Below are 70,281 nucleotides of genomic sequence, written 5' to 3' on the forward strand. Positions count from 1 at the left end.
AATCGATCAGAAGCTTCTGTTTTTTTCGCACCAAATTCAAATTTTTTAGATAGACATTAAAAATTCCTACTTTTCACGTTTTTTGAACGTGTTTATGACATCTTTGAGACATACGTAAGAATTTTCTATAAGCTTTATGCATATACCATCTATGACATTTATTTTTTTTCGAAGAAATTCCTGAACTGGTACACATTCGTGCAATAAGTTAAAGTAAAACAAAATATATTTGTCTCACTCTAACTTAATTGCATTACTAATGTGCACTAGTTCAGGAAGTTCTTCAAAACGGAACACACGTATAAATGTTCTTTCAATGGCCACGTTCAGCAGAATGTTTATTTTGCAACTGTTGGAAGTTTTCTAAGCTCAGATTTGTCCGATGACGAAATAGATTAATACCGGTAGGAAAATTAAAATTAATTCAAGTAAATAAGTGGATATTATATGCATGGATAAAATGATTTATTTTATGAAATAATAATTAGTGCAATATAAATTTAAATGTTTCAAAAAATGCTATTAAAGCTATAATTATATATATAGATAAAGTAAATTATAATTTTGAAAGGAAAAATTTAACAAATAGGTATTTTTGTTAACTGTAGAAACGTAAAAAATATACGTTTCTTAAATCATGGTTTCAAAAACATTTTTGTTCAAACGTTTCTTAATGGTTCTTTACGGTTATGAAACTATGTATACGTTTAAAAAACATATATGAAACTAATATATATCTGGGAGATTTCATTTTTTAAATTATACTCTTTTATTTTAGTCATTTTTCTCAAACGATACGCTATTTGTATTAATAACATTTTTCATTAATACAATTATTTTACATTATTATGTTCTTGTAATCTATTTAACCGTACTACTAACAGTTAGTTAAATATTAATTAATTATGTTAACATTATTTTGTTTTTTTAGTTTATACAAATTATTAATTTGTTTACCTCAACTTCATATTTTGTGGCTGAGACGCTATAATTTTTCCTTAACTTTCTAAAACCCTTACTAATATTTTTATCTTTCTTTTATAAGTGTAGCATTGTTGAAATTATCATGAAAATATAATAATAAAGTAAACAAAAGAGCAGTACTTATAACAAGACGACGTTATAATAGCATTCAAAATTAGGAAACATACAGATGAAAAAGATAAAGTTGTAACTTTTGAGCAAACCATATCTTTTTTTTTTTCGTTTTTTATGATGCGGTCTTCGTTTCACGGGACAGGAACGTTCGAACACAACCGCGCTAGTTATTTCGAGTCTACGCGGGGGGTGGCGACGCGCGTTTCGCCTGCAACCTGCAACTAACTTCCGCGGGTACGAGACGATGTCGGGTTCGGGAGCTGTGTGCACACTGCACAGCCGGTAGCCGTGGTAGTTATCCGCTGTCTCGGAGAGTCTTCTCTCCTCTCGTCCTCGGTGACTCACAATGGCATTAAAATTACCGAGGAAATTCAATTCCCGGCTGGATATGTATCCCGCGCTCGCGCGCGCTCGGCCATGCGCGGAGAAACGCGCCGAAAAATCATGGCGGCCGGATGGGAGCGTCAATCCGCGGAACGTCGAACGTGCCCAGGTGTCCAGGTAAGACGAGGAGGCGCGAGATAACGCGCACCTCGCTCGACAATACGGTGGTGCGAAAATTAAGAGACGTTCGATCTATCATGTTTTCAGCGAGCGGAGAGGGATGTGGATTCGGCGCGGAAATGAAGGCAAAACGAAAACTTCGTAGTTGGGAGTAGAACGACGCGTTCGTAGTGAGTCGTACAGTTCTATTAAAAATTTTAAGAGTAGATTTTTTATAAAATTTCTTGCTTTACCAAACGTAGCTTCACCAAAATATTGTTGATCATTGTTGGCAATTTCCATAGATTATTTTTTAAAAAATACGATTAATTAATGGGAACTTTAGCGGAATATAAGAACGAGCTAAAATTATCGCGTGCGATATTATCGGAATTTGATTGAAATTGCTTGACAAATATTTGAGCAAGTGCCCATAGTTTCGCAGAAATCTCTGCTGAGATACCAACATCGAATCGATAATAAAGCAGCATAGTGTAGTACAAATGTGTATACACACACATCATATACAGAATATTCAAAATATTCATACAAAGTTTAAACCAAAGATGCTTTTCCTCAAAATTTTTTACGAATATATTAGCTTGTTTTTTTCAAATCTTCTTTTATTTTTATTTAATTCTCAGAGAAGTATACTTTAAAAAACAACTTGATGCTCCTATATATAATTGTGTAACTATTTAAAATTATTTATATTGTGGTAAGTTATATATTATATAATATTGTATTATATTGTATGTATATATTATATACATACGTTTATATCGTGATATTGTGTAATAGTTTAAATTAGATTTGCTCTAAAGGGAAAAAGTAAAGTAGTTTTAAAGACATTCTATAATCTTTCTTCGATATCTCTCTAAATAAACGTTCTTTGGGCAAACGTTCTTGATATTCGAGAACGAATTCCCAACTCATGCGGGGAACTTCTCAGGTTGAACGAGGATACGTTTGGTCGAAAACACCCTGTATACGTCGCGCACAGCCACGTAACCAGTAACCACTATGGATAGCTTAGGTTGGTTAGTTAGCGTGCAAGTACACGTATCAAAGGCACTCAGAATCCGAGCTTAACAAAGGCAGCTTCGGGTTTACCAACCGTGTCACGTAGTACGTGTATACCTTACCTGCCTGCTCGCGCGCTTCGCAAAACCTAAACCTCCTGGCGGGGCGTATAACTTTGGCCTTAATGCGTTAGCGGGATAAGTTTCGGGCGGGTCAATTAAAACTAATTATTCCCGTCGGCGTAATCGGAGCTCCCGCGGGCGATCGCGGCTAATTGTATACGCAAGGGCGTGTTTAAAGGGAGTCTCCGTTTGCCACCGACTGAAAACAACACCGAGGGTTTCCGAGATAACTCGTGAAACTTCTCCGTCCGGTGATCAATTTCGAGGAATCAAGGTCTCGCGAGAATTCGATATTTAACTGTAACATCACTAATGCTATCGAAACTGTAACGAAAATGAAGAATGTACAATCGGGATAATATATAATCGCAGATAAATATAGAAATCGATATTGCGTATTCGAGCAAACGCCCATACATAAATGTTTTCAATTAATTAAAACGAACGATATATATTCCAATATTAAATTTTGTTTTGATTTAAATATATTTTTGAAGTATATCTATAGCATAATTTTATCGTATTATCTTTTTAGAGTCGGGCATAATGCGATTGAATGTATCTATGGCTTGATTTTATTAAGACTTTTAATTACACTTTTATTTTCAATTTGGTATGCAACTGACAAATATTTGCATCAACACGCATAAAATGAGGGGAGCGTGTAACACGTTAGAACGCCCATAAAGATGATGAAATTCAAAGTATATCAACGTGACGTAGTTAGATACCACTTGGGTCACAGAAGTGCCGATAAGCATCGCAAAATCGCTCTCCATGGTGGGAGCTATCACGAATTTCAAACCAAATGTGCATCTAAGTACCTACTTAGGCCCCGTTTGACGCAGGGGATTGAGATCGCATTTGAATGGGAGATTTAGCCGGCGGATTTTCGTCCCGAATTGAGCCATTGTGTCCTTTTAAAACGACCACCTGACGGCCCTTGACACGCTACCGTTTGCCTTTCTGTATTTTAAGCTCGCTCTCTGCACCGCGGATCGCTCGTCGAATCTCGACTGACAATGGCGACTCTTAATCCTGTAGCCTGCCACTTTTCCGAATCGCGTTATGTCTTGGTTTCTATTGTTGTTACATCACGAAAAATTGATACGGAATATATAGGTGAAGAGATTTTAAAAGTTGAAGTAAATACCAAAAAGTATTATCCCATTTCATATAATTACTATAGTATTTATGATCAAATTCTGTTGACTTAATTTTAACATGTTTAAATATTATTTTTTCTAAAATCGAGTTTAACTATATATTTATTGTTGCACAAATAGATGCTTTAAAAATAATTGCCAACAAATATCGAACATGTACTTTTGCAAGCTTTATTGCCTCAATTTTGGCAGCTGCATTAACGCTATTTTTTCCAAGCCACGGCGCCAATCTGCCCTAAAGCATAACACGAAAATCTAATAGGCGCATCCACGCCCAAAAAATTAGCTCAAATGAATAAATACGAACAGGCTCGACGTGAAAAGAATTGACCTTCGGTGATTATGCGTCCATTCTTCCAGCGTGTCTAAAAATATGTCATCGATTTCATTAATATTCAGATTGTTTTTTGGCGGAATCGTGATATTAATACGATAAAATACAAATAGAGCTGATCAGATAATTTTGTGACAAACAAAAATAAAGGATAATGATCCTTTGACAATACTTTCTCGAATAGCACGAGATGTTTTGGCACCCCAACGCGCAGAAATATTCGTCCCTCTTGTAATACGCCACCCCATCTATCGAATTATTTTGATTCTGCGATAATTCACCCTTAATACGCCGTTCCCCCGCTACGTAAAGCGAGAGGAAGAGGAAAATGGTGATTCGATCTTTTTGATGGAAATTCGAAAACATCGCGCAGTAGCCACTCTTCCTGAAAATTTGACACGAGAGATTAGCAGGATTTATATAAAAAAAAACGCGAGATATATGCGAGCGAATTTTGTTACAATTTCAAGTATTTTTTGAAACAAATGTTTATTAAAGCAGACACGTTAATAAATAAGATTACACCTTTCAAACAGAATAAAATCTACTTAAAAACAATTTTGCAGCTAAATATATAGTTTAATAAACTTAATAAAATCATGTAGATACGCTAAATTATTCTTAGAATTTTATAAAACTGTATTGTTAAAATTGACATATATTGGTGCAATTGTTCAGTATGTAAGCGTGAACAAAAGAGAAATATTTTGTTACAAAACCTGACAGTTCGCAACAATGCGTTTTACAATGCGTTATATTACATTGCGGTTTCCCCGAGGAAAATTTTCTTTCGCCGTATGTTCGGCACGATGATCGAATGCGAAGGAGGGCTCTCCAAAGTTTGCCGGACGGCTTAGCGTCGTCACGCGGTCCGCCCGGTGAAAGAATAATCGTTAGCACGATTCGCGCGATTCGCCGAATCCTTTGGCCGTGTCGAATCGGATCGAGGGAGGAATGTGTCGAAGCCGATTTCAACGTAATTTTTGGAAAGTACAGCCGGTCGCGTATCGACGCGAGCGCGCGATAATCCGTCGCGGCGACCATTGTCGACGTGAAATTGTATTTCGTCAATTAGATTTTCGGCGTTTACGGTTGGTTAATCCAACGCGCCGAGTCCACAATGGACGCACGCCACGTGGACAGCTGTACACGTCGCGATACATACTTCTGCTCCGCGCCAGATCACCCACCCTCGGGGGACTACGTCCGATTCCCGCATTATTATAATGTGGCCTCGGGCCTAATTTTACCAGATCACGAACCCGTGCCTAATGCATTGTCCGTATTCAGGGTCGCGACGAGTGCGAGATCAGTCAGTGGATCCGGATAATTGGTAGCAATTCCGCTTCGATTAATTCGCGATGATTAGGACACGGGAAATGTGCGGAATAATTTAAATATTTGTTTATTCCGATTGATTATATTAAGCGGGATCGGACAAGGATTTTAGTATAATATTAATGATCTTCAATTTAATGATAAAAACGATCTAATTTATTAAAGTTTAGTATAATCAGAAAAAACATTAAGACACATTTTTTCGCGGAAGATACCGTAAGATTTTTCCCAAGATACACAATTTCATTATTTATCTCGTTTACCTCGTTCGCAATTTGCGGTAAAAGTGTTTAACATAATTTCAAATTGGGATATTAAAGATTGAGATAAAAATTTCTCGAGAGAATTCCTTGTTTCGACAGGGAAAGAAAAGCAACGGCGAGTCCTTCGGCAGCATTTTGCTCTTAATTGAAATGCCTCGAAGATCGTCGCTCGAACGGACGGTGGATTTGAATATTCCTTCGGCTAATTCCCGACCGACAAAAGATGTTATTCTCCCCCCCTTTCTCGTCTCGAACTCGCGAACCTCTTCCTCTCTCTTTCGTTCCGTGTTCCCGGGAGAGTCGAAGTTTGCGTCGAGCGTCTTGGTTAATCACTATAATTGATATTCCGCTGATATCACCGTCGCGAGTAACGGAGTAACGCGGTAACGAAGTAACCCGATTAAAGGGGGCCTCTTATTGGCTCGCTCGCTCATTCTCTTGGATTGAATTATATTATTACCGCCGGGATAGAGAGAGAAGGAGAAAGAGAAAACGGGTGAGACAGTTTCTTGTCGCGAACTAGACAACGATCTTCGAATCGGAGAATACGGCGAACAAACACCGATGAGGTCGGCGTCGTATTTTCATTGATGCCCTCGCCTGCAATTATTACTCACAAAATGTACTGATTCGCTCGATATAAACCGACAGAGAAATTGAATGGACAATTGCAGGAAAAACATATAAAACATTTTTATTAAAAGCCAAATGTAAGCAAAAACAAGAAGTTTCTAATTTAATACATGTATAATTAAATATCTACACAATGATCAGGGATTCAAGGAATAATTTTAAATAAAATACAACTGCATTATAGGATATAAAACACGATATATAAAATAGTGCTGTTGATAGAAATTACAACTAATGTAGGTTCTCTCAATTTTGTAATCAAATGTGTTTTTTTCCAGCGCTCAATTATCTAATCACGAAACAATGCTAAATGGTCGATAATACAAAACAACCTATCAATCTAACGACAATATCATCCTTGACTGTAACAACGTCGCTGTTAGCCTTGGTGAAATATGGAGCAATCGCATTTACAAACCGAAAATGATCATTATGCCGGAGCGGCTCGCGCGCGTTTCCAAGAGCCGAGACAAAGGTGTCGTGACACCCGTTCTTTCCGGCAGCAGCGATTCGTTTAGCAGGAACAATGACGTATCGGCGACTTCCGGCACGCGGGGCCGACCGCCGGAATCCTCCGCGCCCGGCGCACAGGACTCTATTGCGGCAGATCCTGGGGAACCGCATCACGCAAGGGCGGTTACGAGTACGGGCCGCTGATTTCCGACGTTAATGACATATTTGCGACAATAATGTTCTGTGTAAACGAGTATATTATATAATGGCGAAATGCGCCGTCGCGGGAAACTGAAAGGTGCACTCCAGGCTCGGACTAAAAAAAAATATTTTAATAAAATAAAAAATATATATATATATATTTCTTTTTTACTTAAATTATATTAATACATGTAAATTTAAATTATATCTATCTATATATATATATATACATATATAAAAATCGATATGAAAGAGAAAAAGAGATAAATTTAAGTTGCATTTCAAATACAACTTAAATTTCTCTCTTTTTCACTCTCATATCAATTTTTGTATCAAGCTTTTACACATATAAACATAAAACACTAGATAATCTAATGGAAAAGAATTTAAATTTTTACACAGGTAATTTAAATTCTAATTTTTAAACTTTTCGAATAATGTATGTATTATTATTTTGAATTTGAAAAGTCTCATCTAATTCCTATATAAAATAACGGCACTGAATACATGTGACTTAATTGTAATTTCAAGTATAAAGAATTCAAATGTAAAAAATTTCCGGTATAAAGAAAAATCTACATTATAAAGCTTTAAAAAACTATATATCATTTATCGTTATAATATATATACTCTTTCAATGTCAATATTTCTAAAGTATATCTTTCATATGTCATAAATTTTGCATTTTTGGAGTAACCAAATTTACAAAACGATACACATGTCGTAGAGTTCGCAATTTAGCTTAAAATGCAATTTGCGTAATACAGAATAAAAAGGAATGCGAACGCGAATAACGTCGCGTTGCTTCTGATGTCGTTGAGAAATTTCTCATTACATTGCCTGTCCAGTCCGACCCTGAATGCGTTTATGAAACGTACGCGTGTAGACGTGCGCAGGTCGTTACATACCGGTCGTGTACATATCGTGCACACGAAGTACCACTCGTGCGTGTACACGCACGGGCCGACACGCGTGCGTTTTCCTTGCCGCGCCGCAGCGTGGGTGGAAGATACTCACGGTCGCAGGAAACAGCGCATCATGGTAATAACCGTCATCAAACGACAACCACTTAGAACCAGGTCGAGTTCCACGTGGAAAATTCGTTGTTTTATGTATATCCGAACGCACAGGGGTACGATGCACCGTGAATCGTTGAAGAACAACACGGGAAAGCAGTCGCGCTCTTTGCAAAGTTTATCAACGCTTTAATTTTTATGTTAAAAGATAATTGCAGAGCGATATAATTGTAACATAATTTTTCACTACTAAAATGTTATAATTAACAATAAATAATTAACAATCAATATTATCGTAAGTTACAAGCAATATAAAATACATTCAGAGAACAATATTTTATTATTATAACTAACTGACCGACAAAGTAAATTGTGAGAAAGCTGCAATTTTAATAATTTTTAAAAATAATTTTTTCTTTTTTTTAAATTGTATTAATAGAATTTTCAGAGTTGTTAAGTTAAATTTATTAAAATGTTTCAACAAGCTGTCAGATATTTTTTTATTATTCAGTAACCTTATTTAAATAATTGATTCTGGAAGTTATTCCCACTTTTCTCTCTATATCTTTAGATAATCAAAAAAAGATTTGTAATCAGAGGATAGAGTGCTTTTTTCGTAGATAATAAGTAAGCAGGTAGCAATAAGTTCAAAGTCACGTTAGCTCGGATCCAAAAATATCAGAAAAAAGGTGGTAATTTAATGACACACTTCGATTTGACGTTTATTGCCTTTTTGCGGGGATATCTGTAATTCCAAGCATGGAATGCCGTGTTGATTTTGTACCAGACATGCTCGTTCACGGACGCAGGAAACGGCGCATCATAGTAATAACCGTCATCACACGGCGACCAGTTAGAGCCGAGATGGAAGATTCGCGGAAAATTCACCATAGCTACGGTGAAACAATATTTCAAAATAATCTAACAGAGATATATCCTCAATTGAAATAAGGCAGTTTAAAACAGATATCCGTATAGCTAACAGTTATTACATATTATTTTTTTTTATTAAAAACATTTTTATACATTTTTTATAGAAAAAAAAGAAAATTAAAAAACTCAAATTTATAATCCTATATTAACAACAATATAAATTCTATTTTTTTTAGTTTATTTATGATATGTAATTTTATGTTCATTCAAATATATAAATATTATTTTATTTAAATCTTACATTCCCGTGTGGCATATTGCAAGCAAAGTTTACGATATGTAATCAACTAAATTGTTTTCTATATCAAAATTAAAATTACGATTTGAGGAATAATTGCAAATAATTAAAAAATAATAAATTAAAGCTGCGGTTGCAGTCGAATAATAAAAGTCATCGACAAGTCTCCAAAAGCAAGCAGAACGAGTAAACTGATAAACCCATTGCTGGTTAATGTCACTGGCTGATTACGCGAAACTCACAAGGTGAATTTGATTTAACTGAAGCATCGTTCGCTAACGAGCGGTCGTGATGTTGGCGCGGCATTAAACTGTCCGCAATATCCGCCATTTCAAAACGGGCCGCGAACGATATAGGGAAGAAAAAAATGAGAGCAGGATAGAGACGCAGGATAGAGACTGGTAGAGAGAAAGAGAAAACGCGGGACGGACGGGCGGACGGACGGACAGAGAAATTACAGCCGCATGCTGCATTCAGGAAACGGCGCATTCTATTGTGCTTTTGTCATAGTTAAACTGTCAGGCCGATTCTGCGTCAAGCCAATTTATGCTCACGTGTCCCGATTCGTCCGCGATTCTCTGCTGCTACACGTACCGGCGCACGTTATGCTGCCCCGCATAATTCCACGGAATTTTCTGCGGCCGCATACGAGACGTAACAAAAAAGAAACGGCGAACAACGGTGCTCGACATTGCGGAACCATTTGCGTGGGTGCCAAGTGCTCGTTCACACTCACACGAAGATTTTTACGCAGGATCGCACAGATATTCGTTTATCATTTCATTGAATTAGTAATTTACGAAACTAACAAAATGCCGTCTCAATAAAAAAGATTATTTCAATTCTTGCTTACAAATTTATAAAAATATATGTACATAGTATAATATTATATTTCATTAATAGTGTATTTCCATTTAAATATAGACAATTTTTATATTTATATAAGATTATTTATTACAACTATAATTTTAGCAAATTCTATAACTGTATAATAATAATATAGAAATAAAAAATACACTTGTACATCTCAATCAGCACAAAAATTCAAAATAAACATTTAACAAACGTTAAAAATATTTTAAACATTTCTCTGATATTTTCTTACATATACATTTTTAATTCCGGCATTTCCTACAATTAAAAAAATGATAGAACATTTAACGGAAAGTCCGAGTAATATTTTAAAAATATGAAAAGAGGTCACAATAAACAAAGAAATGGTAATATAAAAAATTGCGATTACGGCAATTTGCATGTCGAGTAAATTAATTAGCGCGTTCCTACTTAGTGACGGCGATGATCACATCCAAGCGAGCCCGATTTATTTGGAACCCGCGAAGTTTATTCCAGCTTAACGATCGCCGCTCCCCCGGACGGCTCGCAAATCGCAAGAGGCCGGGACTCGGCGGCGGGCAATTAGCGTAATTAAATAATAATTGAAAGGAGAGAACGGTTGGCCGAGAGCTAGTAATCGAGCCACGCCCCGAGCGTTCGTGATATGCCGACCAATCGGGCAGGACGACAATTTCCTCCCGACTTGTCTTGATCGAAACTTCATAAAGAGTGTGCTCTTCCAACAAGAGCGCTCTAAATCCAATAAGCTTCATTCACGAGCCTCACGATCGCTAACTAGTTTGACTGAACTTTTTTAATTATGCATTACGTAATGATCATAGCTTCATAACTATGTCTATTGATCGTCGCGTTTATTGTAAGTATAAAGAACCATTTTTTTGAATTAATAATCGTAATCGATACATTTGATTGATAGATGGTAAATAAATTAACGAATCAATCAAACTTAATCAACTCTGAACTTTAAGTATTCAAATAAATAAAAACAATTTTATTCTTCAGTTAATTTTAAAAGGACTTAGCTTGAAATTACAGCTATCAGGAGAGTTTTAATGTTATGTAAAATTACAAATTTTAATTAAATTTTAGTAAAAAAGTGGATTTACATACAAGAAAACATTTGTTGTTCGTAATTTGTTGTTTGTAAATATCTTTCATGATTCAATTCTCTGACAGTTATTAAAACATGCTTCATTATTCGGAATTCAATGAATTGTGGATGATGGAGGAGAGGGGACTCGCTTCTATTATGTATTTTAAATTATTCCCTCAAATAAATTGCAACACCGCGAAAGTATCGGAAGTGCGAAACGATCAGCAGAGACTTTCATTCGCGGCACGTAACCACGCAATTAGTCGAGGTGCTAAAATATTCTATGGTTTCAAGGAAAAGTTTATACGCACTTAAATATAGGCAACTCTGCTCGGCCAACGCTTTCGATGGACGCGGTGTGCATGAATAAAACATTATTTCAAGGGGTTCAAGAAACAGACGAGCTTTGAAAAACACTACTCTTCAAAGGTAACATAATTCCTTCCGCTCGTTAACAGCTACATAATATCATGATGACGTCATAGGTATCTTGTAGATCTATACGAGCTATACAGAAATTGCATTATCTTGTGAGTTTATATATGTAGAATCGATTCTTTTTGAGTAAAATTTGATGGCAAAATGTCTCGACAAATGTCTCAACTATTAAACGTCAAACAAAATATTTTAAATTTAAAAAGTGCATTTTTACTTTTCTAGATTTCTTAAACTTAATGTTTCAAAAATGTGTCAAAAATTTCTTAATTTTCGGTATTATATAATTCTATAATTTTTGTAATATCAACGTTGAAATAACGGTCATTCTTTCAATGTGATGTTTAGAAGAGTCTCGTATAGAAAAATTAGAAAACTGTAATCTAGACTAGAACTGTATCTCGGGTATCATATATCATATTGATAAATGAGTGATATCGAAATTAGGTCGAAAGAACAATTATGATATGAGTATAACATCCAATGGTTTTAAATACATAACGAAATAAATGTGTGACAGCTATCGCGAAGGGTGGGCTTCGACATCTAGACACTCGGTTCAGGAAATTACGTTATGCCAGCGGGATACCTGTGATTGTAGTCGATGACGTCAGCAGCATCGGTCGTATAATGGAATATTCCAGTGTGTGGCGTGCATTAACGATTCCATCAAAGCCTTCGTCGAGGACGTTTATCTTCGTAGAACGTGGACGTAACGGTCCGAAATTCTTTAAAAATATAAAACATTATTTTATTTTTACGCGGGATAACTTGGCAAAAAGTTATCTTAGGACCATTTATCATATATAGGAAAATAATAAAATGCGAGTTTCTTTGAGGACATTAAAATCAAAGTTCTCGAATTAGTTTTTTAGATGTCGCAAAAGCATGTTTAATCCAAAAGTGTTTCTTTTAAAGAGAAATCCTATGTAATGGTAATGCGTCAAAATAATGTGATCAAAGGTGAAAACATCCCCATTGTCAGTTGCTCGATATATAGCGGCGACCTAGTTCGTGAGAATATACAAGGATCGTCGTTGTACACTCTCACGGTTAATTGACTTTTATTGGGTGTTACGTCATCCGAATGTATGGAAATGCGATCGCTGCTTGCTTCCCGGTCTTGAGTTTCTAAGGATTTCACGGGCTCGGAGCCCGGGCTCGTTTCCCGGGAGAAAAATGGAACGATAAAGTGTCTTCACGACCATTTTGGTGGCGCGGGTGGCAGGATGTAGGTATAAAGTATACGCTCTCTTTACTAGTGTCTCAGTGACTGCCAGGGTGCCGAAGTACCCCCGAGCGACGATGACGACGGCAACGACGGGCGATGGGTGGGTGGATGGGTGAGTGAGTGGATGGGTGGCCTCGTGTGTGCGGTCTGTGTGCATGTGGCTCTTCGAGCGGCACCAGGATCTTCCAATGAAATCGCAGCGCATATATACATCGGGTGGTACGACCCGGCGCAGACGCGTTAGACAAGTTGAACCGAGAGCGGGAGGGTGCGTACTTCCACCCTCTCGACTTGGTGTGGCGGTGCCGTCGCCGTCGCCGCCGCGGCCGGGGTGTGAAAATCAGGAGCGCGAGCTGCGGAGGAGCGAGATGAGGGTGGCGGGGAGTGAGAAACTGAAACACCCTCCGGGGTCCAGTGGACTGGCGAGAGGGAGGAGGGCGAGCGGGAAGAGGCAGGATGAGGACGCGAGGGATGGTTGGCGGCCGCTCGAGTGAGAGGGAGAGATTGCCGCCATTTTACAGTGGCGCGGATCTGCATAACGATCAGAGACTGTCGTGTTTATCAAAGGTTTTCTCCGCCATCTGCATAATTTTCTGCCGCGCCAGGGATGGCGGGAAGGGTGGGCTGGTGGATAGGAGGGAGCGAGAGCGGCGCAACGAGATAGAGAGGTGGCGAGGGGGTGGACACTCTTACTCTCCATTCTCGAGTGCATTTTATGTGCACGACTTATGAAACTTTAACGCCCTTACGAATAAATTACGCGGGTAAGCACCAACCACTGCAGTGCCCCCCGAACGCGTGATTGAGCCATTTGCATTCGAAGCGAAAACAGAGTTAGTAAAAAAAAAATGTATATATACTATATTCAGCCTTAAATGCAGGAGCTATCTTTATGTAAAGCTTTGATCTGGTTTTAGCATCTGATAAAACTGAAGGGATATTTTTATTCATCGCGCGTTGTCTGAAGAAAAATACAGAACAATTTTCCTTAATCTCCACAGCTTACATCTTTCACTAAAACACTTTTTGTTGAAAGAAAGAAATATTATAGTATTATTGAGATAAAAAATATTATTATGCAAATATAATGCAAGAATTACAGTCATTTTTACGATACACAGCAAAAAGGAAATTTGATGTCAATGCATTTTCCGACAAAGTGATTAGATAAATCTAACTTAAGCCTTTTTTTATTAAATATTGAGAATGTAAAAATCGATCTTTGTCGAAATAAGCCGTCCGTTGAGGACATATGCGTCATGGCATCACGGACGAACTCCCAGAGCAACCGTTGAGGAAGAAAAATATTTAGTGACAGTCCCCACATATACCGAAGGGGTGGGGTACCCGTTATTAGGGCTCTTATTAGCCCAGCATATGGACCAGAAGGGCGACTTGAGATAACGATCGTGCCAATTCGGCCCTTCTAGCGATCGCAGATACAAGCAGCAGTTTATAGTAACAGGTCCTATTTCAAGGGATTACAGATAGTCGTAATCTGCATCGGCCATCTTCCGCTTTTCGATCCGTGGAGAGAGAAATGCAAATGCGCGCTCCTTTCCGACCGCAAGGGACGAAAGAAAAAAAAATGAAATAAAACCGCGACGAGAGAGTAACATTACACTTCATCCCCTGTGGTGTATCGTTGCGTATATTCTGTCGATCGCGACGATAAAACATACTTGATATTTCATAACGTTATCGGGCAAATACGCAGTGCTTGCCACTTGCGGAAACCGCGCGGTGCGTCATATTTTGGATGAATCATGCAACTTTGTAACCTTTTATAATTTTTACTTTAAAAATAAGATAGATAAAGGTTTTCTTTATACAAAAATCTTTTATTGACTTTTATTTTTGTAATCCTGTATTTTTATCCATTCGTGTTTACGTTTTATATAGTGAATAAAAATAATATCTTAAATATAACATTTCTTATATCTATTAAAATTTTTATGATTTTATTTAACATAAAGACGTCATGCTTTAGTTTATAATTTATTCTATATTCTATATATGCTTCTTTTATACCGACAAAAGAGAAGCTGGAATCGAAACTTGATCAGTCATTGAACGAAAAGGTGTCGGAGCCCTTAATACGCACATAATGGCGTGAACAAATTCAAATTAAACCACTAGGGTGTTTATCGACGAACCCGAACGAACGGAACGGTCGAACGGTTACCGCGTTAGTTCACCTGATTTGGAGGCTTAATGAGCCCGTTGACACTTTGATGCAGGGCGTACCGCGTGTCGCCGGGGAATTGCCAGCTCAATAATTCAGAGCCGGCCGTAATGGAACTTGTCCGCGGGACTCGATCTATCATAGGAAATTGCACGGAGCCCTTTTACCGGCGCTCATAAGAAACATACATATTAGAGGAATAACGGCTAGCTCGCCTCGCTTGCTCGTAACCCGCTCGTCTGTCGTTTCGCCTTCCGAGAATTGATTAGATCCCGGAAATCAAACGGACAAACGTGTGGGTGCACTCGCGCGCGCGGGCACGTATATATATGTGAGGGTGAGTGTCCGAAGGACGGCGTTTTGCGGAAAATGTAATATCTGTGAAAAATGCAATGGTATCATTGACGCACGCAGTACAACGTGGTACGCCCTCGCAAATCATAATGCATATAATCTGACCATAACATTTTGTCTAAAGTGAAGTCTATCTGAAATTAAATAAAAAATAAGAAAATTGCAAATATTTCTGAAAGTTCGTTTTTACAAATTCCTAAATTTCTCGACGCACAGATTATTCGAGAAGAACGCGACTAAAAAAAAATCCTTTCGTAGCTTTTTGCTGCGAAGAAATCGAATCGGAATCGATGAAAGCGTCCGAATGTGAAACGACGTGCATGGAACGAAGCTGGAGCGCCTCTCTGTAGCGCGCTCCATGCTCCATCTCGACCGGAGCCGAAGTCGACCAGACTTTAGCGACGCACCTCTCCGCCTGTCGACAGCGCGAAATGCCTCGGCATCAAAAGCAAAGCTCAGAGGCAATCATGAGCTTTCGAATGCAAAACAGCAGCTTTCGCCTAGCGGCACTCGGCACTTTTACATTTAAATGTAAACTTGCTGAGTGCGCGCCGCAGAGCCGCCTCGCCGTATCCTCCTTCCCCTTCTGGGGGGGCAGCTTCCGACCCCTTTCCGCTCTCTCCGCTATCGCCCTTTCCTCCACTTTATCTATCTCTTTCTCTCTCCCTCTATCCTGCCGCCCTGCCGAGGACGTAGGCGATATGGCGGAGGCGCCTGGATTTAATATTTTACACCTCAAATGTTCGGCGCGCGCGCGAGAAATGCAAAACAGCCCGACAGCCACCCTTCTATTCCCTTTCCCCCCCGCATTCTCGTTCCCATCCCCGGCATAGCCATCCACAACGACTCCCCCTTTCAGCACGGATTGGATTTAAAACGCGCTAATTTGTCGAGCACGACACGACCCACGCTTACAGGCTCTTACGTGTGGCCCGCGTGGATTCGCGCGCGCCACACGAACGGCGTGCTAGCGCGCGCGTTATGTGTGTATGGGCCACAGTGGGCCGCATCTAAATTTAAAATCTGCTTTGCATAATGCCCGACCCCGTCGCTGCGCCCGTCGTCGACCCCGGGACCGCCTAATTGCGGGCTCGTTCGAGCCTCGTGTCCCTTCGACACCTACGGCGGCAGCCGTTCCCGAAAAACCGGCTTCTTCCGCCTCCGCCCCCCTCGGCTCACTTCCGTCGCTTTGAATCGCCGGGCGAGATAACGCCGGTGTCTTTCTATCTTTCGACGGTATGATCGATACGTGCCCTACCGCGAGGCAAACGTTAAGTGGTCGATGCCTGCTTTACTTAACACCCAGATTCTTACGAGGTTCAGCGCGTTATCGAAAATAAGGCAGAGCTCGATACTCGCGTGCCGTACTTGACAGTACGACTCTATTGATTTTCTCTTGCTATTTTTCATGAGCGATTACTTTGCTTAACATTGTGTTATTAACTGCTAATAAATAGATATTAATATCGCTAATATCTTGAACTGTTACTTATAATACAATACGTGATGAAAAACATTCTATTGTGTTTTAAGTACTATTAAGTTATTTTCCTCGTCAATTGGAATAAACAAAATGCTATTAAAAGTGGTCCGATAACAGTCTTTACGCATGAAATTGATTTCTGGGGACGCCAAACATTTCTGGTGACGCTCATTGCGATTCAATTCGCACGCACGCGCACTTGAGCGATCGCGTGAAAGCCTGGTAGCGATTTTTACGCTAATTTCCAGCATGGCATCGCGCGTAATGGCAAAATGCGCCATTGAATGGTAATTAAAATTGCCGCTGAATATTCAGAGCTTTAAAGGTGAATTTGCCGTCAGACACGGTACGTCGCCCCATAATTTACATCCATATAAGTGCGTCATTGGCGCGCGATATTGCGCGGCCAATTGCCAACAATTACCAATTACCAATTACGTAGCGCGGTAACGAGGCGAAGCGCGTGCAATTGCTCAAACCGCCGCAAACCGACATACGTGCGAGAACGTCGATGCCTCCTTGCTCCTTCGAGGCCGGAAGCCGATCGAAGGAAACTCATTTCGAACAGTTCTTTCCTGGCGGAGGATAACGATTGCGGCAATTTAGTCCGACGTTGCAACGCAATCTAAACTGATACATCGAGTACGTATTATACGCCGATACTTCGCAGATCGAGATACGGTATTTCCTCGTAATTGAACACGAGAAAAGAAGTTGTTTCTCTTTTATGGAATAGCGCAGCGTATCATTTTCAGGTGATTACGACGAGTGGAAGCCAAATATTTGCGTTTTCTATATACCTATATTTACCCGCGATTTTGATGAACAGTAAAATTCGAAATGTTTATTCGTTCTTTGAAGCAATTGACAATTTTTATCACTTTACATGATTTAATTATATTTATGAAACTTAATTTTATTTGTGTAGATAGTTGATAATTTTACCGAGCAGTTTCGGTGATTCTTACTAGTCTTTAATATTATTGACAGAGTATGTTGACACTGTATTATCTGAAAATAGTACTGATTACTTTGATGATCCAATTAAACCACCGTTGTTATCAAAATGTTACAAATATTTTCGTTTCAATTGTCATTATTTTAGAATGGAACTCAAGAGAATTCAAGAATAATATATTTATTTAAGTTTTCTTTGCTTGTCATTCTATTCTTAGCGAGTTTCATCAGTCATCTTTTCTTATATTTTTATTATGTCTTTTAATAATAAATAAGATTTTGTTTGAACAAATAATAAATTTGTTTTGAATACATAACTATTTGCTCTTTTTTCTAATTGGCGCGGAGAAACAATCTTATGTCTTATAATTTAAAAGCTTATAATGTATTAGCTGATATATATTTGCTTCGAAAATAATTTATTCAATATTATCTAAAAATATATATAGCCAAAAGAGAGGTGTAAACTAGTGACTATTTATTGTGAGTTAAATTATAGCCTGCACAATTATGTACATACATGAGTAAACTTAACATGCGTCAAAAATAGGTATAGAGATTTTTTGCCTAATATAACAATAATATATAATATGCACATTTTAACAGTATTTTTGCACAGACTCATAAGACTTTCATCCCCATATGGGGGATTCGCACCCGGATGTGATTATTGCGCCCTACTGTCCGAGGAAAAGTTCGTCACAGCGGTCACGACTAAGGTCGTTCCGCAATGTGCTTAATGTACTATTAAACGCAGCCATTGTGTCGGCGGCCGTCCATCGCGCTCACAAATTTTCCTTCCGCCGCACCCCCGTTCATTCTGTAGGTCCGTTCTTATACAGCCTTAAAAGGACGAAGACAGAGAAGACGAGCACGTGCCACCCTCATTTCAACGAAAGAGATATACCAAGACCCCTCCTTTTCTCCCGCCCCGTATTCACTAAACCTCCGGTCATCGGTCCGCGTTTTCGAATTTCCATTCACGGGGGAATGGGGAAAAAATCGTATATCTCGCGGGACAGAGGCGGCATTCATATGCTAAGACGTTTGGCCGAAATCCCCGGACAATCCTTGTAGAACGAATTTTTCAACACGGAATTCGCGCAATTTTATTTTATTTTTTGTAAACTAAAATTTTCTCTATTTCTTTTACTTATTAAAGCTTATTTATGGACTTATTTCTTATATTTATCAATATCAAGTGCCGGTTGTAATATATCTTTAATCAAGCAAATAAAAATTATGAAAATAGCTGTGTAAAATAATCATATTGCTATATAACTAAAAAATTAATTTGAGTCACATCTAAATTAATTTTGAAATTTTCTAATATAATTCTCGTCTCAGATTTCCTTTTATAAATGTGTTTACAAATACTTGTACCTATTGATAAAATGGAAATCGCTGATAAGCGGAAAGCGAGCGAGAAATAAAAGTTATTAAGAAAACAGCCGGGAAGAATATAACTGTAAAATAAAGAATGATGATTCATTCAATGAAATCGAAAAGTGTGTACTGTATGAACGGAGTATTCTGTTAACTATATAAACATTGACAAATTTGTGATTTCCTAAAAAACTTGACACATTCCACAACGGAAAAACCACCAAGGAATCCTGATGTATAAGCTGCAACATAGCAATAGCTGAAGGTTCAATGTGTTGCAATTTTTATCTTGCCATAAGTTATTGAATCTTGCAAATTTCTCGGAGTCGTTGAGCGAACAATCTCTGAATAGAGGCAAAGCGGAGAACGCTAATGTAGCATTGCAAATGCTGCAATTACCGAGTTGATGATGAATCGACTTTCATGAGCGGGAAAAGATAAACATTGCTGAAGGAAATAAAGATTTGCACACGGAGGTTTGTTTAACGTCCGCTGAACGTATTATCATTAACTGTTTGGTATAACAAGCTTTTCACTGTATTACTATAACAATATTAATTTTCTGGTAATCTCTAGCTAATCTACATATTTAAGCCTAATTATACAAAAAGTAATTTTCAACAATTTTTCAGTTTGCTTGATTGATAACCTGCTTGCTTGATTGTTCTATATCAAAACCAACAATGAAATTTTTAATTTTATAACGTATTTTATAAAATAACTACTTAAATTTATTTGCATAATTTAGATTTCGTTCTTTCTGTGCGCGATCGCAACAGAGTCGCAGTGCGTACGATCGACAGCCTTCGATTCACATCAAGATTCGCGTTATCGATTCAAGACGCGAATACACGGTTCCCTCTCGTTCGTCTATAAATTAGTAATCTCGGCTCAGCGTTGCGAATATCAATTTAGTGGCGAGCGACGCGCGATAAAACTGAAATAAGGGAGCCGGACGGTCCAGGACGGCGCAGCGCATCGAGGAGAGAGTGCATACCTCTTGCCACCGTTACTGGCAGTTTCCTGCGATAACCCCAGCGTTATACTCGTCGTCCCCGGCGCGGCGAACGGGACGGGGGGGATTCACAATGGTCCACAATGACTGGGCCAACATTACGAATTAGGCTCGGTTACGCGTTTATTGCCGATTCCGGTCCGGGCCAGCGGCGTCGGTGCGTCCTTCCCCGCCGACGACGCGCGACGTCGAGGCGAATCGACGACCGGGCGTCGCGCCGCCCGGCACCGACGCCACTGCCGAGACGAGAAGTATTAGCATTGGTTAGCTTTATGGGGCGTTCAGTTCCGCCGTTCTCTCTCGGTTCTGACTCCGCGGCCCTCACTCATTCGCGAGAGCGAGACGGAGGAAGGGAGAATGAGGCAGAGAGCCGCCACGGTGCACAGATCAATAAAATCTGTCTGTCTAGAAAAGTAATGCCAAATCGACTCTCCGCTCTCCCGGCACGTATAAATGCCACAAAGGAAGCGGAACAACGAGCGATGGTTTAAATTTCGTCGATAAGGCGCCGATTTCAATGTGGAATTTTCTGCCGTCCAATTCCAAAAATGGATTGTCTCATTTGAAAAAAATATTTTATCTAGGAATAGAGAATATGAAAGGATTAAATGTTTATTCCGAGAAAAATCTTCTTAAACAAAAATATGATTAATTATTGAAAACAGTACAATAATAGCATTGAGGGTGCCTAAACAATCACCAGAAAATTAATCACCGTCGGATTTAGATAACGAACGAATATTGTGGAACACTGTGATCCTTATCCGGTGCGTGTGTTTTTGCAGGATTATTGATACTCTTTTTTCATCTATTTCTCCTTCTCTTTCTCTCTCGTCGCTTTTTCGTTGTGGTGACTGGCGAGAGTCCGAGAGAGGGTGGAAATTGGGGCGCGGTAATTATTAATCAATTTCCGTATTAATTGTTTTCTGGGCGGCGGGCTTAAGTGGTATGTTGTGTTCTGGTTCTTGGCAAGCTCTGCCCCGTAACCAGCTAAAGTGTCATGCGAGAAGATTAATTACGTCGCGGCTACGTTTTATGTGTGTCATACGAGCGGGTACACTCTTCTTCGGCCGCTCGATACGACTCGAAGTAGGCGAGGTCACGTAAAATCTGCTTGGAAGAAAACACCACCAGAAGGACGGTGAAGCCTTGAGGTGTAGAAATATGATTGGTCAGAAAGATTGTGGAATGGTAATTCTCCGGATCAGTATTTATACCACTTATGATTAATAAGCAATATGTAATACAAATATTAATAATCCACTAGGTTCTTATAATTGAATTTAATAGGTACATCTTCTAGGAGAGCATGTTCAATCCCATTTACGCATTTAGTGTCGCTAATTATGAATAAGCATTTTGCGCAATATCAGAACAAATAATTGGTATTTTTACTGGTAATTATATTGTATAATGCCGTATATTCCTTTGAACGAGAAGATGCTGGCTGATTACGATTTAAAATAGAGATAAAGAGTTGCGATACTTTCAGCAACTAAGCATGAATCTCGTAAGATGAAGATCTCATTAAGCTTTCTTCGGAAGGCAAACGTTTCTTCAAACAGACGTGACTCGTTGGTGGTACTCAACAACCGTCCGGGCTCCCTTCGTTACGCGGGGGATGAATAAAAAAAAGGGGTACATAAAAATAAAAGAGATCCACGGGAATGAGATTTCGCCGGTACTCCCGTTCCCGAGCCACGAAAAAGCCAAGTTAGTTTTATTTTACAATCCATCGGCTGCCGCGACACGCAGGGGTGGGCCCCGGTCCTTCATCGGGAGCGCGAGTCGAGGAGCAAGAGGGAAAGAGAGATCGAAAAGAGAAACGGGAAGGGAGAGGGAGGGAGACAGAGAAAGAGAGACGGAGGAATCCTTCAGGACGGTTGGACGGGCGCGGGCGTCGCGACGGGGGTGGAACGGCTGTCAACTAGTGTTTTAAAAGTTTGCGACAGCCTACAAATTGACTCGCTCAGTTCTTTTTAAAAGCAGCGGCAACCAACCACGTCGCGCAACCCGCTTTCTGTCTGTCCCCGGCGCCAGGACCGTGTCGACGACTGAAAAATCCAGTCCTTCTCACGGGGACAAGGAATTTTACAAAATATCGAACAAATCGTTTAACAAGAACATTTGTTTTTTTTTTTCTTACTTCTTATCGAATACATTACTTGCTTCAGCGTTACTTCCTTTAGCAACAGAAAATTAATTTTATATATATTTGATAAGTTTTATTAGTAAAAAATTTGTTTCTATAGATTCCTAGAAATAAAATTACAAATTACTAATTATAAGAAGAAGAATTTTCTCAACATTTCATGATTAAATATAATAGTGAATGCTAACAAAATCATTTCTCACTTGTATATAAGTTTCAGTGGAAATTAATCAAAAGATTAAATATTTATCTGTTTCTAGAGATGGAAATAAAAAGAGCAACTTATCAAACGAAATTTTAAATCATGTTACATTTACTTTTAAAATAACAAAATATTGAATAAAATAAAAGATTGCCTTTCTCATATATAATAATTTGTATGTATAATAACATATAGATGTTATATGTGCTATCATTAGAGTATACTCCTTGCAAACATAGATATGTTATACGAAATCGATACGACAAAACATCCCCAATAAATTGTATCAAGAGCTTTTCTCTATCATGTATTGTACACTTGATTACCATTCTCAAGAGTATTGCGAAAAGTTGTGGCCATTCTCGGACAAATCGACCTCTATCCGAAGAGACGGTCGATCCCGTATAGCGAATATGCTTGCGTGCGATTCGAATCCAGGAAGTTTAAAAGTATTTCGACGTAAAACGCGGCCATTTCTCATATTTTCTATGCAAGCACGCTCCGCCGGGGGCGCATTTGATACACTCTATTAGTCGCATCTCCCGACTGATTTATGAAGTTACTCTCCGCATTATTATACATTTTCCCCGTTTCGAAACCGGGATTTACCGTAGCGAAGTTTAGTGGCTCGCGTATATTCCATTAGGCAAGGAAGATCAATGGATATTCCGCCGACTTAACATCTAAATTCTTTGAAATGCCATATAGCTCACGAATAAATGTATTGAGATCAGTAATCTCGGCTGGATAATCAAATATTTTTGGAACAGAAATTTCTGCACGTCTTATTTGAAATTTATATTGTTTCGGACATTTAATTAAACTTAAATTTAATTTTATTTAATGGGTCGTTACTAAAATTTTGTTTTATCAATTTTTCGTGCGCGCGCGTTACAACAAACTTCGTACTATACTAATAAGATCAAATATGTTATGCAATAATAAATTGCCAAATTAAATGTGTAAAAATTATATTAATTAAATAACGTAATCTTATAAAATAGAAAAATTTTCATCGCTCAGTTTTTAAACGTGTGAAAGATGTTTATAAGTAGATATTTATTTATATATAACACTATAACGCGTAAGTTAAGTCTTAAGTTATGATGGCAAATAACGTCCACGAAGTATGAAGAAAGAAACCTCTCAGTCTTCCTCTCACATTGTTCTGTAAATATCCCCCTCAATCCTGCACGTTCTATATAGCAACAGTTCGCCTTAAGCGGCAAGTCTATCAGGATTGTTTCAGCATTATCCATGATTCTTCATGGAATTTCTGCTATTTAGGTAGGATCGTTGGCGGTCGCGGTGATTCGAACATCGAAAAATTTTGTGAGAGGAAGGACGGTGACTTCGAACCGCTACTAGGTGTCGATACAAATTCCAACACGCTCGATTCGATACTCGCAATTCGGTTCTGCTCGTCATACCATTGGTTTCGAGCTGCTTCCACGACCTTCCAGAAATACACGCTCAAAACTGTAATTATTGTCAAATGTAATTATTGTATATAGAATGTGCCACACACATATTTTTGGTTTTAATTTATTTTTCAATTACATTTATGGAAATTACAATTTATTTTTACGAAAGACTTAGTAACGGATCATTATACGTTATAACTTTTAAATTGATAACGCTAAATACTCCTTTTATTAAACACTTCCGATACTTTTAGAATAAAGTTACTTTGATATTGATCGTAAAAAACATATCATTTTAATTTATTTAAAATAATTAAAAATAATTTTCCATCAAACTTTTATCTTAAAAACATTAGATTAACTGTGATTTGTTCGCGTTTAATTGCAATAGAATTCGCAAAGGTAATTCAATTCATATTTGTATTCAGAATTCAGTGATTAGAATGCATTTTATTTACGTTGAATCGCAAAAGAAGATTAGAAATATACTTACTCAGATAGATGCTGCATATCGTAATGTACCACAAATAAAAAGTAGTCTGCCGGTCGTGTATTATATGGCCACACAGCGCCACGGTCTGATCTATTACGCTAATCGTTTGCAAATACATCCAAGGCACGGCGCTCATATGTCTCCTCTGTGAACGTACGCGGAAGTTAACGCGGTCGTTAGCGAGTTGAGACAAGGCTGTTACGTGCCTAAAATACATCTCGCGGATTTATAAAGAACGCCTGACGAATTTGTATTCGATCGGCGGTGTCTCTGCCGCGACCTTTAAAAAAAATAATAGAAATCGTGCTTGCGAGCAGAGTGTTGTATATAAGAATTCTTTACATTGCTGCTAGATATTTTGAGAAAAAAGAAATTAGAAGGCTCGCGCAAAATTTCTCGCAATATACTTATCGAAACTTAATAATTTACAGGTGTAAATAAATTCGAAATTAATTTAGTAAAAAGATGAAAAATAAAATATATGGCAAAGTTATCTGACTAGATCAATTGAAATAGACTAACTATTCTCAATAATTCTCTTTTATTCGATCGCTTATTTATCCGTTAAATAGCTCTGGTATGCGGTGTGTTAACTTAAGGTCGATTAAGTTATTTAGAAGTAATTACACAATATTTTAAGACGCTCACCGATATCGATCCCAAAGCGAGGTATGCACTGGCCAACAGAAACGAGACGGCGTATATGAGGAAACATATCAAAGCGGCTTGTGCTGAAATGTACCACGTTACGTTATACCATTCGTTTGCGGAAGCAATTTGCGTATCTAACAATAAGTGTGAATCGGGCCTCACCTTTTTTCTGCAATTGCGTATATCTCATTGCTTGCATCCAATTCACTCCTAGCATGGCCCAAGTCTTGACGGATTCAAAAAAATCATCATCCTCGTCTCTTGAGAAGAAATTGCTCACCAACACGTTTATTAGTAGAACCGAAGTGGACTGAAAAGGAATAAACAAAAAGCTGAATGATTTAGGGAAGTAAATATAAAAATAAATTAATATAGTTGACAGATTGATATAAATTTTCAAAATTATGTGTTTTTAAACGGCTTTGTTCAAAAATATTTAAATTACTATTTATAAATTACTCTTATACTATATTTCGCTTTTATTTTTCAATAAAATAGTTGATTTAATATCAATCGAAGTATGTCTAAAACAAAAATAATACAAGAAGCAGTATATCTTAAAATAATAATGTTATATTTATACTCCAAACTTAAAATGACGTAGAAAGTAGCCGTGATCAATTGATTTGAGTCGGTATTCAACAACGTCACTCGAGTTATTGACAGTCTCGGCACCGGAAATATTGTGTGCGTGCTCATACCAAAAGAAGATCACAAGGCAGATTTTATATATTCCACGTTGGCAACATATATATATGTGCCAATCATTATAAACATAAATAGAGTTCATGTTTTCCGTTATCTCGTTTCGACATCTCATTTTTTCGGCACGATTTTACATTCGATATTATAATGCAATCGCAATACGCGAATCAGACAGCGCCCGCGTACTCCGAATGCATGAAAAGAATACAGAGTAGCACGCGTGAAATTTTAAACTTACCATCGTATACGCCCCAATTATCTTCGCCGCGAACGACACACCGATGCAACATACTACGCAACTTATACGACTCTCCATGATCGAAATAAACTTTTCGTCTGATCGCTCTGCCTCACGGACACAAAATGCCCGATTCCACCGGTGCGGCGTCACCTTTCGTGTTACCTTGCCAGGTAACACTCGCACGATACGTTGTAAAAAGTGTAAACACACATGGACGGAGGTAAACACACGTTAAAAGCGACAATCTTTGAAATTAATCTCGCGCACCGTTGGCGCGTTGTATCGCACGAGCGAGACTCCCGGTAACAATTGCCGAACGTGTTAACGAATAATTAACACCGTTCCGTCCGTCGAATAATGTGACGATTGTCGGACAGGAGTCTTGACTTCAACAGGCGCCTGCACGCCGAACAGAATCGTTCCGTATTGTTCGACTGTCGCGACGACAATGTTGCCTTAGCTGGTCCAAACTCCGAAAAGACGCGCTAATGATACACCGTTGTAATCATGATAATCAAACACGTCAGCGTTTTATCGCGTTATTTCTCAATAGGTCGTTTCAACTTATCACGAGGAAGTCATATTTATTAAAATATATTTGACCCAATATCTAAATGCAGGTCCTGATTGCACGTGTGTGTTCTATACGCACGTGCACGCACTAATTTTCAGTTGTAACTAAATCTTGACTAATCGTTTTAATTACATTATAAAAATTGTATGAATGTAGAGAAATAATGTTATAATTCTTGCGTGGTTTTTATTCCCAGAACATAAATTTAAGATCGAGTGATATATATGTATAATTAATTTAATCCTATATAAGTAATAAAAAACCAAATTTATTTTGCAATAAATTGCCTTCAGTGATTTTAAAAAAAGATGCTTATTAGCATATCAAAGTTACGTCGACTGAGAAGGACCAAAACCAATAATTGGAACGTCGTGATAATTATAATTAATAAAGATGATTGAATAAAGTTAGGTCGAATAAAAAATCTTTATTGTTAATAAATTTTATTCTTCGAAAAATATAATTTAATAATAACTACACGCGCGTACTTATTTAATATTTAATTTATAAATTTATTTGAAAATAAATCTCTTATCAATTTATAAAGAATTAAATATTTTCAATATTATATATGTGTATAATATAATACTTCTCCGTATTATATATAGGTACATGTATAAATATGTATATAAAAAATATATATATAACATATATCGCACATATATTTAATATTATATAAATATTTATATAAGATACATATTAAATAAATAATAAATATAAATAATATTATACATACATATAAATATACATTATAGCATCTCCACAATATATAATTGTGCATTAGTCGCATATTTTAATACAGTATTATATAATTAATAGTAATCTTAATAAAGTTAAGAAATATATTTTTTTTTTCATACAATCATCAGTATTGGAAATAGACTCTCTCTGAAATACGCGCATGCGCCAGCAGTCGAGCGTCCAGCACTCGCGCGGTTCGGCACATGTTTCACAACGTGCTTTACGCGGGGTGCTGGGTGTATGTTTATAAACGTTACAGTTTTACGCGTATTTTATTTTTCCGCGTGAAAGGAAAAAGTGATTTGTGGTAAACAGGCGCACCAATGACAATTCAAGACATGGACATCTGTTTAAATGTCACGGCGGGTCCAGCTGTCACAACGAGGAAGGTAGGTGCTTGGTTAGGTTAGATTTAGGTTAGGAGGATCTGTAAGCATGCCACATGTGTGCAAAGAACTTGCAACAATTTTATGCAATTGCGTATGGTAAACTGAACAAAAATCTAAGAAAAAGACTGATGAATAACGTAAAGTAATTGTTTGTGCTTAGAACACATTGAGAAGAACCGAGTCTTCCAATACCTCAATTAAAAGATTGAAGAATCAATCTTTCCATAAAGATGCAGTACTGAGTAGCAAGGGATCAAAGAGAAACGCGAATACGCAAGAGCCAGGGCGTAAGGGAAGAATTAAACAGAAGTCATTATCAGTTATCTTTGCTAAGAAGTTAAAAGAAGCAAACGCTTTTACTCAAAACATTCAGCAACCTCCAGTTCCATCTCAAGGTAAAGGCGCAACAGCGAAGATTGCAAAGTCAGAAAAAATTGAACAATCTGATGCAGCAAACAAGAAGCATGTGAAATTTGATAAGATTCCTTCAAAGATCCATTCAAACTCTGATTCCACAAATGAATCAACTGTCTCCTTCGCAAAGGCGACAAAAGATCATGTTGGTAAAGTACTGTTGGCGAGAAAGAGAGATGATTCAAAGGGTGAATCAAAGAAATCACTTTCTGATATATTTTCGAGTCAATTAAAGAATCAAAATAAGTCAGATACACTAAATTTGACTCAAAAACATTATATTCCTAAAAATAATTTTAAATCAGACAAAGAATTCACAGTAGTAGCTAAGGAATCACCAGTTGTAAAATCTAATAAGATTTCTTCTACCAAAAACTTAGATTCCACAATTGTGTATTTTACAAAGGCAAAAAAAGGGCATATTGATAAAATATTGGCGAAAAAGAAAAATAATTCAAAGAGTGAACTGAAGAAATCACTTTCCAATACATTTTTGAATCAACTAAAAAATCAAACTGAGTCAGATACTCTAAATTTAACTGAAAAACATGATACTCCGAAAGATAATTTTAAATCAGACAAGAAAAACAAAGTATTAACTCAGGAATCACCTATTTTAAAAAACACAAAGAAGACAGATATGTTAAACAAAAAGAAAGAGAGAAAACATAAAGAGAGAATTGTTAATAACGATAGGGAATCAGACAAAACTCCAAAATTAATGCACAGAGCTGGTGGAAAAATTTCCTCTTTGTTTGGCAATAATCCTGATATACCAACCATAGGCCAGCGATTTGTAAAACCTGTAAATGAACCAGTTTTTACAGAGATCACTTTCGCAGATCTCAATATTCATCCGTTTATGGTTAGTATTTGTATGTAGTTAACATTTATAATGAAAACGTTTGTAACAAAGTAACGATTTATACTCTTCTTACAGATATCAAATTTAGAGCAAAATATGGGCATAACTAAAATGACAACGGTTCAACAAAAAGCGATCCCTCAAATATTCTCAGCTAAGGATATTCTAATAAGATCTCAGACAGGATCTGGTAAAACGTTAGCGTATGCTTTACCAATTGTTGAAATGTTACACAAAATTAGACCAAAATTAAATAGAAACAGCGGTTTATCAGCCCTTGTGATTGTTCCGACGAGAGAATTGGCCTTGCAGACGTACGAGTGTTTTATAAAACTAGTTAAAGTGAGTTAGAGGCAAATATATTTTAAATACATTAGCACGAGCATTAGCATTCATTAGATGTCAAAATAACGTTTTAAATAATTTTAGCCTTTTACATGGATCGTACCAGGCTACATAGTTGGCGGAGAAAAAAGAAAAGCGGAAAAAGCTCGGTTACGAAAGGGATGTAATATATTAATATCTACTCCTGGTAGATTATTAGATCACATAAAGCATACAAAAGCTTTGAGATTAAATGACGTCAAATATTTTGTATTAGATGAAGCTGATAGAATGCTTGATATGGGATACGAAATGGACATTTCTGGGTAGGTTTTCTGGTTTTTTATTTAAAAAAAAAATTGGCAATTAAATTTTGTATATAGGTTAATGCAATTATTATTTAATATCTTAACAATAAGAAAATTAAATAATAACATGAACATAATTACAATGATTACAAAATTAATTGATAATATGTATTGTGCAATTCAGGATAGTAAGCGCTTTGAAAACATCATGTTCTAATAATGACGAATCAGGATACGACGCTATGAAAATATTTAAGCAAAATAGTAAAAAGACATTTACAGATGAAGAAATTGAAGAAATTTCGAAGGAACATGATATGAAATCCAAAACAGGAGAAAATAATATCGATGGTAGTAAAAAGAAACAAATATATCATTCAAGTGATGACAGTGATAGCGATCAGAGTGCTAATACCGTTCCATCGAGAAAAATGAAAAAGGATGAAAAACATTCCGGTGTGAATCAAGAATCTTATTCGAAAGTGGAAGATGCTGAAAACGTCGAGCGAGATTGTGAAAATCAATCGAAAAGGAAGACAATCTTATTGTCCGCGACTTTGACACAAGCCGTCGAGAAATTGGCGGGTCTCACGATGCACAATCCGATATTCGTTGACGCGGCTAAAGAGAATTTAGAAGCGAGCGAGGGCGATATTAGCGAGATTAACGAAGACCTAATAGTTCCGCAAAGTGTAATTCAGAATTACATAGTCACGCCGCCTAAATTAAGAATGGTCACTCTAAGCGCTTACATCGCCGGGAGATGTCAGGTAGGAAAATTTTCAAACTGCATTGTATAGCAATAATACATTGTGTCGACTTGCGACTTGTATAGTAGCATTTTCTTTTTTTTTTTCTTTAGACTCCTGGGCAACACAAAACACTAATTTTTATGGCCACACAAGACATGGTAGATTATCATACTGAAATTTTGTCCTCTGTCCTTACGAAACCAATTGATGACGACGACGAAGACTCCGATCCGCTGGTTGACGTAGAATTCTTTAAATTACATGGTAATATGACACAGAAAGAAAGGACGGAGGTCTTCAAAACTTTCAGTCAAGCGAAAAGTGGAGTACTACTGTGCACGGTAAGTTATATATATTCGAAAATTACTTTAAATGCTTCGAACGTCTATATACGAATATACCATGTACCTATTGTGGACATAATTAAGTTATCTTTAATCCTTCAGCGCATTATAAGTGTTTGAACTTCTTAACTTGTTTACTCTTAAATATACATTGCACGTCATGAGTTTTACTCGAGAGCAGATATACTTTGAAATATTAAATATTATATAAATAAAAAATATAAGTGTATAATACGGCGTTGAAAAATTAAGAGAGAATAGCAACGAAAGAAAAGTCAGGGATATCTGTCGGCACTCCCTATGCTGTAAATTACTTCGTGGCTTATTCTTTCGAGAGGGAATTTAATACCCCTCAGGACCCACGCTGTGTTCGGAGGTTAAAAATTATGCGGGCGCATGAACCCTTCGTAATGAGTATAATTACAATCATTTGTCTGTCCCCCATATCTGTGCTTTCTTTACTTCACGAAGTGATTTAGGGAAGTCCGAACTTTGCATTAACAATCCTTTTCTATTAACAATTACTAATCTTCTGCGAAACAAACTGCGCCGCTTTTCAATCAAATCTCCAATATTCTAATGGAAAGATATTTCTCATCCAAATCGTAATAAACGCGAAATGTTTACCTATTTGCGATATATCCACAGAAGTGTCTGTTTCGCTAATTGCATTCTGCGAGCGGCGTAATTAATCATGACGCGATAATGTTTGCGAAGTAACGGATAACTTTCTTTCTCCCCGCTCCCCGCCGCTAATTACATTCGTATTACGTCGGTCGAATTAATCCGACGTCGAATAACAGAACAACTTTCTGATTCGCATTGAACTCTCGGCGACGGCTTTAACTGCCGTAATTACCGGTGAAAGCGATCGATTTCGTCATTAGACGCAGGGACCGTCAAAAATAAAGCGACGGCGGATCTCATTTCTTCATCGACCAATTTAGATTTTAGCGTGAAATACTGTTATGGCGCTTACACGTGTCTCAAGTATCGCAAATATCGGAAGAACTCGTGCAAAAGGAAAGAAGAAAAATATTAAATCGCGGCAAGATTTGCGAATTGTGAACTTCACGATCGGCGTCACGCAAACGAATGACACAACTTATCGAAAAAATTAATTCTTTTCCGTCAGGCGATCTCTCTCTCTCTCTCTCTCTCTCTTTTTTTCTCTCTTTCTCGTAAAGTCGACGTCCGATTCGAAAATTCCGAAGACTCGCCGCGGGTTCTCGTTATCCTCTCTACTGTCCTCGTTAAGCCCTATACATTGCGATTAATTGACGACCTGTTCTTTCGAATTATGTCTCAAAAACCCGTGTCACGAGTCGCCCTCGAAAGAAGAACAACAAGATCAGAATCTGCAAAATTAATTCTGAATATAACGAACATTCGTTCGTCGGACTTTATAGCTTTCTTTTCTCACGATTTTATTTATTCTCGACTTTCGCATATGCCATAATTTCTCTGGCAAAACAAACTTTGTGTAAAGAAGTTACGGCATGAATATAATAATAATATTTGCTGCGATGAAATGAGGCAATTAATATGTAGAAAGATTAAAATTACGATCAAATATATTTTGCACTTCTTTAGAAGCATGAATGTATGATGCTTAAAAATTCACGTCATTTTACGACGATATAAATATTGATTAATGCGTATATAACATTTTGATGTTTATTATTCTAGTTTTTAAAAATTATGTTATAATATTATCTACTTTATTTACTTTTTACGTGATTTTTTCTAGTTGCATGTTATGCCAATGTAGATTAAACAATCTGCTCATAATTCTTTATTACAAAGAATGCTTATATATTTTATTTTTATATTTCATTGTTTGCTTATTAATTTCTCTCTCTCTCTCTCTCTCTCTCTCCTGCGAGATCTGTTTTAATATCAAAATTCTTGAAAGCTGAGTTTAATATCGTTAAATTTGCTTTGTTGATTTTAAATGCTTAATTGTCTAAAAAAGCAGGTGGATTTATCAAGATCATCAAGATACAGAAAATTCAAAATATAAAAAACACGTGAATAATTACGCTACTAAGAACATGCAACGCATTTACTCGTTATTATTAAACCGATAAATCCCGGTCGCGCGAACATATTGACGTGACGTCGCCAACGTTGTTGCGAGCACGAGAGGGGGAAGGAAGAAGGCGGAATAATTTACTGTGTACTTAGAGAGACGTCGGGCATATTTAACTCCTTAATGTTGATCCGCGGAATGTGCGATGGCAGAGCCGCCCACGTTTTACGGCGTCGCTACCACGTAGGTTTTACGGCCGCGTTATTAATTTCCACGTTGAAAAGCCACGAGGGCACCCGCGGCCGGAATGTTCCGCGGCTCTCAGCGGTGGTGGATCCGGATCCACGATGTGATCTATGGTCCGAGTGAGATGTTTTGAGCGGACGATCCGTTCTCGATCCCGCGGCCCGCGATCCCCCGGTCCCTTTCTTAAACGATCGTTTGTCTTAATCGCCGCCATCGATCGCTCTTCAGCGCGCCGCTCTCTTTACGTGTGTTGAAACCGGTGGCAGGTATCGTGCTTGTATCGTTTTAATGTGCCAAGTGCACTTGCTCCGATTGCGAGCGCCGCGCAAATGATTATAGGCTTGCGTTGAATTTTAAGGAAATATTCTTTGGCAAAGTTAACTCCGAGTGACAATTTAAATCGCGATGATATCACATTATAGTTAACGTTAAAAGCGTTTAATTTATTTTTCACTTTCTATATAATAAACATTCTATAATTCTATGTAATAAACACTATATTTGTCAAAGTTATGTAAGTTATTTGATATTTTCTTTAACTATGTTACTATGTTCAAGTTCCATGTTGCAAGCATTGACTTCTCCTTTTATCCAGTCGATCGTTTTGTTCTCATTAATATTCTTAATCGCGCAAAAAATAAATGATTAGAAATTGCTTTATCGATATTCATCGAGCGATAAGATGTAACGGAATCACGGGGCGAGCTCGAGTGATTCGGTCCGATCGACAGCATTTATTTCGATTTCGGTCGGGGGTTTCTCTCTCGTATTCCTTCACGCTGGCGCCCGGATCGCGCCGTCGTCGACGTATGTTGAATTAATAGCAGGAAAAGATGTAATAAGAATACACGGATACACGTCCGTATCGTGCCGCGAAAGAATTCCGGGGTGCCGCGACGCCCCCCCACTGGTGGTCTGGGATTAGTCCCCGGGGCCCGTCAAGCGGAGCGACCCGGCGGAGGCTCTCGCCGCGGTAAATCATCGGCCAGCCGAACGTAGGAAATCAGGGCCGTGCTCAAACGTTCGCCGTTGGGGTCTCGCAGCTGGGCGCCCGCTGCCAGCCGCGCGCATTCACGTCGCCACAAAACGAGAAATCGCCGCGGTTTGTAAGACATTTGTACCAGCAGGTCGCAGACTCGCCGTTGCCGCTCTTGTTCGTGGAACGAGCCACTTCTCGGAGGAGGTTGGAGCGCGATAACTACCAAGAACATTGTTCCGAACAAATTGCGGTGGAATCACGAGGTTCCGGTTCTTATCCGAATTGTTTTATATCAAAGTGCTTTGTATCTCGATCTATAGAAAAGATCCGAAGTCTTTTCTTTATATATCTCGCGTGACGTATATAATTTATGAATGGTCGTAATATGTCATTGGGATTAAACAGCGGATTTAGATGTAGACAGTCTTGTTCTTATATTCTTATGTTCAACAAGATTTGGAAGATGTTTGACGTGAAAATTGCCGGTTCTAGGGTATGTAAGATATATATTTCTCTTTTTTTTTCCCAGGATGTCGCAGCTCGAGGATTAGACATGCCGAAGGTAGATTGCGTTGTTCAGTATACCGGTCCAATTTCGGCTAGAGATTACGTTCATCGAATCGGTAGAACCGCACGCGCAGGTTGCTCCGGCACGGCGACAATCTTCCTGACGCCTCCGGAAATCGAGTTCGTGCGGATGCTCGAGTCGAGGCGCATCAGAATCAAGCAGCAGGACATGAACGATGTCCTGGGCAAGCTACTGGGGCCCTTTTCCAAGCATAACTCCGTGCAGGCAGCGGCTGTCGCCCTTCAAAATGATTTCGAAGATTTAGTGTTGGAGAATCAGCAACTTGGCGCGAAAGCGTGTAAAGGTAAGCGTGTAATATTTTACGATTCGCGCTACGTAATAAAACGTATATACACTTCTTTTGATATCATAAACTTGTTAATCATTATCAAGACTCTTGAAGGATATAATATTTATGAATTTGACACTAATATAGACTGAAGTTCAATGATTCGATAATGAGGCAAACTATCGTATAGTAAATTGCTGCTATAGAAATAGTTACCTTCAAATAGTGTCTTCCTAGTTATTAGCATATATATTCGCGTGTATACTTTAAGAGGTGCGCGTGCAATAAAAGCTTAAATCTTTGCTTTCGTGAGAGGCAAAGTGTTGATGAGGAGCTGCGAAGGATGAGTGAACATCTACTTTGACGCAGTTGGATTGTAACGAAAGCGAGCTGACTTTCAGGGTAGACTAAGCCAATTCCAGCGAGCACCCCACTCGCATATAAAGCAACCCCTACGCGTACACGTTATGGGGCTCTTATTCCGTCTCCCTTCACATTTGCCTCGTTCGCCACTTGGATATTTACATAGTCTACGGACGAGGAGGGATGATCCTGTTTGCTATGCCACGGTTACTCTATTAGGGTCGTTACCGAGAAGAATTTATTTGCTGCAATAATAAATCCATTATACCCGGTCTAATACTCGTCAAGTGAAGACATTAGCCCTCTTCACATTCACGATGACTTTTTTTCCCCCCACAAATCTATTTGCTTTTCCATATAAATATCGTCAGTTAACTTGTTGCTTTCTTAAATCACTTCTTGATTACTTTATTCAAGGCTAGAGAGAACTTTGTCGCTTAAATACGAGTATGTACTTCTAAATTTTTTTCTTATTAAACTTGAGAAGCTTCAGAGAGATCTCTGCTCTATTGAGACGTAATAATAGCAATGTAAACGAATCTTGCATATCTTACGAGGATTACTTTTACGGAAGTGCATTAACCACTAGTGTTACGTCGATTGCTATAACCGCGCGAACGAGCATTTCCAAAAAGGAAATTCGGGACCATTAATCTTTCTAAGAGGTTTTCGAGCTTCGAAATTGTCCCGCATCAGCCGAGGCTTTACACGAAGGTTAGCCACGGTTTTTGAGCGCTTAGCCGCCCCAGATTTGAGTGACGTTACACAGCTAACCACTTGACCGTTCCTCCGCACGTACCGAGTGATTGATAGATTAATTGCTGCCGCCGTTCGTGACCCCGGTATTGCACTTTTCGCATGGAAACCGAGGGAGCGAATGAGAGGAAAGCAGGAAGTGGATAACAAATTAGTTAACATCTCTCGATATATCTACCGGGACTATTTGCTATCAGTCATTTATTTGTTCCAATGTGTGCCCATATCGACAAAAATAATTCAAAATGTTTGGAAAAATTTCTCGCGACAGAGAGAAATATGGTAAAACAATATTTTTATTACGAAATATTTTCATCTACCTCAAGAATAATAACACATAAGTTGTGTTTTCTGAAATTGATTAAATAATTGTCCAAGGATAATTTTTTCACGTAAATAAAAATTATTTTCAAGTATTCCAATATTCTTTGTTATTTGCATTTTTATTGCAATTTTATGTAATCGTGCATCTGATATCAGCTTATTTTACATTTTTCACATTTAAGCTGGAAAAAATTAGCCGTACTTAAATCCGTGATAACGTCGTATATCGAACACATAATACAAGGTATAGTGTTGGAATTAAGATCGTAAAAACGCTCGTACACAGCAGAGGCACAACAATGGAAAATAACGCGGCACGTGGACACGTTCTGCGCTCTTCGCGACAATTCCGAAATTTATTTAATTCGCGACTGATGCGGAGACGAGCGGAGAAGTGGAAATCTCGCTAATTCGTAACATTATCACCCCAATAGAGCCGAACAGCCTTCAATAGCAAGTACAGCTCTATAGAACTACCCCCGAGCTGCGACCCTCGCCACTAACCTGAGGGATTCATCCCTCACTCCTATCCCATATATATACGATTTGAGCCTCGTGTCGGTCGCTCGGCTATATTCCATTCGTCATAATTCTCTGTAAATATTTTTTGAATATTATAGCTTAGCAGAAGCAGCACAACAAGCAATAATCGGGCCACTTAATCTTATGCAACCTATTTCGTTCGATCAAATAATTTATTTGCTTTAGACTTATCAAGATAACGATACATAAATTGATATAATAAACCATATTCGAGATTTAGGATGGTTATGAATTTGCCTATACTTTATATTTTTTTATCGGGTTATAGTCGAGTTTTCCAGACAGCACTTGTTTAAAAAAAAAAGCAATATTTTGCTAATTATTGTCGTGACAATCGTATCACTGTTGAGCTAATCTTGCGCACTCGTCGCGAGTTAGATTGAATTCGGTGTACATCGTTCGCGCGCCTTTCACAGAGGGTGGCCGATACAATCCAACCACTGAATGTGACTTCCGCCAAAACCACTTACGCTTTGTGGCGAGAGACTCTTAACAATACGATACAGGATACAAATACAATAAGACGCAGTTACATCACTTAGGAACAATGCTACCCCACTCTTACACCCCCGTTCTTCCCGCCGCTCCGGCTTCTCAGTTAGACACCGCCCCCACGTGTGATTTATGTGCTAAATGGAGAAAAACATTTCTCCCTTTTCAACGCTGACACCAAGTCACAAGAAAGACTCTGGCAGTGTTTCTTATATATGCGCGGAAAGGAGGAGCTGAGATTGGAAGCAGACGGAAATCAGGACGGAAAACGTTGAGACATACATAACTCCGACCGCGAGAGAATTATGAAAATTAGAGGTACTTAGAGGGGATTCAAGCGAAACGTGTAACTAAATCTATTCGGTGATATATAAATTCATTATTTCGTTTCAAGAGAAATAGATGCCGCATTTAGATACAAGAATACAATAGCATTCAAACACCACCATCCAAACTGCATTTAGTTTATTTGAGAAAGTTTATTAATAATTGAAGAAGAGATGTTTCTTCTTGTTTCGTACCTTGTTCCATTATAATCATTGACTTAATGTCATCATCTTACGCGAAACGTCTTCGCTGCTATATAGAATATAGAAATTTAAGCGATCAGGGATATCCGGAATGAGCAACCGGAAGCCAAATTCATCTACTCTATCAGGACCGATTGTGAGAGATTTTTCACACGGAACGCACGCCAACGGTGCATGTGCACATGTCGAGTTCTCTCAGGACCAGAGATCCCCCGGGTTTCTCACCCGTGCGCACAAGCAAGAGACGTTAAGAAGGGACGCGAGGGTGACTATTAGCTGCAGCACTTGACTCGGCTACCTCCTCCTCACCGTTAATGCCCCTTAATAGCCCGCCACGGGGCGCGCACACACCCCACGGAATCGCGCGGCCCAACCCCCGTGGAACCACCTAATGGAACTGCGATTAATAAGGGCGCACTACATGTAACTGATCATTACATCCGAGAGTTGCACGTGACCTCTTAAACGTAGACGAGATAAGTGTACTCGACGCGGCACCTCTCGAGTTTATTCACATTTTAGGCTTATTCGTCTTGAGAGACTACATGAATTTAGTATTTTGCTATTAATTGCAACGTATGCATAACGGTTCATTATGACAGTACCAAAAGTCACGATTAATTTGAAACAAAATACATATTTATTCCTCCAAGCACAATTATCGCACATCACGTGGATAATTACGCTGGTACATTTTTTTTTATCGTACTTAACGTGTCTGCAAGTGATCTGATTGCGCATATCTGCAATGGGAACAACGAGCGGGTGGAAAGATAATTGTTTTATTTTACATAAGAATCGTATTCTCTTCTGTAGCCTACGTCTCCTGGATGCGTTTCTATTCAAGTTATCCGCGCGACATGCGCGAGATATTTAATCGAAAGGATCTTCATTTGGGTCACTATGCCAAGAGTTTCGCGTTGAGGGATCCGCCGCAACGAATCGGCGGGATTGGCAAGAAGCTACACGAGAAAGAAATCTCGAGACCTAGGCACAATAATCGTCTGTCGAACAAACCGTAAGTATAATATTTCCTTTTCTTTCTAATTTGCAAGGTGTGAATGTATTTCGCCCGAATTAATCTTACGCGCGAGTATATCGCGAAAATCACTATCGTTCTTAAAGTCCCATTTGTTCCTATCGAGACGTCGCGTATAGCGGAACTTCGGAAGCGCACACTTTGCGTCACGCACAGTTGCGGTGGACAATATGCTCCCATTTTGGGAGAGGACATCACGAATGGTTGGTCCGGCTGTTGACCCGCTCAGCTGACGTTTCAGCCGCGCGATCGCGAAGCCCATCGTCTCCGGAGTGACGGTATTAATGACGGATTCACGCGTGGCTTGGCGTGTTAACCGCGACGCACATCCCTGGCCCTCCTCCTCTTCGCCGTCCACCCCCCCGCGCGCGCGCGCGCGCGTACAGGCGTAGCCGGCATAGGGCGAGCAATGGCACGCACACGCCATGTGCGGGATGGCTCGGTGCGGCTCCTAGAGAGGTTGAACGCATCAAAACTGTCGCTCTGTGTCATCCGTCATGTACGACGAACGGGCGGACGTGTTCTACGGTGGCTGGCAGCCATAAGCCATACGGCTCTCATCGTGTTCAGCCTCGTTGTGGTCCCCGTTCTCCCCCCCGAGTTGCGTTCTCTTCATTTCACTCCATCTAACTCGCGTCGTCTCGCTCGCTCGCGACAAGTGTATCTTATTCCTTCTCTCGTTGCTCTGGCCTTCCTCTCTCGCTCACGTTCTATCTTCATGCGGTGTGCATTTCACATGGCACTCTGCTGGCTTCTGCCCTTCTCCAGGCTTCTCTCTGTCTCTCTGTCTCTCCTTCTCTCTCTCTCTCTCTATCTCTCCATTGTTCATAATTATACAATACGGCTATTAAACAGACTGATGCGACCGCCACTTCCGGTCGTGGCTGCGCCATTTACGGAAACCACGGGACGAGCACGAGCCTCCCTCTCTTTGCCCCCGTCGCTCCGTCTCGCTCGCGTTCTCGAAATCCTGAAACTGTCACCTACCCACCCGCTCGCATACTTCTTCCCCGCTCGCGTGTGCCCTCTTGCGTGTCCTGATTTTTTTGACACGAGCGCTTCCCGCCTTCCATTCATGCATTATTCTCCATTATTCTGCTTTTAATTTCAGTGAACATAATTTCTAATGCTGCATATAAACATGAAATGATATATCTTACTACAGGTTTCCTATTTTCATTTTAAATCTGAATTTGTTTTCCCGGAGTTACCCCGGTTATGAATATCCTAGTCTTATCATAGCTAACGTATTTTACATCTGTTGCTTGTCACGTCTCCGGCTTATACACGTATATACATACACATACACTTAGTCCGTTGCTCTTTCTTTTCACGGCCGCAAACGAGCCAAGTCCAACCACCACGGGCGCTATACTTCGTAATTTCTACGCCAACGTTCCTTCTACTTCATGTATCACGTCGTCTACATCACACACGAGTACCTCCCGCGTTTTTACCGAGCTTTATAATTCCTATGTTCTCCGGCGATCATTTGCCTGCACTGCCATATTCAGCGTTCTCCGTCTCTGTCTTTCTCTTTCCTTCTACGACCACACAGTCTCCTCTATCAGCCCTTTTTTTTTCGCGTTAAGCGCGGCGAATCTTTTTCCCCGAGACCGGCATTACGCATTAACGTGTTTAATGCGATTTGAATGGGCGTGCTTTGGGTGAGCACGACGGGCAACCGACTGGTGCCCTCCGCACGGGGAGAGAACGAGTCAGTTTTAATGGGTGAAAGGCGGGCACTGAGCTGACGGTCCAATGGATCGAGAGACGACCACGGTATACGCCTCTGTGGGTGCGATTACCTATACGTTTGTGTGCGTATCTTAGCCCAAGTGCGTTTGTGAATGTATGCATGCGTGTGTGCTTGACGCGGTTTCACGTCCTCCTTGCAGTCTACTGCAGGACCGTTGTATAAGACCGACGATAATTTTCATAGTTTCGATACTTTGCAACTGGAACGATCAATACCATTCTACAGCTTAAGGATTTAAAATGTAGCCAATATTTTCTATTTATATTTTCTTTCTATTTCCAATTTACAGAACTTACCTTCTGGAAACCACTTTACTTAAATTAGTAAATAAATTGCGTATAAATTAGATATACGTATACATATTTAATATACACATATATATTTTTTTTATTGGATAGAACAACGATACAATGCGAATTTTGGACGATAATTATGTTATTTTATGTATAATTCCATTGTAGTTAAAAACTATCGTGTCGATTACTACTGCAAAGTTAATTGCGAAACTTATATGTAAATTATCTCGGTTAAACGGGAGCTGCCATTGTAGACCATAAAGCATGATAACGCGTACTTCGTGCGTGACGCGAAGCGGTGGACAAAAACGTGGTAGCGGACATGAAATTTGGTACGGCAGTTGGTGGAGGCCCACCTCCGTTTCGTCCGCGGGGTGTATCGTCGCGTTTTGATGCGCGCGCGCGCGTCCTCTTTTTTCTTTTTCCTTTTTTTTTGCCTCAATTTCCGATTACCGCGCTCTGTCCTCACCACATGTCGTTTACGTCGAATTATCGAAAATTGCGGGTTAGTCCTAATGTGAGAATTAAAGTGCGCGCCGGCTGACTGCTCTCGCTTCCAGATCTGAAGGGGTGTCGCAAAAGAAGCAGAGGACCCGAGACGGCGACGGGCAAAGAACGGGATTATTGAAGAGGGTTAGAATGCTCAACACCTCCGAATACGATAGCGGCCTCGAACCCCCGAAGAAGCCAAAGAAGTAATTCCTCGTGCTTCGTCGCAATTGTATGTACATTGGCTCGATTGTATACATGTTGTAAATAGAAACAGCGATTTCGTGTCGGTGCATCGCTTCTTGTGAACATGCGCCCACATGTTTTTACCCTTGATATGTTTTACAATAAATGTTAATTAAATGTTTTAACCTAATTTACACTTGTTTATCCTTTATCTTTCCAAATACTCGATAGTTATCTTTTTAGTGTTACGGAAAGATGTACATCTTATCGCAATTTTCTTGCGTCGACTGTGACGATTAAATATGTATTTACCATTTTTACTATTTTGAATATTCTGTGGGATCATGTTTTATTAACTAGCAGAGATTATGATTGAATCCTGATACACAAAGCAGCATAATGAGCAAGATATAATTTTATAATGTATTTACATTTTACAAATGTTACAATTACTTAATAACGATTGAATTTTTATTTCACGTCAACTACAGTTTCTATTTTTATTACTGTGCGTTTCTGATGTCATTTAACATCGTTCTCCACTTTATTTTTTGCAATGGTTACTAATTGGTGGCAAATACGCTGCGGCAAAATGCAGTACGACGGAAAATGCCGGGTTTAGGGAAATTAACTGTAATGATATCGCGCTAATCGCACGGTACGGGCTACGTCGAATACGCTTTCGCGGTCACGAGATCGCGCAACGTTTTAACTCCCTTTTCGCTGCCCCGGCTCCGCTTATCTCATTCTTTTCACAATAATTAGCAATCACCTTCTGATAGTACGTACTTACAAAACCGCCATTTCGCCGGCGTCATAACGATATCACGCTAATTGCGCTTTCGTTTCCACTCCAGCATACCGTCCACGCAGTCACGAGATTGTGACTCGCACTATTCTTAGGATCGAACTCAACGGCCATTAAGAACACAAGTATTTTATACCTCGCAATTAGATATCGCTCCTTACCTTCTATCGAAATATATTACTTATATTTCATTCAACAGTGTAACATTAGCTATTATTTTAATTATTTTAAATGTATCTCAGGAATATTTATTCGTTTCTTGTTATTCGACATATAGCTCAGAATTTCTTAACTTTTCAATTGAAACTTAATGTTTCAATAAGCACATTTTGCAGACGTCAAATTCAAGTGCCTCTCCTACTCTTATATTAATGTAGATATATAAATATTAAACGCTTACATTAAATTTGATCCTAGTGCACTTTAGTGGGGTCGGTATAAAACCGACTGCTAGCGGTAACGTTGGAAAGCTTACACTGCATACATCGCATCGTGTGTACCTACGTACATGTGTATCGCGATGGAATTAGGAGTTTCGTCGCCGAGGCTAATTTGCCAAAGGGTGCTAAAGAGCTAACGCGTCCTGCGGTGCTTCTTTCCCGGCTTCCTCGGACTCGATTTCAGGCAGCGCGAGGGCGCCTGAGAGAGAGAGACACACACACACAAACACATGTACTACAAAGGATCTCGGCACGTGATTGCACAGCTATGCGCCGGCAACGAACGGGAACGCATTTTTGCGGCGGAGAGGAGAGGGAAGGGGGTAGCATCGGACACGAGGCACGTCGACGAGGGGGCCCCGTCGGAAGAAGACCCCTCGCGGAGGAAGAGAGCGGCGAGGAGACGTCACGAGGACGATGAAAGAGGGACGCGCGGGCACGCGGCGGGTATGATTAATACGCGAGCATTATTTTCGGATTTTTTGCCGCGCGATCCGCGAGCGCAAATTGCTTGCAAATAAAGGCGGCGTCGGGCGACTATCGCCGCCGGTAGGACGGCAGCGGCGGCGGCGGCAGCGGCGGCGAGAACGACGGAAAGGAAGTCACGGAAGGAGGCCGAGAGAGGAGAGCTCGTCCCGGGTTTAATTTAATTTAATTATGCCCTCTTTCTTCGCTACCAGCGCGCCCGAAGATAGATGGCGGCCACGGAATCTCGCACGTCTCGTCTCGGCACGTTGCGCCGCCCCGTGCGAGCGTAACCGCGATTTCCGCGACATAATTCGATCTCCATCTAAAAATTACGCGAATCTCAAATTAACCGCGAATTCTTTGGGCTTTTCCTTTTGTTTCGTGTAAATTCCACAGATCGAGAAGGGAGGTTGCGTTCCTCCAGAAACGTTTACTTTTGAGAGAAATGTAATTTGACAAATTGTAATTAATATTTGTTATTTTTTCATCTATTTACATAAAACTTTTTACCACTTCCGATCGATATTATAAATATTTTATAACGGTGGGACCCCCTTCGATGGGTCCGAAATAAATTTTGTTTTAAGCAAGAAGAGCAACGCATTTTCCATTCAACGTGCTTTGTTAAGAAACGCTATTTGATTCTCCTTGTTGCATAACGCGTCCGATTCACGTTTCGCCACATTCGCGACGGCGGCACGCGATTTAATTCAATCGCACGAGGTTTCCGCGTTGACGGATACGTTTTCGAGCACCGCCTAGAGCGCGTTGTTACGCGGTTTGGCGCTTAAACGCCGCGCGAATTAAGGCGGACGCGTGATTGATCGCGGTGATAAATCGATCGTCTTGGGCAACATCACGCCGACATATGTTTATCGCGCGATCTGATGAAAAGCCGCGCGTTCGCAATTTAATTTAATCGCGCGCGTTATTTCGCGCCGACCGCCGCCGCCGCCGCCGCGTGCGCACACATTTTCGAAACCCACCCAAGTGGCCATCTGCGAGCGGCCGCATTAGACGCGCGAGCGGAGCAAAGAGTGCGATATTTATTCGTAATGCGCATCGCAATTCGTCGTGCCGCGGCATCAGTCATAGTCATCGCGAGCGAGCGTGCGCGCACTCATAATGAACCGTACGATTAGGATATCCCGTTCATTCGTTCGTCCGTCCGTTCGTTCGGCGAGCGCGTTCCAGGGGAGTAAACGCGACTCGTGGAGACCGAATAAAAAGATGTCTCACGGAAACAGGGGCGGATTTATATGCGAACCAATAAAATCGCCAGCTATCGAAAGCCTTCACCGAATAATTCCATTCGGAAGCATTTATCAATCTATTAAAGAATAGGATAAGATTTATTTTGAAATAGTGACTCTTTAAGTATACAATGTTCTCAAAGTTTCTGAAAATAAATATAACGTTTTGATTGCATTTTTAAACAGAAAAACGAGTTACATTTATAAGAAAATGTTTTACAGAGATATAGAGATAAGTAGTGACAACTATAAAATATCTCTTATACAAATAAATAGATATACAAGGCAAAAATTCGTATGAGAGACAAAATAATTCAAGTTAAACGTAAGCGCGTTATCTTGATGCTATACAGAAGAATATGGATGTATTCTGTATTACTAAAGTGTGTAAAAAATCTTACATAATGGATACACACTTTAGAAAATTCTTCACGGATGAAATCAAGATACTTCTAATTTCTCCTTCACACGTATATCATATATACGCAATTAAACTCCAAAGGTCAGCTTCAGGCTCCCCCCGACCTTCATTATCCGTCCCTGTACGGAAAGAGGATAATCCTCATTACCGCGAGATATGCGCAGCTTGAGTCCGATTAACGCGACGAGAAAAAGGAGGGCCGTAGGGACCCGGGCAAGAAAGGGCCCCACCGCGGGGACCGACTCTAACCGCCCTACGCCCGCGTCGACGACCGCTTCTTACGCGTGAAACACCCGCGGTGACGCGCCGTGCGCGCGCGTACGCACGCACGCACGCACACGACTCTTTCTAATACGGGGCACAAAAAGGTAAGCACTTATAAGAGGCGTCGATTATTCCACGTGATTACCGATTTCCGACCAGTTAACGACTTTTTCGAGTCGCTTACACCATCGCGCCCGGGCGCTTATTACTAGTCATTACCGCACGTATCCCGCTTATTGCCTTCGAATTTCACGTCTCGAATCGACATCGATCCCTCGCCCGTGTATTCGTTCCAAATCAAGATCGAAACGAGGCCCGTAATGAATATTCGACGAATAGGTACCTTGGCATTCTTTATCTTCGCGTCGTCGCATAATTGTTTTGCAACGTTTTATTAACGTGATTGGAGTTCTTAAGTTCTTACCTCGTCAGCCGAGTTTCTAAATTTCCTTAATCGCTGGCACAATGAAAAATATTCGGTAATTGGATGGATTCTAGTTTTCTTCTTTTTTTTTTGTCGAGAGAAATGATTGCCATAAATCTTGCGGCATACTTATGATGCTTTAAGGGAAAAAAAAGCAGAAGAAAAGCTGAGTCATGCATTTGTTTTAATCGCACTGCTTTTCTATGAAATCAACGTTTTATCCGCAGATATGTTTGTGCCGTATAACGTATTTACTCAGACAAAAGATATTACAAACGTTACGGATGTTAAAACAACATACAGCTTGCGTGACCACGTTGCTTCTTGAGCATTCCAAGGTGTAAAGTCTTCATCGTTTTCCGATTTCACGCTCAGAATTAACGGCAATTTATTACGAAAATTGCCCACCACGGCTTGTCGAGCCTCTCACTTTTTCTCATCTAGAAGCACTTTTTTGATAACTCCTGGCAATTTCTAAAAGACCGAATTAACTTGCATTACCAGTACGAAAATAATTGGCACAACAATTATTCACCTCGCTTCAAACATTTTTTTCAGATCGGCGCATTTTATGTTCAAATTAATTTATAATTTACATCGAATTGGAGATCCAGAAACAAAAATTCGTTCTCGTGAGCACTCTTTCGCGCTTTATGACAGTCATTAAATCTTTTCTTATACGCTAAGCACGGTGTGGATTAAATTTCCCTAACACGATCGCGTCGCAATTCTTCGTTCTCGATTTTCGCAACCGGCATAATAAGGGCACGAGAGAGAAGGAGAAACTTCTGTCGTGGCGGCAGGAAGACGGAGCAACCGTTTCCGCGAAGTCGACGAGTGAAATCCGTTCGAGGACGCGTTAGAATCGGCGCGATTAGCATTTTACGGGCCGCGCATATCCCGTGGAAACGTTTTATTGGCGTGTCGTGCGAAGGAGCCATAGCCTTGCGCCGCGCCGCCGCCGGCAGCGACGATGGTTGCAGGTTGCTTGCAACCTGCACTCTTCCCTCGTTATTTTCTCATGTATACGGTCTGCATATTGCAACGCGATTCCGCGCTCTCCGCTACCGTCGGCGTCGCTTAAGCTTTCCGCCATTCGACGGGTATTGCTTAACAACTCGTGTGTACTCATCGACGTGTTAATCCGGCAAGATCATGTCGCAAACTGCGGATTAAGGTTTAACGCGATCCTCGAGTTTCTTGTTTCTTTCGTCGAATTTACGTCCTAGCATTACTGGAACCATATACTCTTTACGTGTCGCTTGTGAAATTCCGAAATTTGGCTTTAAAACGATAATAAGTGAAATAGGACCGATGTAATGTACAATCAAGTAGAGAAATTGACGCGCAGTAAACTGAGTTTGAAAAAAGTACCTCTATATACAAAATTCACAGAATATTATTATTAAGATACAAAGATCCAGCCCAAACCTTAAATGAAATTTCTCTAATTGATTGATTTTAAAAGTTAATGTAGATTTTATACCAAATGTGATTTTTTAATATGATTTTGAGCTATTGATGTACCAGTTTGATCCAACGTACCCTTATATATACACATCCGATAAATTATATGTCACCCTTTATCATTTACCCCTTTTAATGCTTTTTGCGCCGAGCGATAGAGACAATAATGCCAATCTAATAAAATAAAAAAAAAATAACGAGAAACGTGACGTAACGTCACGTTGCATAGCCACGGATATCATTGTACACGATTCGTGGTAGATTTGCTGGTCGATAGGATTTCTCGTGCATTAGCGCGTTACCGCGCTCGATCGCGATAAGTAACAAGCTGTAAACTACTTTTCCCTACGCGACGCAGGGACTGCGTGCGATTTTGTTGGACGGCACACACGATAATAGTCCACGTATAACGCGGTTACTTAACGTTCATTATAATTAACACGCTCGATGCGTTAGCTTTCCCAGGAGGAAAGCGAGAATAAATGCGAGCTTGTAATCGTCGGCTCGTAGCATTTAGTTTTTATCGCTTCCTCATGATATTAATCGCCGCGAGAAAATTATAAATCCTAACGAACAATCGGCCAAGGAGCTCTTTTAACCTTCGACATACTGTAAATATATTCTTCCCTCCCCCTCCCCTCAAACGAGATTCATTAAAACAACCTAGACTTGGAGTCCATTGAAAAATAAGTCTTCTTCCTCGTTAATATTCTAGAGAATCCATGTTTTTTTCATTCTTAAAATAAAATGCATTTTCGCAAATAAGCCTTTCCGAGAATTTTCGCTACGCGAAAGTCGCATCCATGTACGCTTTTGAGACGGTTCATTAGCAATCTACGATCAATTATGGGCACGTCTCTTTCTTGCAGGCAATCGTGTGAAAATTCGTGTAAATTTTGCGGTGCACACAGTGAACTTCCGGAACGTGTGATGAGGTCGCTTAAATATCCTTCGCATGGCCCCGCGTTCCACTTATCCAAATATCTTCGTTTAAATATTCATCGTGCACACGAGGTTTAACGTCCGTGTGCAGCGGAAGCGAACGGCGGCAGCGGTGAAGGCGGCGAAGGCGGTGAAAGCAAAGCGATCCTCGTCCGACGGATTCCGGGTGTCTTTGATGGCGGCCGTCCGCGCGCAAGGCATCGCGTTCCAGAACAATTAACCGATGGCAATTAAGACATCTAAATTAATTCGTTATAAACAAGAAGCCGGGCTGAATAGAGGCCCGTAATTGCCCGGGTTCTCACAACCGCCCGGGAAGATACGATACGCACCTGCGCGCGTGTACGTGCATCCGCGTGCATCGGCGGCGCACCAACACGCGAGCGTGGTCGCGCCCGTAATAGCGACAATTACTTTATTTTGCCATCTTCCCGGTTCCCAAACGAGCGCGCGGCAGCCATGTGTTGATTCCGTTTCCTCCCGCGTCTTAAATATTCCCCGTCCCCCTCGACGCCGTTGATGAAACGGCGCACATCTTGAATATGCGGCGACTTTCTTTTCTCGCCGAGAACCGCGCCCGTTCTCTTCCCCCTATCTCTCTCTCGAGCTTCTTTTAGGCGCGCGTCAGAGCGTACGGTTGCGCACTTAGCTCCTTATCTCTTATTATATCCCGCGGTAGTATCCCGAAAACAATGTGCCCGCTTATCCGCGGTATCTCCGGTCGTTATTAGCTCGCGAGCTAGTTTTTCCCCGAATTGCGCCTCATGGCGATATGCCACGGGAAATTCGAAACTCGCGTCGCGCGCACGAACGCGATTGTGTCGGGCATTGAAAAAAAATAGCGTGACACGACGGAAGTAGTTAAAATCCGGAATAATTCTCATAAAACTGGAAAAGAAAGTTTATAATTGCTTTACGTATTCCCTCGTACGCTTTTATCAATTCGTATTGTAAACAAGGCTATGCCTTTCCTAAGAACGTATACGTGAAACCACATAATAATAGCAATCATTTTCTATCATTTGATTAATACATTCCTAAGATTTTAATATCTTTTTACCATCTATAGACACTTGTTCTATACATGCAATTCAAAACATTTTATTTAATTTGGAACTATTGGCACACGGAAGCCAATAGTTTTCTGTCACAGCGTTTTGTCACCTTTCGTGTTCGATAAATGTGAAATTTTGCCATCTGCACGAACGTGCTGTAATGATAAATAAAATTCTAACAACAAAATATAACGGCATAGATAACTTAAAAAAAATATGTAAAAGAAATTATAATTCTCTATTAATTTGCCGATTATTCGAGTATTTCCTGGGTGTTTCTGGTAGACAGCCAAATTAATAAATCCGTTAAGACCATGTATTGTTACAAGCGTACAGTCTGCAGGACTTTATGTAACAATTTCGTTATTGCGCGGCTCACGGCAGTTTCCTGACGCGATAACGCCGCGCGCCGCGCGCTAATTGTCGTTTTTCACGTCCGTTTCCTCGTTTTAAACTATCCTGCCTATTCGCCGAGCGACATTTTAGCGCTAACTAGTAGTTTAACGATGCACCGGCAGCTTAATTGGCCGTCGGTCGGTTTATCGTTCCAGCTACTGCTCGTTCTCTTTGTTTCGAAACCGCAGACTACGTGAATTTATTATTGCGGATTAATATCTCGCGAAAAGCGCATCGAAAGATTTGTCCGCTATAATCTTATCGCAATGTTGTCGTTATAAAAAATCCCATATCTCATTTGTCGAAGTTCATCTTGAAATAAAAACAAACCTACTTGATCGTATGAATTAACACAAAATTGTTTTAAAATATTTAATAAATATAAAATGTAAATCTATGTGATAATGTAAATAATTATTTAAAGTTTAATTGACATCTAAACCTATGCTATATTTATGTTCACGATGATTGTAATACAGATTATATTCTATTCTACTTGAACAAAATTTTATGGACTAGCGATGAAATTAATAAGCTATTTTATTATCTTTATAATAATCTGTTACATATATATTTGAAATACTTATTATATTTGCATTATCTATGTATATTTAAAACAGCTATTAGTTGAATTGAGTCGAGAAACGTTTAACCGGTGGCGTAAGTTCATGGAAGCTTTGTCGTAAAAACGGTCGAGTAAAATATAGAGAAAAAAAAGATATATCATGAAAAAAAGGAAGGTTTCGCGCGACGGTTCGGAGGGAAGGGCGTTCGAAAATTATTCCGATATGAAACTCATCGCGCGGCGTATCGCGTCAAAGGAGCCAATTTAAAAAAGCCCCTTCCAAGATTATCAGCGCCTCGTTGCGGCGGGATTAAAATACAAAAAGAAGAAGCGCCGGTAAGGGGGTTGGAACGTAGGCGCAGAGCGTAAGAGAGAGGGAGGGAGAGGCACGGGTGCGAAAAGGGGGATGGCAGAGAAATGCGTGGGATTGGTAAACTTCCCTGTAATTTGTCCCACCGTCGCTTTGAGCCTCTTTTAAGCGACCGCGCGCCCTTTCCCGCATTTTTACCTTTCCTCTTTCTCGTCGTATCGCAGTATTTGCAGCTCGAAAGAGAAAGGGAGAGGTCATCGGTAGCGCCCTAAAAATCGATGGTACGCGAGACAGATTGTGTGACGAAGGGAAGCTCGTGATTAAAGACGTTTCAGCTTGTTAAATATTCCACGCGGGATCTCCATTAAGAGATCTCATTACGACGAATTTCGTTTCACAATTATTGATCAAATTGATGAATTTGCGTAACGAAAGCCGCTTTAGAGATAAATTTTCACGTGTTTTATTTTAACTTTATTTTTGTATCAAATAGTCTCGCGCAACTTTGCGGTACTATGTAACTCTGCGACTTCTATCATAGTGTTGACAACGCGAGATATCATCTACCGCGTGACTTCATCTTCTCTGCATGTCGCTTATGTTGATCGCAGAAATGATTTACCAAACGGGTTTTCCCGCACCTATCATATAGTAGTGCAACATGGTTAGCGGACCTATAACAATCGGTCTTATTGACCTAGTAATTTACTTTAATAAGTAAATTTGTTTTCGTTGGCTCATAATTTCAAAATTATCGAATCCCTGCTGAGAAAAAAACCTATTTCCGATTAATGAAAAATTTGACAGACGAAAGGTGACTTGGTGTGCTCAGGACACCCTATACATATATTTACGGCGTCATTATCATCGAGGCGGGCGAACGCATCCGACTACCAAATTAACCGCTAATTCGCGTACGCCGAAGTCGCCGACACCTCGAAGGCATGTTTCGAGGATACCACCGAAACGTGCGATAAACGAATTACGAGAGCCATTCATCGACCGCGAAACTCGTTTACGACGCCTTTAGCACGGAATTCGCATTTTCACAGCTTGCGAAGTATCTAAATGGCGCCAGGATGTTGCACGATGGCCTTTTCAAATTTGAAATGCGAGGACAGTGGTAAAGCCCGAAGGCTACGAAGGTTCTCTTCAAAGACTTTCCACCGCTAAAGCTGGTGCCAAATCATACGTGATTCATGGTTCAAGAAGGTTCGAGATTCGCAATTCGTTACTCATATGAATTCACGAATAGTATGTGAACGGCCATATTTATTAAGTTCGCATTCATTGTTTACCATTTGTGCCAATTCGCTACCGGAGCAGTTTCTTCGATGAAATCAAAGGGCGAAGCAAGCATAGTCTGGCATTATATAGCTAAGGGAGATAATTTCTGCGTATAGAATCGATAACTTCTTAACCCGGGAAGTTATGGGCGTCTGGGGTGACTTTTACACCCCAATAGAAAAAATAAAGTTTACGTCACAGTAATTTTAATGTGTTTTTTTCGTTTTTAAAATATTTTTTTGGTTTCTCTTTACTTTTTTCAGAAAATGTTAAGTAAATCTATAGGTATACATATTATCCTTAAATATTAATAAATTATAGAACAATAAAAAATATGCAATATGTAATAATTAATAACAATAATTTTTAATTGGGGTGTAAAAATCACCTCAGATGATTTATACAAAAATAAATCAGGCGCCCGTTCCTGGATTAAAGTATTTAGCACTGAAAATCACACTGTTAAATTCGTAGTGCCAAATTATAATAATTTTGAGTCATTTTTAACCATTCCTATATAGTCACCACTGCACCTACTCAATATGTCATTAATTTAATTTAAACATGTTAATTTAACTAAACCAATGGAATGAAAATAATACTGTTTTGTGTTAAAATAATAAATTTTGACACACGTGGTAGATAAAAATAACCGCTATACTGTAACTGCAGTTGCATTTCGTTTATCCGGTGTACATAATTGGTGCGAAATTCGATCGCGCGGTATCATCTAGGGTTTCACGACCGTTATCTGTAGACCTCATGATCCCCCAGATTGCAATTTTACATTCGGTCATGCATAACGTAACCAGAAGGACGTAAAAACGTAAGACACAATAATCCAATGATAGCACTCATCCGTATTACAGACGAACTCGCCCATAAAAATCGATTCTGCATAAAAAAAATTCAGTATTTCTGTTTGCATTGTATGCGTTATGCATATTACTTTATATATGTCTTGTGCAACGAACCGAGCGGTAGGTGCTTACTCACAAACGCTCGTATGCACTTTGCTTGCGCATGTATGCGTGTGTTGTGCGCGCCGCGTTATGGATCCCCGAGTCGTTAATTAGAGCGGCGACAACCAGAGGTGCGCGGAGCTTAAGTACTCCATGCGTCGCTCGAATCGACTTGATTAATTGATCGATGCGAGGTGGATGATCGCGGTCGTGATTAAAAGCACGGAGGAGTATCGCGGGGCGAGTCGAAATATTTGCTACCGGTTATAGCGCATCTCGCCGACGTCCATTATGATACGCACCTGCGAAATCAAAATCGCGTTCGAAACATTGATGGATGATTTTTTTTTTCGGGAAATGGGAGGCGTCTTCGAAATCTGCCGAAAAGCCGATCGTAATTGACTGCGAGTTACACCCGATTTCCGCAACCGGCGAGAGAATTGCACGTCATACATTGTTGTAATTAACAGAATCCTTCCTTCACGGGCCTTCACGGCGCGCGTACGCAGAGAAGCGGCTTTCTTGAAATTATTTCCTGCTTCCGCTTTCACCTACCGTCGCGGAACTGCGGAACCGCGTAATTAATTTCGTAATGAAGATCCGTATCTCCAAACGTGCCGTAAATTACGTTTCTTTTCACGCAAACAAGCTCTTCGCATCTAAATGCAATCGAGTTTGCAGGTAATATAACATTTTCTCTCTCGATCAAATTGACAGATATAGTACCTTTCATTCTGGAGAAGTTTTTGAGACGTTCCAAAATTCTTTTATATTTTCTTCCGAAAAGAATGAACGTACTCTTTTAATCGTTAATAATAGAATGGTCCTGTTAAATCCCGCGCGAAATTGTCATTGAGATAAAATCCACTCTGTAAATTCGTCAAAGAATGCGCCATTAAAATTGAATGCGGAGTACGACACCCTGTATACACCGTAGTACGTGGCAGCGTTAGACGTTTGATTAATAGCGTCAGCGCTCATTGGTCACGCTACTAATAAAGGAGCGTTCACATGTATTAAAACCTCGCGCCGCCGCGCTGCTCGCGAGCGAGCGCGCGGCCACGTCCTCCGAGTTGCGGTCGAGAACGACGCAATATAACGAGGGAATGGCGTGCCTCGCTCATAATTGAGGCGAGCACCTACAATCCAATCGCTCTTAATCATTCAAATTCATCTCGCCTATAGCGAACCGCGGCAGCCATTACCGACCACCGCGCGCACCGACTTGCGGAAACCGATCTTTACATCCTGCACGAGGATTGAAACTCATTGACACGCAAATATAATTCCGATGAGCTTCAATTGTACGATGTCATAACGAATTGTTCTATGAAACGACGATCTGCGTTTCCGCAGATGCCATATTTATTTTACGAGAAATTCTTTCGAGAGCAGTAAACTTTTACAATTTTGTCGCTTTGATCGATTAGTGAATCTTAATTAAATTAAAAAATTAATAATTAAAGATGTCTAATTACACATATACGTAATCGTGTTGAAGAACGAACTTACCGAAATTACATTAATTTCCGAGCCTCATCGTCTACGCGCGCGATATAGCTGCCGCGAGACGGGACGTGAAGAAGGCAATTAATTCCGATATCCATTTTTTATTAGTAATTAACGGCAAACCGTGGCATGACTCGCATTCGTGGCGTATCGGGCCGATTAATCTTCCTCTCGCGGATTTTCCGCTCGCATAAAGGCGCGTTCCTTGGGAGATTCGGTCGCGCGCCCAGGAAAAACGGGGCTGCCCCTCGTAAATTAATTTCGCTCCCGCGCTGGCGCGCGAGAGGGCGAATCGCGACGAGCGAAAATGGCAGAGATTACGCGAAATTATGTAAATCCGCGGCATTGTAAATGGAGATCCGTTTTTCGTTTTATTGGGCTGGGCCCCTGAACCCCCTCCCCCTCCCCCCTTCCCCCTATTCCTCTTTCTCCGCCACTCTCCGGCATCCTCGGTCATATAACTGAGACAAAAGCCCGCCTAACGCCGAAACAAAGGGTGCAGGGGCGAGTAGAGATCTCTTGAGGGCACACATGCAACGAATTTAACTGCTTCCCCAGACATTACTCTTGCTGAATTTCTTTTATTCGCCCGTATTCCCCTAACTGTCTCTTTCGTTGTCTACCTATCTCCTTCCTTCCCCCTCGACGCTCGTTCGTTATAATATACTTACTGGTCTTTAGAAGGGTTATATCAGATTTTAGCCAGGACAAAAGCTACCTTTAGGACGATAATGCGAAGGTCCTTGTATTATTAAAGTTTCTATATACGTGTCCATCATTTTGCCTCTTCGACAACATGGGACTGTGTGTGTGTGTGTGTGTAACATCGCATCTGTGATCTGTTGTACAAAGAAATATTAGTTCTTGTAGTTAACAATCTTCCCATTTGTCGAAGCAATTTTTCTTCCTCGTGCACATAATCGCTATTAATAATAAAAAGATTACCCGCGCCGGTCTGACGGAAAGTAGGTATTGTCGTCATTTCGCTCGCGATTATATACGAATACAGTGCGCTTTATTGCGACGATTTATGAATCGATGGCAAGCTCAAAAGGGGCCTCTTATTCAGGGACATTCATTATTTCCTGCGCAGCAAGTCGAGCCTTTGCAGCGGCTTTTAAAAGGTGACAAAATCCCCTTAGAGCGCTCCGCTCGAGGGTGGGCTAAGTTACAATTAATTAATTAACTCGAACCCCTGTAATTCATGCGGTAAGTCAAACTTAATTAATTACCGCCCGGACTCATGACGGTAAAGGAGGAGACGGCGGGAGCGGCTTTTCGTCTTGTAAAATCGTGATATTTGCGACGCGACTTTCGCTCCATCGATCGCTTTTGTCGCGCGGCGGGGAAAAAAATGCGTGAGTATAAATTATTCTTTCTCTCGCGATCTGCTTTCGGAAGCGATTGGTTGTCCCGGCGAAAATAAAGCAAAACGCGCACACGCGAGTCTATCGCGCTCGATTCTCGACTCTCGTCGGGCGAAAAGCATTCGGGTTTATTATCCCCTTCGCCTACGCCAATGAATTACGGCGAAACGTCACTCTGTGGAAAGGCTATTAATTACAAACCCCTCCTACTATTGTCCCGCCGCCGATAACTTTTCTATTATCCTTCTAAAAAGGGATTTAGGACAGAGTAGCCCCTGCCCGTCGTAGAATTCGACCTTGCGGCGCCTCTCTTTCTTCACGTATCACAGGTTTGCTAAATACTGCGCAATTTTCTCATTACTATCTCTTCCACGAGATCGATCTATCTCTTGTTCGGAAACGTGTTATATTAATGAATATTTTTATTACACTTCCTGGAGCTTGTAATATATTTGCAGAGAGATATACGATATATACAGTTAATTTTCAGCTTCCTGAGAAATTCAACGATGATCTTTACGTATTGCGGTATCACTTCCTGGTTCATAATTAATCAATATTATCAACCGGAATTAATCATATCACGAGCTATTGTTAGCATTTAGTACTCCACTTTCTCTTTCTCTGTTTATAACGAGATCGGCAACGATTACAGTTTTAATTGCAATCTTATAATTAGCCTGCCTTTTCAAATGCCTAAGGAGTTCGAGTAACGCTTATAAAAGATAGATTTTATCGATTCAATTTTTATTTCTACGATAATTTTCCTCACGAACCGTTCCGATTCCTTGGCAACTAACTTGATTTATATAACACTCTTTATGCGATAAAACAACTGGCAATTTTTACATTTTTTTACATTTTTAAAAATGTAAAAATTGCTAGTGTGTTGTATGAACTAATTACTTTCTAAATATTTTCTACAATGCAACTTGTTAATTTTCTTTTTATCGCGTGGTTTTAGTTGTGGAACAGAGAAAATATTTATTTAACAATTTGGTACAATGGATAATACATCCTAGAATAATAAAATACTATTTTTGTTGTAATTCAATCGGCATATTTCTTTATATAGATAATAGTTTTTCAACAATGGAAATTAAAAAGTCTCCAGAGTAACCATTCTCCGAAGTAAAACCGACATGTTTAAACTAAACAAATCTTTCGTATTTTCTTTATCTATCGCTTGCGATATAGAACTAATTATTCGAATCAAAAAGAGATTGTATGAAACTATTCATTACCGATTATCGGACAAAATAATCTTAATCCTTTCGAATCTAAAGTACTACGCTACATTGTCCACGGACTTCATTTATCAGCGATTTAGACTTGCAACTTAACATTTAGTAGATACATCGAGTAGATACAGAATGTTAAAAAAGAATGGAAAAAGGAAATATAAGAAAAGCGTTAGGGTCAGCGTGGCTACCGTGAGGGAATTGCTCCGATCTTTTGGAGCTGCTGGGCATCGAAGGGCTTCAAAAGGAACCGCTCCGAAGCGGCGGCTGTCCGGAACTCATTTGTTTTCGCTCGGCGCGAGGCTGACGCATAGAAAGATCGATCGACCGGTGTCTTAACCTCAGACTCCCACGAAATCGTCTGGTTTCGATAAGAAAAATTCTGGGGCATTAATTGGACGGACGGTAATTGAGTCGTGATGGAAAACTGATAGTCCTCCAGAGCGACTGTAATTTACTGCTCCGTCGCGACGGAAAGTACGATGCGTCGCGATACAAGTCTCTTAATTCTCGATAGCCGTCACGCTGATGATTGGTCGACGGCAATTAAGTTGCGTCGAAGATAAGGCAGTCATTAAACAGAGATTAACTCAACCTGCCTTTTCTTCTTAACTGAGATCAGCGCAAGGTACATTATGGTGAAATATTATAGTGTAATATGATGAACAATATATAAAATTCTGATAAATGTATCAGTGAGAATAAGCAGCTAATACAAAAATATATTAAAAAATATATTAAATAATTCGGTTACTTTAAAAACGAAGGTCACACGATAGAAATCATTTTATGAAAATTACATCGGTTGCAATGAAACTCTTTGTCTGAAATGCCTCTTGCACTTTTTATATCTGGAAGTTAAAGAAGGACGTAAGTTTCTCATGGGGAGAAATTATGGAATGCTGTTCCATAAGAGCAGCTGTTCACCCATAAGAATGTTGTTCGAAAGATTTTCGAAAAATCGCTCGATGGAGGGAGGGATTCGATACGATGCGATGTGATGCGATGCGATGCAATGGCAGCGAGATTGGATAGTTGTGCGAGGAGTATACGGTAGTCGAGAAACGAAGTGAAATTATCGATGCGATTGCCACTGAAGCATCTCCGTTCGACGGGGCCACCGACAAAGGGTCGATCAACGATTCTCTCCATCTCGCTCCGCGTCGCCTACCCCCACTCGAACCCCCCTCCCACTTCTTTTTTTTTACGAAAGATAACCCACGGTGGCCACCTTTTTGTTTGCTCAGCGAGATTGCTTGGCCCTTGCTCGGAAATTGACCGAAGATTGCGGCCGACCGACGTTTGCTCTGCGGCCACGGCCTTAACTTTGCGCCACCGCAAAAATATCATTGGCTTCTCTTTCCTCATCTTCTTCTTCTTTGCCTCCTTCTTCCTGATGCACCACCTTCTTATTCGGTTTCTTCCAACCTGGGAACGAGCCCGCGTGCGTTGTACAGTAGCCCCGTGAGAGACTTCGGCACGCTGGAGAATCGTTTTTACGCCTGCACTTATCAGTACTTCAACCGTGTTGTGTAACTGACATGTTAGTTTATATTATAACAAAAATGACCGTTTTCTCTGGCATATCTGGGTACGACTCTTGTCAGTTTATTATTGCAAATTTAGCGAGATGTTTTTTTATATTTGAATTACATACAGTTTCTATTTATTGTATTTGTTTTTTTAGCAAAAACTTCTGTTTATATATATATATATATATATATTTTTTTAAGCATAGATATATACTTTAGAAAAATAGATGCCACGGTATTAAACTGTTCCTATGTTCGAGCATGGTCAGCGATACAGATTTATGACAGTACTTTATCTAGTGAGATATATCTTCACTTTTATCAATAGATCTGGACAGGTTGGGCATTGTCTTCTAGAATTATGTCAGAGCCATTTTAACACGCTTTAACCACGAACGTTTCCCCTTCTTCGTCGACTCAAGGATGACGTCCGGGCTTATTATCGGATCCTTTCTTCCTCTACGTCCCGCTCATAGGATATGATCGGAGGCGATGGAGCGCGCACGAAGCTAACCGCTCAGAGTATTATATATCTGAAAAATATCTGAGAAAACCTCTCCTCTTCGAGGAGCAATGACTTTTGTTCGCAGCGATGCTGTCAGAAGTCATCATTCTTAATGGATCGTCATTTTGTAGCCTACTCGCAATGTACGAGGGATTATCGTGAAGCAAATTTTTGGCATCTGCGCATTTAAGATAGGATAATAATATCATCCGTTTATTATCCCTCAATGCTAAGAATCTCTTTATGACTAAAATTATATAAAAAATTTAGAAAAAAGAGATTACCTTTTTTGTAGTTATACACTGTATCTACCAAACACCGTTAAATTCGTAGTATCAAATTATACTTAATTTGAGTCATTTTTAACTATTCTTAATGCCCTGCTTCTACTCGATATATCGTTAATTTAATTAAACCAATGAAGTTAAAATAATAAAATTCTGACACACATAACAGATAATAATAATAACAAAATGTTATTTAACTTATTGGTTTAAGTTTCATCTTTTAATATTTAACAGCGAACAAATCGTGAATTAAAATAAAAATAACTTTTTGATTCAAACTTAATCGCGAAGTACATATATTCATTCGACGCCAACTCTATGGAATTATTAACGAACAAATCGCTTGTCCATAAGAGGACATTTTCATCGACGTTGTATATAGTAAATCGGTCGAGGGCGATGACGACAACTGATCGATCGATCGGTTGGATCGATCGGGTTACCGGTGCGCACGATCCCCGCCGTACCACGAATCATATCGACGTTATGGGATCGATTACAGAGCGAAAGACGGCAAGAACCTCGACTGGGGAAGGACGCTATTGAATTACCATAAAACGCCATGATTAATGCAAGGTAAACGAATATAACGCCGCAGAAACCGCAGTCTGTCCTACAGCAGTTAGCGAGTATCGCGGTATGGTTTCCTGTATACTTACACCGTTTCGCCTTTTATCACGTTGTCACATCTATGCCTGTCAACAATTATAAAATGTCGCTGAAAAACCTCACTCCTTGCTTATCAAAAGTAAAAATAGTATATTGATTTACGTTTAGGTTTAAATTCAATTTTATTGAATTTCCATAAGATTATTGCGCGACTATTAATTCTTGTTCATTCTTCTTGTTAATTTGATTTAATGACATATTTTTTCATAATATACGTAAATATATACCAGTTTTAGATACAAACCATTTTTAATGGCACTTAAAGTGAATGAGAAGCTACTCAGCAACTTTTATGCATGAAATACTGGCGCAAGCTGACTCATTCAGTATCCTATATTTAACTTGACAGCAAACACAGTGTCTCCTGGCTCCTCTGTTAAAAAGAGATTGACATTCGCTAACTTAACACGTAAACGCATTTCAACCACGCATCGTTATGCAGTCTTATATAAATTATTATTTTTTTTTTTTTACTTCTAATAAATAATGAGTGAGTTTTTCAACAACAATTCAAAATTTTACATAACAGTTTACGTAACAACATGTCAATGCGTAACAAATGTACAATCATAATAATAATTTACTTAAAATCGAATCGTCGACGTAATTCCCTTACATAAGGGATATTTTTTCCATAACTAACAGAAATTGAAAGTAATTTTAATACCTCAGATTCTTAATCTATTGCATCTGCAGACTTATAGACTTTCGCAAAGGAGTATTTTTGCGATCGACTTTTAAGCGAATGACGTGCGTGCATCCGTCGTGAGAATCCGCGCGCGTGCGTTTGCGTGCGTGTCGACAACATATGATACATATGGGAACCTTAAGCTCTGTGGTTTGAAGCCCGTAACGTGTGGCCGCGGACGATGTTGACGACCAGAAAACAAGGAAGGAACGGAACATGGGCTATCACATGCGATATAGATTATCGCATTATATTAGCAAATATGTCGGTGTATGCGTATCTTACGATTAGATAGCCTAACGACAGAAGAAGTAATACATTGACGTGATATTTTAATGAAATAAACAAATAACTTCTAAAGCTGGGTATACACTTAGCGAACGAACACCGAACGAACAGCGAACGCGAATGTCCGAACATAATAGTCCATTTAAACAGACATAAGAAACTACTAATCTCACTTGTCAACTACTAATCACACTCAACTACTAATCACACCGGAATGCAAAGTTCAATTAAACTTTTCGGTTTATCTCGTCATACCTTTCGTCATACCTCTCAACACTTATTACACCAAAGTGATGAATAAATCACTGCGCGATACAATAGCGTAAAATCATGAAACTTTAAGAGAACCAATAATTTGCAAAGCAATATGAAAAGGTCATGGGCTAATAAATGGACGAACACGAATATTAAGGTGTCAAATAAATGATTTATTATCTAAGACAGAAAAACTGACAAGTGGAACTAATGAAGGAAATTCTTTTAAATCTGACTGGTTTATGACGTTACATACCAAGTTACAGAATTCCAATTATGAAATTAAAAAAATCAAATGTCATAGTCTACTTTCTTTAATCATTTTTAATTATTCGTATTACTTCTATCTGTCAGAAAAAGCCCGATTTTAGTTCTATATGTAGGGACAAACAGTGTCTTCGGAGTAGTGTCCTTGATGCATGGTCGGTACACGCTGCTGGGCGAGGCCGAAAGAAGAATACCCCGCGCATGAATACACCGCACCGCTGTGTCTCGCGCTGATCTACATTGCGCAAACTTGCGAAAGAGTCGATTGGCCGATCGCTTACAAAGTCTCTCTTGCGGCAAGACTGCATTCCGTCTTTGACCGATCTCCTCGCAGCATCCCGAGCTCGGCTGCCCGATCTCATCGATGAATCCGCCGATCCGATAAACCCCCGTCGATTTTTATGATCCCTTCGCCCGGATCGGGCTTCATCGATTGTACCGATTATTCCGGGATGTTTACGTGGCTTAATACGACGTACTCTATGCAGAATAAAATGCCCGCATCGTGCACTCATACGGTTCCACGTCTCTCATTCAGTATTCGACACGGATGTGTGGCAAAAAGTGGACCGTGAAATTTTTATAATCTCGATATAAATATCTTTTTACGCGTATCTCATAAATTATATTACAATAACACAAATACACAACTTATTTTAAACATAAATTTTTCGAATCCAAAGTTATGCTTCGAAGCCTCAATTTTCCATACTAGCTCAAATATCCTAACTCTTCTTCCTTATTATTTTAATACGCTAGCATGTATTAAAACGAGATGATCGCAAACAAAGGGAATAAATTAGAAATGTATGCTCGGGAAATGTCCCAAACACGGTGTCCCGGTAAATCGTATTGTCGTTATTTCTATTAACGTGCATTCTCAACGTTCCGCGAGGCGCCGCCGCAGGTTGACTCCTGGCGTGATTGATAAAATGATAGCGAACCCGCATGCCGGCACGTATTCATTGCGCGCGTAGGAACGTATACGTACGTACCGTATCCCGATGCGCGGGTCCTGTTGGTACCGCAAATGCCCCGCGCGCGATGCGTCGTACACTCGTATACACGAGGCTCGGTATACACAACGTGGAAGTGGAAATGGATGGAGAGTTGCGCGGCGCGGGCACACGCATATCGCGTATGGGCATATCTCCTCTCTTGTTACCGTGCCGTTCCTACTAATGACGTAATCGTCTCGAACGAGAATTCCAGCGGCACGATCGTTTTCCTCGCAGCTCCGCCGCCGCGCCGCGCCGTCGAGAGAGTCGGTCCATCTCGCTCCCTCAATCTCGGTAATCGTTTTAATCCCTCCTCGGAAGGCACCCGGCTAAATTGAGAACTCATTGCCCACCGCGGTCGCGCTTCTTCGTCCGCATCGTCCAACTCTTTCTTTCTTTCTTTCTTCCCCCTTTTTTTCCTTATTTCTTTCTCGCGATCCTTCGACCGGATCGGACCGTGCTCTTAGTTGCTACTTTTGCGTCTCTCCTTCGGGGTAGCAAACCATCGTATTTGACGCATATTTGCACCAAGCGATTTGCACCTTAACATGCACTAACGGACTTAAGTGAGAATTCCAAAACTAAAAAAAATATTAGGATATAACAAATGGTTGTTATTACTATATAAATACAAAATTATGTTGAAAATAATATCCTCTTTGTAATATATATTTTTTATCTTGATTTTTTTTATAAACATTGAAAACTTAATCAACGGTTTTTAGCGACGTTAATGGAGCTGTTTAAAAATATATTAAAATCTTGTTTGTGTATACTCAATATTTGTCTAAAACAGAAATTTCCTTATCGGTATCTTCCACGTGAATATCAGAACATAATTGTAAAAAAAAAAACGGTAAAACATTTGCCGCGTCATTATAAACCGATTAGCGAGTACGCGACCGTTTTCTGCAGATTCCTTTTTGCGCGAAAGACTTCTCGCAATCATAAAGGCGCACGGAGCTCGTCCCTGATGTCCCTCGACCTTCTCAATCTAACGCAGGACGTCGAACCCAGGAACATTTTCGTATCGTTCTCTCCTGTGTTTTCTGTAATAAATCAAATTAATTCGCGTAATAACGTAACAGGCGCATCGATGCACCGCATCTGAGACGGCAATCAGATCGTTGCCCGAGGAGACGAAAGGATGGCGAGAACGATGCAAAAACGCGCTCTCTCTCTCTCTCTCCATCTCTCTCTCTCTCTCTCTCTCTCTCTCTTTCTTTCTTTTTTTTTAAGGACTAATTTTTCATTCGTCTTCTGGGTCTATTTGGTCCCCCCCAATCCCCCTCACGCCCTTTCCCTGCGTGCTACCACTTTCGTACGAGATCGGACAAAACATCCATCATGCACGTGGTGGTGGTGGCGACTTCGAGATGCAGAAAAACTTAATTACCTTCATTAAGCGAGGACTGCGCGTCTGATCGCGGCTGATCAATCGTCCATTTCGTCCGCGGATGCACACTCGCTGACTACTCACGAGTGACGTCAAAGCCGGTTATCGAACGATGTCAAAACGACGTTAATGGGGCTGTGTAATTGCAAACAATGAGATGAGAAATGCATGGGTCTTTTTCACGCGTTTTTACAACACCTTGTCCTTTTTGAAATGATTTCGATCAGCATCGCATCCATTATACTTTATTTATGTAAATTCGTTTATTAAAAAAATCAGACAAAAATAATTTTGAAAAATTTAGAGGATGCACACCTTGGCACTTTTATGAATACACGTTTATAAAATTTTACCTATCGATTAGATTCTACATGTTCCTAATGTTAAATCGCAGCATAAATAATTTCAAATTGCAAATTATATCTGATTTTACACGAATAAATTTTTCATAACTCGAAGTTCTGCCGCTATATACTCTGGGCGGCAAGAAACTGTTAAAAAATATCCCAACATAATTGCGAGGTACTCGCGTTAACCTCCGCACGTCATAAATATTCATCAAACAATTCGCAATATTAGCGAGTGTATTGAGTCCGACTGTCGTTGCAGAGAGTTCCCCCTTCCCTCCCTGCTCCCGATCGAAAACAAACACGTAGGACCGGCAATTACAGGCAATTACAGATTTTATTGTTCGACCCGTGCCACTGCATCGCGGGCGTGCGCGTGCATGCAACATGCACCGCGTTTCGCTATCCCGCGGTAACGCACGGGACATTATACAGTGTGCCCTCCCCCTTTGCCATCGTCAGAACCCTTCTCTCTTTCTTTCTCTCTCTTTCACCTCACCCCCATGGACTGCTTAATGACTCGACCATGGTGCCGCCAAAGGGGCGCGCTTCGTGCCGCTTTATTTTTACTTCCGCGGGCGTTCTATAGGCACCCGCTATTAATTGCCGTCGTTCCGCACCGACTTCGCCGCGAATCCATCTACCACCACCAACACCATCATCACACAACCACCATCGTCACCATCACCACATCGCCACCTTGCAGCTTGCACCGAAGAAGAAATCCGCTCGTGTATGCCCGCGGGGTTTCCGCGCTTAAATCCGCGACTGACCGCACTAATTTCTCGCTCGCGGCTCGCGCTCGCTTCGAAAATGCATCTGAATTCGGCCCCGCGTATCTGCCTCGCGTGCTAAATTCGTATCTTGCTGCAAAAATTATTCATAGAAGGGCATAAGCGACCATATAAGTATTATCTTCACAATATAAAAGTTTTTATATAAGATTTTGCAAAATTCGTATATCTTCCGCCTGTTTATTCATATTTTTAATTTTTTACTTTCTATTTCTTATTTTTTACATATATTTTACATATATTTTATTGACAAATAACTCGGTTTTTAATGCAATTAATTGTAATTTGGAAAACCGTAACATTTTGTGGGCAGATAAAAAGTGATTGTGTCCATATTGACCTACACAGTAATAAAAAAATTCCATCGATTCCATCCTTTTTTTTGCGCTATTTAAATATCTTCAAAAGTTCATGCACAAATAACATTCAAATATCAATTCTATCGTGTGATATTGACTTTCAAATGTGTGCCGCTATAGTTATACAGTTTTCATGATACTGAATGTGCAGTTATCGCGATCATCCTTCATTAGCCTCGTGTTTTCAGCCGTTAAACGATTTCTTTATTCATATGCTCGGAACAATTAAGAGCGAGTAACTGTATCGGTTACTGTATTTGTGCAGCGACGTAATATTGTCGGACGGCTCGCGGTTTCTTGTCAGGAGTTTGTGTGTCTAATCCAATGCGAAGATATTACCTGAACGAGGACATATGTATGCGTGTGTATATGTATGTGTGTATGTGGAAGCGCGCGTGTGTAAGCGTGTGTAGAGGAACACGTCGATTAAGGAGGTGTCTATGGGAATTTATGCTGGCGTTAATTCACGGCAGCCAGCTCGGTCCCGCTTCGTTATTAGTCCTTTGCTCTCGTTTAACGGCGGGCAATAACGAGCGGGCTACCCAGCGACGCGATAATAAAGCAGCGAGTATAATGACGGCAAGAAGGAGAGCTTCATTGCGCCATTACTCTTATCGTCATCTTCGACGAGCGTTCTCATTGTTATGCTCTCGCGGAGTCGCCGTACAATATTCGCAAAACATTGAACGCCCGAAAGTCAGACGGGCTCCGCCATTCTTTGAATAACATTATACAGGTACTACGAATAACATTGTATTCATGACGTCAATAAAATTAGCTTCATATGCATTATATGCAGAAGTGCCGTATGTGCCACGCGGTAAGTCTTCGATTAATTTACGATCTAGTTAAAAGAATTTAATTAAACAATATTTTGTTTCTTGTATACTCTCACAATATTCATCTGGCATAAAATTCAGGCTTCAAATCGATGATCCTAACGTAGGTACGTCAGATAGAACTATTGTTTTCAGCTATATGTCGCTCTGACATTTAGTATAAACGAACTGTGCAACGCATGTCAACAGGTCCATATCGCGCACGCTCGGTGAAATATCAATCTAGGTGTGGGCAAACAAAAAGTCGACGCGAGGCTGGCGGGTGGCCGCGAAGGAATCCCCTTCGGGGGATTTCGACCTTTGTCGGCGGGAATATTTCAGTAGCAATCATATCGGTAATTCGCCGGCTGATTGTCCCTGACCGCAGCTCGATCCACGAGCGGGCAGCGTTCCTTATTTTATTCCGTCCTTATTCGGCCGATGCTGCGATGGATAAACTCTAACGGACCCAGGACGGCCAGGACGCCAACTTCGCGTAGACGCGTAAGGAGAGGGGGCCCTAGGGGATGGGAGCGCGAGATCAAAGGATCAGCATAAACGATCCAATCAGTCGGATAATTCGCCGTGATTGCGCGGAATTCGTGCCGCCGTACGATTCTGCTACCGTACTGCTGGCCGTCGCGTGATTGCCTCGGAAAACAATCGTCCCATCCGTTTACCGAGGCCCACGAGAGCCCCTCACATTCCGCTGCTCCCTCCCCCTCCCCTTCACCATGATAATATTTCGTACTTTTTCTCTAGAAAGATTGATTTCGAGTTGGCCGGCTAAATTTTGTACCTAAATCTTTAAAATACGAGAAGCAGATAATTAAGCTAAGCAGAGTAATAAATAAATCGATTCTCATTGGGAAATGTCGAGTCTCTTTTTAACCTCATGGGAATAAATTTGAAAATATTCATTGTAATAAGGATGAACGCAAAACAGCAATATTCAACAATCCTAACGAGAAACAACATTGGAAAAATACCGAACGACGCAAGCTTAAAATGCAATGGTGCGTTACTGTATTCGATTTTTATTTTTTTGAAGACTTTCAACAGAGAAAACATTATACCTTGGATGATACAGCGTGTCGTGTCTCAGGCGATTATGACCCGGCGCATGTTTTTAAAGATCATCGACACGGCTGGCACGGTCAATTAGCCATCGGGATTGTCACCCGGATCCTCACGTATCATATATCCAACGTGGGAGGTCCAGGGTGTCTTTTACGGGGGGATGAGCTCATGGAACTCCGTAAGAGGCTTCCATCATGTGCTATTTTCTGCGGAATCTTTAGCCAAAGAAAATTCATAAAAAATAATCCAGATTTATCGAAGCCGGTGAATTATAAAAGTATACATATGTCAGAATCACAATGGCTACGGCACTGCGACTGAAAAATAAATTGAACTAAATAGAATACCTATACAATATGTATTAACAATATAATGCATTTTTTAAATCAATAATACGTTATACGTTGTCTTATGCACAGATAAAAATATATCAATAATTAAATTGATAATTAATATAATTATTATATTAATAATAAAATTAATATAAATTATACACATCGAGAGAAGTTGCTCCTTAACTTTAATGTAGAAAAAATATTGTAAGATACATGTTTATGATTAAAAAGTAATCTCTTCCCCATTACTGATTGAGATAAATAAATTACAAGGTGTTATAACTTTCATCTTGGATTTGTATCACCATCGGTAAACGATTGCATACTGTAGTCCTTAATTTATTTGAGAATACGGTATATTGCAAAAAATTGCGTTTTCCTTATTGTGACAATTTAAAAGGTGTCTACATGTCGGTGACAATTCGGATGCGATCATGCGCGAAATCTGGCCGAACGAACTGGAAGGGACGGAGACACCGTAACACGATCGATGCAGCGCGATCACTTTGCTGATCCCCAACATACGTATATATCTATATATGTGAGATGAGAGATCGTGACACGAGGTCGTTTCGAGAAACTGGCACGTTCGTCCTGCATCTCGGGAACGAGATAAGTGTCGAGCTGTCTCGAACGATTAGCGCATTAGCATAATGCGAGATACCGAATCCGAATCATCGCTTAGATTTGGCACCTGGCACCTCTATATGCGTATAGTTACTCACACGCATGATGTAGTAATTATTAAAATGATGAGGAACGATAAGTTTATAAAATAATACGGTAAAGAGAACCATTGTGACGTTAATGCAGAAAATTGTGCTTGAGATATATGTTGAGATATATGAGACATTGATTGTTGGAAACACACAGAGGGTTGTTCAACGTATTATACATTTGTTGAAATGAACATTTACGTAGAATTATTATTGCGTACGGAGTAGCTGGAGACCGCTCTGTATAACAGATAGTAATCTGACATGAGATATGCGAGATAGAGCCGTAGATTGCCATATCTCTAGAAATCGACGGATTCATAAATTTAGGTAGCCAGATCTCTACCGATGCATATATTCATAGCTCGGTAAGCTCACAAACTATCTTTATATTTGTCTAATATGGAGATTGCATGCAACGTTATCGTGAACTGAAAATCAGACGGCCTACATTTAGTACTAAATGCGGGATATAAATATAGTTCCTAGATCTACGACTTTCTTTTAATCCTTTCGCTGCCTCTATCATGTTTGAAATACACTATTATAACACAGTAAAAGAAATCTGACGAAACAATAAAGATACGCTTCGAGCAAAATCTGTTCTAATTTTGTTAAGAGATATTAACAGATTGAAGTATCCAAATTGCGTATATGATATAGAAAATGATACGTAACACAACAATGGATGAATACGGGAGATCTGTCTGTAAAATTCCTGAACCTTCGAAATATCGCATCAATAAACATTTTTAGCCGGGCGTGACTTGTGCTACGGATGTTTTCAAATCTAAAAGAAATGGCTGACAGCGGTGCGTACAAATAAAGGTGAATATTTGGACAAGGCTTCTGTGTAGAGAAGCTAAGACTTTTTGGAAAAAGGATTTTTTCTATATCAACAATTAATGATTAAGCTACGTGTCTTTTTAAGAAAAAAATGTTGTCCCATACCGATAATAAACCATAAGCTTGAAGCATAAAAATCAATTTACTTTCAAAAATATTCAAGAAAGAAATATTCACATTGAAGAAAGGTCGGAGACCTAAATAAAGGACAAGAAAAAAAGGATCACAATGTACTTACTAATGGAAAGACATTTTCAGTTAAACTTCCTCTCTTTGTTATTTTAACTGCTGTGAATGGTTGAACAGATTAGTGGTTAAATTCTTCTTTAGACAATTTCCGAAATTCTTCTTTGGAAATAAATACATAAAGGTCGTAAAAATGGAAGGACTACCTTGAAACGAATGGAAATCATCGTAACAAAGAAAAGAAACGAACTATTTCATTAACTAGGTTTACAAATGTTCTAAGTTCTAAATGTCTTCAAACACGCCGCTTTGTTCAAGTAATGGTTATTTTTTCATGCAATGTCATGTAAAATCATTTTGTGACACTGCTGAGATTGTAATTGTATATACATATATGAGAAAACAAAATTAGCCCCGGTTAAATGTGTGCACCACAAAAAGAACAAGTGATAAATTTAACTAGACATAAGTTTTTAAATATTGCCGTAACAATCTTACGGCGATATCAAACAATAATCCAATACATGTTTGCTTAAAGTTCACTTAAAATCACCGAAATACGTCGAAATTGCGAAGTCTGTGATTTACGGTATTTGTTTAGAAATACTTCTACTAATAATAGGCAGATAATTAACCAGTAATTTCGCCGGTCAATTTCGCCGTTTTCGTTACCGTTTCAGAAAAAAAGAAAGTCCCTCGATGAGCGCGCTCGCCTGAAAATTTTGATTCTAAAATCGCGGTGATTACAAAGAGATAACTACTTGCGGATAAGTGTACCGTGATTATTCTCCGGTAATGGCTAAAACGATTATTTTGCGATTGCCAAAGAAAACGGTTATCCAATGAAGTTAACGTTCTGTGACGCACATAAATGTCAGAAGCTTACGAGTTTGAGTCATTCTCCTCTCTTGCCGGTCAATAAGAAGTATCATAACGAGTCGTTTCTTTCGGTTGTTAAATATATCTTTTTT

The 70,281-nt window shown here is 39.8% G+C and overlaps 2 protein-coding genes across 2 annotated transcripts; one reads left to right on the forward strand and one right to left on the reverse strand.

Annotated features, from left to right (window-relative positions):
• Positions 1 to 22,701: 22,701 nt before the first annotated feature.
• Positions 22,702 to 26,597, reverse strand: LOC112455551. The gene is made up of 5 exons (XM_025017557.1): positions 26,161 to 26,597; positions 25,380 to 25,527; positions 25,215 to 25,297; positions 24,567 to 24,711; positions 22,702 to 24,128 (listed from the first exon to the last, which is right to left on the reverse strand). Exons 1-5 carry the CDS (start codon positions 26,236 to 26,238, stop codon positions 23,929 to 23,931), a joined length of 654 nt encoding a protein of 217 aa, XP_024873325.1. The 5' UTR covers positions 26,239 to 26,597; the 3' UTR covers positions 22,702 to 23,928.
• Positions 26,598 to 27,678: 1,081 nt separating this feature from the next.
• On the forward strand, positions 27,679 to 41,913 carry LOC112455555 (probable ATP-dependent RNA helicase DDX31). Its single transcript, XM_025017564.1, has 9 exons — positions 27,679 to 27,867; positions 28,028 to 29,146; positions 29,222 to 29,488; positions 29,576 to 29,796; positions 29,963 to 30,548; positions 30,641 to 30,871; positions 34,661 to 35,003; positions 38,813 to 39,014; positions 41,651 to 41,913. The coding sequence occupies exons 1-9, from the start codon at positions 27,802 to 27,804 to the stop codon at positions 41,787 to 41,789; spliced, it is 3,174 nt and encodes a 1,057-aa protein (XP_024873332.1). The 5' UTR covers positions 27,679 to 27,801; the 3' UTR covers positions 41,790 to 41,913.
• Positions 41,914 to 70,281: the final 28,368 nt, after the last annotated feature.

Source organism: Temnothorax curvispinosus, unplaced genomic scaffold (genome assembly GCF_003070985.1).
Source record: "Temnothorax curvispinosus isolate PA1 unplaced genomic scaffold, ASM307098v1 QBEX01006175.1, whole genome shotgun sequence".
NCBI classification, from domain to species: Eukaryota; Metazoa; Arthropoda; class Insecta; order Hymenoptera; family Formicidae; genus Temnothorax; species Temnothorax curvispinosus.

What these genes read in the sequence shown, in the direction of transcription:
- LOC112455551 (XM_025017557.1), bottom strand. Translation starts at nt 26,238, where the DNA reads ATGGAGAGTCGTATAAGTTGCGTAGTATGTTGCATCGGTGTGTCGTTC. An exon ending in TACGCAATTGCAGAAAAAAG is followed by an intron (nt 25,298 to 25,379) that starts GTGAGGCCCGAT and finishes GGTACATTTCAG; the next exon opens with CACAAGCCGCTTTGATATGT. An exon ending in TCGCTTTGGGATCGATATCG is followed by an intron (nt 24,712 to 25,214) that starts GTGAGCGTCTTA and finishes GTACGTTCACAG; the next exon opens with AGGAGACATATGAGCGCCGT.
- LOC112455555 (XM_025017564.1), top strand. Translation starts at nt 27,802, where the DNA reads ATGACAATTCAAGACATGGACATCTGTTTAAATGTCACGGCGGGTCCA. An exon ending in TCAATATTCATCCGTTTATG is followed by an intron (nt 29,147 to 29,221) that starts GTTAGTATTTGT and finishes CTCTTCTTACAG; the next exon opens with ATATCAAATTTAGAGCAAAA. An exon ending in AATCGTCTGTCGAACAAACC is followed by an intron (nt 39,015 to 41,650) that starts GTAAGTATAATA and finishes TCTCGCTTCCAG; the next exon opens with ATCTGAAGGGGTGTCGCAAA.